Genomic DNA, 72,089 nt, shown 5'->3' with positions numbered 1-72,089 from the left:
ACCAAACCAGTGATTATCGATGGGGAGAGGGAAGAGGGAGGGGCAATATCGGGGTTGAAAACTGGGGTACAAACTGTTGGGTGTAAGATCAAGGATGTATTGTACAACACGGGGGAAATAGCCAGTATTTGTAATAACTGTAAATGAAAAGTAACCTTTAAAAATCGTATAACAAATTTAAAAAGATAAAAAGAAAAATAAAAACCGAATTATTGAGCTTTATAGGTGAAAGAATTTTGCTGGGGAGAGGTGGGGCTTGGGGAGGACAAGATGAACAGACAATCTGTATTTGAGAGTCATTAAGCTGGTGCCTTTTAAATTTTAAAGTGCATATAAATCACCTATAGAGTTTGTTAAAATGCAAATTCTTATTCAGTAAGTTGGGGTAGGGCCTGAGACTCTGCATTTCTAATGTTTCCACGTGATAAAGTGTTGCTGGTTAGAGGTCACATTTGGAGTGACAAAGCGTTAAGCTTTCTGACAATTCTGTGCCTTTGCTTTATGTGTGCTAGCTCTCCACCATTCACCCTCCCTGTTGGTATAGCTCTTTTACTATTTACACGCCTGCTCTCTGCTCAGGCGTGCATGCATTCCTTCTCTTTGGGTAGCATTCACTTTATTTTTAAAAATAAAATTTTGATTGTAGAACCGTGTTAGGTTTACAGAAAACATGTGAAGATAGTTTCCCGCACTGATTCCCTTATTATTAACTTCTTAATAATTAATTAAGGTCCATTACAATGAATGAACCAATACTGATACAGTATCATTAACTAAAATCCACACTTTATTCAGATCTCTTTGTTTTTACCTAATGTCCTTTTTCTGTCCCAGGATCCCATCCAGGACACCACATTCCATTTAGTTGTCATGTCTCCTTAGGCTCCTCTTGGCTATGATAATAGTTTCTCAGACATTAGTTGTTTCTGATGACCTGGACAGTTTTAAGGAGTGCCAGTCAGGTATTTTGTAGAATATCCCTCAATTGAGAATTGTCTGATTTTTTCCCTCATGGTTAGACTGCAGTTATGTGTTCTGGGGGGAGGACCACAGAGGTGAAGTGTTATCCTCATCACATCACATCTAAGGAACATAACCTCAACATTATTTATCACTGTTGATGTTGGCCTTGATCACTTGGCTAAGGTAGTGTTTTCAAGTTTCTCTACTGTCAAGTTACTCTTTTTCCCCTTTTCCATACTGTTCTCTATGGCAGGCAGTCACCATGTGCAGCCCGCACTTAAGTGGGAGGTTATGTTCTACCTCTCTGAGAGTGGAGTGTCTACATAAATTATTTGCAATTCTTCTGCATGGGAGATTTGTATATCACCCCCCATTTATATGTCTATTTCATCATTTATTTATATCATAGATATTTATTCTATACTTTGGGTTATAACCCCATGCTATTTAATTTTGTTGCTAAAAACATTCCAGTGTAGTTTTGTTTTTGTTTGTTTGTTTGTTTTTAGCACTTTTGAAATTTCTGGCACTATAAGATGCTCCAGGCTCATCTTGTATATTTTCTGTCCCAGTCATAGAATTAGCCATTTCTCTAAGGAGCCCTAACCAGCCCTTTTAGTAGAGAATGCTACGGGAAACTAAGTTCTGGGCACTAAGTGTGTTAGTTGCTACAGGGGTATCTTTGCTTCTGTGCCCTCTTGGCTGATAGAGCAAGCAAATATACGTGTGAATATTAATCCATGTATATACACATATCTGCAAATATTTCTATGTATAAATATTTGTAACTACATTAAGCTAAACATAAGTTTATATTGATGTCTCTGACTCCATTTTTTTAAACATCTTTATTGGGTGGGAGGGAGACGCAAAAGGGAGGGGATATGGGAACATATGTATATGTATAACTGATTTAATTTGTTATAAAGCAAAAAATAAAAAAATATAAACATCTTTATTGGAGTATAATTGCTTTACAATGGGGTGTTAGTTTCTTCTGTATAACAAAGTGAAGCAGCTAGATGTATACATACATCTCCTCCCTCTTGCATCTCCCTCCCTCCCACCCTCCCTATCCCACCCCTCTAGGTGGTCACAAAGCACCCAGCTGATCTCCCTGTGCTATGCGGCTGCTTCCCACTAGCTATCTATTTTACGTTTGGTAGTGTATATATGTCCATGCCACTCTCCCACTTTGTCCCAGCTTACCCTTCCCCCTCCCCATATCCTCAAGTCCATTCTCTAGTAGGTCTGCGTCTTTATTCCCACCTTGCCCCTAGATTCTTCATGACCATTTTTTTTTTTTAGATTCCATATATATGTGTTAGCATACGGTATTTGTTTTTCTCTTTCTGACTTACTTCACTCTGTATGACAGTCTCTAGGTCCATCCACCTCACTACAAATAACTCAATTTCGTTTCTTTTTATGGCTAATATTCCATTGTATATATGTGCCACATCTTCTTTATCCATTCATCTGTTTATGGACACTTAGGTTGCTTCCATGTCCTGGCTGTTGTAAATAGAGCTGCAATGAACACTGGCACGTGGATGGCTCTGACTCCATTACTGCATGGATCATTCTAGACCTCGTTCCTTGCTTATCTGTAACCATCCACTCCAACAATGAAAATCCAGGCTCCAACCTCCCGCCATCCACTGAGGGCCTGCTGGCGGGTGAGGCCATGTTGCTACGAGGCTGCCTGCATGCCCCAGAGGGGTGCGAGGCTAGCGCTGGTTTGCTGGTGGGCGAGTATGTCTCTGGCACTAATAGGTTAGATGGAAGATTCCAACATGGCATGCGCCAGTGCTGGCATCATTGCGGTAGAATGAACTCCCCAATATGGCTGCAACCAGTGTCTTCATCCCCAGGGGGAGTCCCAGTTGCCTCCTGCCCCTCTGGCAGGATCTCCAAGGTCAGCAAGTGGGTCTGACCCAGGCTTCTTTCAAATTACTGCCTCTGAATCGGGACTCAGAACATGTGAGGTTTTGCATGGGCATGTGTATCTTATAGTACTCTGGCTCCCAAACATAAGACCTACTAGTTTTCAAAGCCAGACGTTTTGGGGGTTTGTCTTCCTGGTGCAGGACCCCTGGCCAGGGAGCCCAGTATGAGGCTGGGGCTGCTTGCTTCTTGGGGAGAACCTCTGCAATTGTGATATTTCTCCTGTTTTGGGGTCATCCACTCAGGGGTGTGGGTCCTGACTAAACTGTGTCTCTGCCACCACTACCCATCTCATTGTGGTTCCTTCTTTGTGTCTTCAGTTTTGGAAAATCTTTTCTGGTCGTTCTCATAGATAGTTGCTCTGTAAGTTGTAATTTTGGTGTGCCTGCAGAGGAGGTGAGTTCAGGGTCTTCCTACTCTGCCATCTTGGTCATACCCTCAATCGCATTTTTATTTTCAATCACATGTTTTAGTTGGATGTGGAAGTTTGCCTGGCAATTTGATAATTATTGTCACTCAGCATGTTGGCAATATTCACGGTATTTTAGTTTACATTGTTACTTTAGAAATAACTGCTTTCTGACTAATTATTGTTTATTTGTAGGCTATATGTCTTTTCTCTCTGCTTGCTTTCAAGAATTTCTCGTATTTTTTGTGTGACTCTATTTTGTTTATTTTGCTCAAAACTCATCTACTCCTTATATCTGGATTCACTTTTGACAAGAGAACTAAAAAGAAAACCCAAGAGTTTCATATGCTTTATTCTCTCAAGTTAAAAAATAAAGAATAACCTGATGTAAATTTGGTGGGGATTTTTGCTGAATGAGACTGAAGTTTCAGAGATTAGGAACAGAACTGAAATCTAGTTTTGGGCACGGGGACTGGACTAACACTGTTTTTCCTCCCATTACTAACACATGGACCTAATGGATAAAATACAAGAACAACAGCAAAACTAAATCATACCTTTAAAAAAAGAGATGGACATCTGTGGGTACTTCATTTAAAGCAAAGGTAATTTGAAGTTAGAGAAACGTTTGTAGCATGATATCCTGATAACCTGGGCCTGTGTGGTATACACGTCAGAACTGAAGCTCTTACATCCAGCCAGGGCTCTGTAAGGGCTGCTGTGGCAGATTGCATTCTCCAGAGATGGTCATAAGAATATTTCTCAGTCCACATGGTTTTGTAGAAACTTGCCCCTCCTTCATCAAAGGTGGAATCTAATTCCCCTTCCCTTGAATCTCTTATGTCTCACGTTTAACCAATAGAATTGGTCAGTGGAAGTGATGTTCCATGATTTCCAGGTCTCGGTCAGAAAAGGTGGTGCATCTTCCAGTTGCTGGTTGGAACACTCTTGCTGGGGGCCTGTGCTGCCATGGAAGCTGTCCAACTGCCCCGAGGCCACCGTGCCATGAAGAAGCACAAATTATCGCATGTGGAGAGACCACTTGGAGAAGCCCTGGAACTACACTTAGAGCGATGCCTGGCCAGCACCCATCTGCTCCTGCTGGCCTCAACCCCACCTCCCCACCCCACTTCCAGCTCCAGTCACCTAGCACTGCAAATGCTTCAGAGATATTGAGCCAGAACTGCCCATAGAGCCAGTGTCAAATTTCTCATCCACATGAGATAAGAAAATGATCATTTATGTTATTTTAAGTCACTTAAAATTTAGTGATTTGTTATGCAGCATTAACGACTTGAACAGCTGTTCTTTTAGTGGAAAAGGGACTACAGGGATCCTTTCCACAGACCCACTGATGTGGCGAGAAACCTCCTCCCTGTCTGGGGATTCTGGGCAAATAGTCTCTTTTGAGAAATTAAAGTCATAAGAGATCTCTCACCTTCTGAGGTTGTAAGGTATGAAGACAAATTAAATACGGATTGTTGGGGATTTTTTCATTATATGGTAATTGCCTTTTAGGAAATAAAGCTAACATGGAATGAAGTAGAGCCAATAGTTAGAGGGAGAGAGAGAGTCCTGAATACAATATTTGAGCACCTAATTCCAGCTATGCTTGATTACAGTTACATGAGCCAATTTATTTTGTTTTTGCTTTAGTTTGTTTGAGTTTCATTACATTTAACTAAAAGCATTCTGACTATTACAACTCCACTTTTCTAGACCAGTTCATATTCAAAGAGATAGGAAGGAGCAGCAAGTTAGCCAATGAGGTAGACTCTTACACAGTGGCTTAAATGAATCACAGCTCCTGGTTTCATGTTCTCTGTGACCCCTCCCACAGTGAGTCTGGGTGTGACCATATGACTATTGGTAAGTGTTTGCATTTTGGGGCTGGTCCTCTTGGAATTCTCTCTCCTAGAACTCAGCTGCCATGCTGAATGGATGTCCAGGATATTCTGCTGCAAATGAGAGGTCATTTGGAGAATGCCTAGAGGATGAGATACATCACTGAGAGATAAACCATGGGGAGGAACACCAAGGCAGCCCAGCCCAGCTCCTAGCTGAATGCAGCCACATGAGTGATCCAGCCAACAACACGTGGAGCAGAAAAACCACCCAGCTGAGCTTAGTTAACACACAGAATCATGAGAAATAATGAATTGTTAATTTTTTAACCAACTAAGTCTTGGAGTAGCTTATTAGGCACCAAAAGAGAACTGAAAGAGCCAAGGATCAAAACACCCAGTCAGAGTATATCTTACCCAGTTGCCCAAGACAGAGTCCATGATATCCATCCATCCATATAGCCATTCGTCATCTATCCATCCATCTATTCATCCAGATATCCATCCATCCATCAATGCATCCATCTACCTATTTATCCATCCATCCAGCTATCCATCCATCCATTCATCCAATCAATGAAGCATTTAATAAATGCCTAATATATACTGGCCAAAAAAATTTGTAAAGGAAAAAAGTCATAAATGGCAAGTAAATATGCACAATCACTATGTAAATAAGGGACTTTAGAATTCAATGTTTATTTCTTTCAGAAGATTTAAAATGGTCTTGACTGTGAAGGAAATGACTTCTGACTAATCAATATTTACAACTAAATTTTCCAGCATATGTATGGAGGTAGAAGCTATGTTTTAAGGCCACATCCTCCCAAAGTGTATCACAATCACCTACATTTATGAACAGACACGTTATTTTAAGGTTTAAAGGGAATACGTTTTCATTGCAATGAGAAACCAGCCATCATTTTCTGCTTTGAAATTCATTCCTGGGCTTCCCTGGTGGCACAGTGGTTGAGAGTCCGCCTGCCGATGCAGGGCACACGGGTTCGTGCCCCGGTTTGGGAAGATCCCACATGCTGTGGAGCGGCTGGGCCCGTGAGCCATGGCTGCTGAGCCTGCGCGTCCGGAGCCTGTGCTCCACAAGGGGAGAGGCCACAACAGTAAGAGGCCCACATACAGCCAAAAAAAAAAAAGCTATGAAATTCATTCCTTCACTAAGAGGCATTTGACTACCAGAGTTCAAATCTTATGTCCATCACTTTGTAGATTTATGACCTTGTGGGCAATTATTAACCATTCCAAGCTATGATTTCCCCATTTGTTAAAAGACACAATAGTAGCATTTACCGCTTGTGGTAAGCCCCAAGCAAATAAATGTTATTATTATCCAAGATGATTCCTGGATCATCAACTCTGTCCTAGGAAACCCATTTGCTTTTCTTTATTTGAAAGGAAATGGTAGTCATCTTTACTTCCTAACAGGAAAAACTAGTAAATAAATCCTTATTAGTATTAACTGACTCCATCCTTCCTTTTCACTCCATGCTTTGGGTAATAAAGATTTTAGTAAATAATGTTAAACTTGAAAAAATGCATTAATGTATTAAATGATTTTTATACCCATAAGCATTACCTTATTATATGATGTCTGAAGGAGGAGCTGGTGCAATATCTGAATATGATTAGTTTTATAATGGAATGGGGAAGCAGGGAGGGAGAACTGGGCTCATTTTTTCCTTTTTGGAAGAATGCATAACACTGTGTTAATTGACGAAGGAAAGAACTTAGCTTTCAGGGGATTCAGGTTTGAGGAGTGAACAGTAAGTTCTAGCCAAGCTGGGAAACTTTGGGAGGTTCTAATCTGCAGAAAGTAGAAAGTCTCCATGTACCAAGAACATGGAAATCATGGCCCCAGTTTGGGCTTTGAATCTGCCACAGTTCTATTATAATTTAACCCCGTGGTCAATTCATATCGTCACGTTTGAGCATCTGAGGAGGATGTGTCAGGTATTGTTCAGAAAGCTCTGTGATACCCTGTGCATTGGGATTATACTCTTTAGAATGACAATGATAATTCTGATCCCAGAAATGCATGAAGTAGCTCAAAGTGTGTATGAGCTGGAAAAATATTTGGAAGGCTCTAGAATTGCCATGATGAAAAAAATAAAGTCTCCTGTCTCAGTCCTCACAGAGCTTATAGTTTAGAAAGGGAGGTAGATTTAACCACACATAGAAACAAAGCTGAAGTTACGCTGTGACGGGTGGGAAAACTGGAGCCACACAGAATACCAGGAAAGCCTCTAACTGGGGAATTTGAACCTCTGTATTTCATCGAAACTTAGAGGCAGTTTTTATGTGATGCATGGTTATTCTAGGTACCACTAAGAAAAAAAATCATCCACAATGGAATTCCTAAAAGGGAATCTCCACATGAAGCTGGGATGCCCCCCGCAATAAAAGAGCAAGTGAGAAATAAATGTTCTCACGGAAAGGGACAGCAAGGAAATTTACTTGTCTCAATGTCGGCACTGAGCTGAAGGAGGAAAAGAAAACTCTCCCGAGAATTTCAACGTCAAGTCGGTGCTTACGTGTTCTCCATCTGAATTCACATCAGTAATATGTCCCAAAACTCAAGGAGAGAATTTAAAATGATTTCAGACTGGTAGTCACCTGAGATGACTGGCAGAGGCAAACGCAATTCTTGTTGGAAGAATTGACTTGCATCTGGGCCAACAGTACTCACAAGACTCCACTTACTTGTAGGACACACTGTAATCTCAGAGAGGCTAAAGTATGAAGAAACTGGGATGGAGGTTGGGTCTCAAAGATTCACAGGCTCTACCTTGGTGAGGAGGTGGGATGACATTCCAGTCAGAGGCATGAGCACATGCAAAGGGCCCCAAGGAGAGGGAGGCTCAGGGAGGTCAGGGGACAGGAGGGCCGAGTGTGCAGAGCACAGATGCAGGGAACGTGGTGGTGGGTCAGGCTGGAGAGGTGGGCTCAGGTGAGATCGCGCAGGGCATTGGAGCCACATGAAGGAGTTTTGTCCAGATCCAAAGAGAAATGGGGGAGACTAAAAGGTTTTTGGAGGGAGAGTTTGAATCACATTTGTGTTTAGAAACAATGTTTTTGGCTGCAGTAAGAAAAATGGATCGAGGGTAGATGGAAGCTTAGTGGATGGTGCCTACAGTATAATGGTCCAGCGGTCCCCAACCTTTTTGGCACCAGGGACCGTTTTCATGGAAGACAATTTTTCCAAGGAGTGTGGGTTGGGGATAGTTTCATGGTGATTCAAGCACATTACATTTATTGTGCACTTTATTTCTATTATTATTACATCAGCTCCACCTCAGATCATCAGGTATTAGATGCCAGGGGTTGGGGACCCCTGGTAACCTATGACTCTCCTCTTTGCAAGAAGGATAACCCGGAAAGACTGAGGCTCACTTTGGACTTAACTGACTGAAAGGGAATAGTCTTCAGACATGGCGAGATCAGAGAGCGTCACCCAAGCCAGGAGGTCTGTGGGTGATGGGGATCCTGGGGAAGGACCCTGGTGGACTCTGAAGGTGTGGCCTGGCTTTCTCATAATATATAACACATTACTTGCCTCTTTTTTGTTGTTGTTCTCAAGTGAACTGCCAAGAAACCATAAGCTTTTTGAAAGAGATTTTCACAGAACAGATGATAATGTTTTCCTTAAATTCTCACCTGTCTTATTTTTAAATGAAAATCTCCTGAAATTCAGTAACTTGGGACTGGTTCTACACTCAGAGAAAGACAGGGTGTATAGTCTCAGTGGTTGAATTTGCTATGTTTGGTCTTTCTACAGATGCCTTAACTCTGGCTTTTTATTGAGTATTTTATCTTTGAACTATGAAGACAGTGTTAGGAAAGTGACTTCCAACACTTATAAGAGATTTAAAATTTGCTCACTGTTTTACAATTTGGCTTTATAAATAAGCATAAAATTATATAAACAGGCATTAGTGAGATCATATCACACATATTGGGATTTTATTTAGTGAAATTATATTTTTCCTGTTTCCTTTTTCACTTGCTTTTCTCCATTCCTAGCCTTCCCAGTTCATGACTCTGTAACCCCCTCCCACCAGTAACCCATGAAATATATTTTTATTTGTTTAATTAAAACTTACGTAGTGCTAATAGGAACTGGACATGTTTTAAGCACTTGACAAACTTTAGAATCTGGTGAACCATGTGGGTTTCTTCTCAGAATAATGTTTTTAAATGCATAAAATAAAATGCATGGAATTACAAAGTAAACCAATTATACTGAAAAAATTATCAAATCTTTAAAATATTGTGATATTAAATATCATATTATTTAATAGCACAGTAAATAAAAATATCTAGTGTCAGGTCAAATAACTGGCATATTTCAAAATAATGATGAGCATAAATAACATTTTGAGATACTTGGAACACCTCTGACGTGATAGGAAAATATTTGTAATTGTATTTGTAACACAGTCACAGGTATAGCAAATAATACTGCAGTTTTTTGTCTACATTCAGAATTGAAGGAAGTGCTAAACTTCAGGTGGATGTTGTGGATATCATTTTTTCTATTCAAGTTTGTGCATCAACCCCCAGTAAAGATATTAGTACCTTTTGTGGGAGGAATGCCATTTCTGCCAAATGAACAGAGTATCTTGTACTCTGTGTGTTCAGAGCTCATAAGAATGTAGTTTGGTATTCAGGGAAATAGAAGTTGATGTTTCCATGTTGGCAGAGGAACACATGGGAATTGCTTATATGTCGAAGCTAAAAAATGATACAAATGAACTTTATACAAAACAGAAATAAACTCACAGACACAGAAAACAAATTTATGGTTACCAAAGGGGAACGTGGGTAGGGGAGGGATAAAGGAGGAGTTTGGGATTAGCAGATACACACTAATATGTATGAAATAGATAAACAACAAGGTCCAACTGTATAACACAGGGAATTATATTCAATATCTTATAAAAAAACTATAATGGAAAATAATCTGTAAAAGAATATATATGTATATATATTTATATATATGTATAAAATATATATATATATATACATATATATAACTGAATCACTTTGCTGTACACCTGAAACTAACATAACATTGTAAATCAACTATACTTCAATAAAAAAAAAGAACCCCAGGTTTGTGGACAGACACCTGCACGTGGGCATCTAAAAGCACATCTGGATGCATGTAAAGGAGGCCTGTGGTCTTCACTCCTTGTTCTCTTCTCAGACAAATTACTTTCCCAACTCAGTAAGGGCCACCCAATTATAAAATCCACTCACTCAGTTATAGAAACCATTTACCCAACTGTAAAAACAATTCACCTGACTGTAAAACCCAGAAGCCTGGGAATCATCTTTAACTTGCTCCTTTCCCTCACCCTCATGTTCAGTCCATCACCAGGGGCTGTCAGTGTTCCCTCTAAAATTTTCCCCTGATCCACTCATTTCTATCTCCATTGCCGTTTCCCAATCCAATCTCCATCATCTCTGACTTAGCCTCTCGGATTCCACTTTTCTTTCTCTGAAGCTTGTTCTCCATAATGATCTTATAACACATTCACTTATGGTCAATTAATCTATGACAAAGGAGGCAAGAATGTACAATGGAGAAAAGACAGTCTCCTCAACAAATGGTGCTGGGAAAACTGGACAGCTATATGTAAAAGAATGAATTTAGAACACTCTCTAATACTATAAACAAAAATAAACTCAAAATGGATTAAAGACCTAAATGTAAGACCTGAAACCATACAACTTCTAGAAGAAACAAAGGAGAACACTCTTTGACATACACTGTAGCAATATTTTTTTTTTTGTTTTCAAAGGCAAAAGAAACAAGAACAAGAATAAACAAATGGGACCCAATTAAACTTAAAAGCTTTTTCACAGCAAAGGAAACCATCAACAATATGAAAAGACAACCTACTGAATGGGAGAAAATATTTGCAAATGATATGACTGATAAGGGACTAATATCCAAAATCTATAAACAGCTCATACAACTCAATATCAAAAAAACAAACAACCCAATTAAAAAATGGGCAGAAGAACTGAATAGACATTTTTCCAAAGAAGACATACAGATGGCTAACAGGCATGTGAAAAGATGCTAATCATCAGAGAAATGCAAGAGAAAGACAAATACTCTATATCACTTATATGTGGAATCTAAAAAAAATGAAACAAACTAGTGAATACAGCAAAAAAGAAACAGACTCACAGATATAGAGAACAAACTAGCGGTTACCAGTGGGGAGAGGGAAAGCTGAGGGGACAAGATAAGGGGAGGGAATTAACAGGTACAAACTACCATGTATAAAGTAAATAAACTACAAGGATATATTGTACAACACAGGGAATACAGCCAATATTTTATAATAACTTTAAATGGACTATAACCTTTAAAAATTGTGAATCACTATGTTGTACACCTGAAATGTATATAATACTGTGAATCAACGATATGTCAATAAAACAAACAAACAAAACTCGCTTCAGGGTCACCCCTCAAAAATTAGAATAAATTCCAAACCCTTTAACATTGTGTAAAGGCCTCGCATGGTCTGACTCTTCCCTACCTTTCAGATCGAAGTTTTTCTTTCTCACTCTTGTTTGGCGCTCCAGCTATACTGGCCTCCTCTCTGGTTCTCAAACACACCAATCTGCTGCCTCCAGACATTTGCACATGCTATTTCCTTTGCCTAAAATATGCGTTCTCTAGATCTTTGCATCACAGGATCCTTCTCACCCTTTGGGTCTTAACTCAAGTAGTACCTTCTCACAATGGCCTTACCAAACTGCTCTGATGTGGTGTCCACTTTTTCATTACTCTACTATGATTACTTCTAGATTTTAACATGCACACTAAAATGTATTGTTCTTTTTTTTGAATTTTATTTTGTTATACAGCAGGTTCTTATTACTTATCCATTTTATACATATTAGTGTATACATGTCAATCCCGATCTCCCAATTCATCACACCCCCCCCCCCCACCGCTTTCCCCCCTTGGTGTCCATACATTTGTTCTCTACATCCATGTCTCAATTTCTGCCCTGCAAACCGGTTCATTTGTACCACATTTCTAGCTTCCATATATATGTGTTGACATACGATATTTGTTTTTCTCTTTCTGACTTACTTCACTCTGTATGATAGTCTCTAGACTCATCCATGTCTCTACAAATGACCCAATTTCGTTCCTTTTTATGGCTAATATTCCATTGTCTATATGTATGTCTATATTGTCTATATGTATCACATCTTCTTTATCCATTTGTCTGTTGATGGGCATTTAGGTTGCTTCCATGACTGGCTATTATAAATAGTGTTGCAATGAACATTGGGGTGCATGTGTCTTTTTGAGTTATGGTTTTCTCAGAGTATATGCCCAGTAGTGTGATTGCTGGGTCATATGGTAATTCTATTTTTAGTTTTTAAAGGAAGCTACATACTGTTCTCCATAGTGGCTGTATCAATTTACATTCCCACCAACAGTGCAAGAGGGTTCCCTTTCCTCCACATACTCTCCAGCATTTGTTGTTTGTAGATTTTCTGATGATGCCCATTCTAACTGGTGTGAGGTAATACCTCATTGTAGTTTGCATTTGCATTTCTCTAATAATTAGTGATGTTGAGCCATTTTCATGTGGTTCGTGGCCATCTGTATGTCTTCTTTGGAGAAATATCTATTTAGGTCTTCTGCCCATTTTTTGATTGGGTTGTTTTTCTAATATTGAGCTGCATGAGCTGTTTATATATTTTGGAGATTAATCCTTTGTCCATTGATTCGTTTGCAAATATTTTCTCCCATTCTGAGGGATGTTTCTTCATCTTGCTTGTAGTTTCTTTTGCTTTGCAAAAGAAACTTAAAACTTCTAAGTTTCAGTAGGTCCCATTTGTTTATTTTTAGTTTTATTTCCATTACTCTAGGAGGTGGATCAAAAAAGATCATGCTGTGATTTATGTCAAAGTGTGTTCTTCCTATGTTTTCCTCTAAGAGTTTTATAGTGTCCGGTCTTACGTTTAGGTCTCTAATCCATTTCGAGTTTATTTTGGTGTATGGTGTTAGGGAGTGTTCTAATTTCGTTTTTTACATGTCGCTGTCCAGTTTTCTGAGCACCACTTACTGAAGAGACTGTCTTTTCTCCATTGTATATCCTTGCCTCCTTTGTCATAGATTAGTTGATCATAGATGTATGGGTTTATCTCTGGGCTTTTTATCCTGTTCCCTTTATCTATATTTCTGCTTTTGTGCCAGTACCATATTGTCTTGATTACTGTAGCTTTGTTGTATAGTCTGAAGTCAGGGAGTCTGATTCCTCCAGCTCCGTTTTTTTCCCACAAGACTGCTTTGGCTATTCGGGGTCTTTTTTTTTTTTTTTCCGTATGTGGGCCTCTCACTGTTGTGGCATCTCCCATTGTGGAGCACAGGCTCCGGACGAGCAGGCTCAGCAGCCATGGCTCACGGGCCCAGCTGCTCCGTGGCATGTGGGATCTTCCTGGACCGGGGCACAAACCCGCATCTCCTGCATCGGCAGGCAGACTCTCAACAACTGCGCCACCAGAGAAGACCTCGGGGTTTTTGTGTCTCTATATTAAATGCATTGCCCTAATGTCGGCAGTTAAGTAGTATCTCTCTAGCCTTCCATTAAACAATAGAAAAAATGTAGCATGCTTTTTTGTCTTCTGCTTCTTCTCCTTTCTCCACCTCCCATCTTTTTTTTTTTTTACATCTTTATTGGAGTATAATTTCTTAATAATGGTGTGTTAGTTTCTGCTTTATAACAGAATTAATCAGTTATACATATACATATGTTCCCATATCCCCTCCCTCTTGCGTCTCCCTCCCACCCTCCCTATCCCACCCCTCCAGGCGGTCACAAAGCACCGAGCTGATCTCCCTGTGCTATGCAGCTGCTTCCCACTAGCTATCTACCTTACGTTTGGTAGTGTATATATGTCCATGCCTCTCTTTCGCTTTGTCACAGCTTACCTTTCCCTCTCCCCATATCCTCAAGTCCATTCTCTAGTAGGTCTGTGTCTTTATTCCTGTCTTACCCCTATGTTCTTCACGACATTTTTTTTCTTAAATTCCATATATATGTGTCAGCATACAGTATTTGTCTTTCTCTTTCTGACTTACTTCACTCTGTATGACAGACTCTAGGTCCATCCACCTCATTACAAATAGCTCAGTTTCATTTCTTTTTATGGCTGAGTAATATTCCTTTGCATATATGTGCCACATCTTCTTTATCCATTCATCTGATGATGGACACTTAGGTTGTTTCCATCTCCGGGCTATTGTAAATAGGGCTGCTATGAACATTTTGGAACATGACTTTTTGAATTATGGTTTTCTCAGGGTATATGCCCAGTAGTGGGATTGCTGGGTCATATGGTAGTTCTATTTGTAGTTTTTTAAGGAACCTCCATACTGTTCTCCATAGTGGCTGTACCAATTCACATTCTCACCAGCAGTGCAAGAGTGTTCCCTTTTTTCCACACCCTCTCCAGCATTTATTGTTTCTAGATTTCTTGATGATGGCCATTCTGACTGGTGGGAGATGATATCTCATTGTAGTTTTGATTTGCATTTCTCTAATGATTAATGATGTTGAGCATTCTTTCATGTGTTTGTTGGCAGTCTGTGTATATTCTTTGGAGAAATGCCTATTTAAGACTTCTGCCCATTTTTGGATTGGGTTGTTTGTTTTTTTGCTATTGAGCTGCATGAGCTGTTTATAAATTTTGGAGATTAATCCTTTGTTAGTTGCTTCATTTGCAAATATTTTCTCCCATTCTGAGGGTTGTCTTTTGGTCTTGTTTATCGTTTCCTTTGCTGTGCAAAAGCTTTGAAGTTTCATTAGGTCCCATTTGTTTATCTTTGTTTTTATTTCCATTTCTCTAGAAAGTGGGTCCAAAAGGATCTTGCTGTGATTTATGTCATAGAGTGTTCTACCTATGTTTTCCTCTAAGAGTTTGATAGTTTCTGTCCTTACATTTAAGTCTTTAATCCATTTTGAGCTTATTTTTGTGTATGGTGTTAGGGAATGATCTAATCTCAAACTTTTACATGCCCCTGTCCAGTTTTCCCAGCACCACTTATTGAAGAGACTGTCCTTTCTCCACTGTACATTCCTGCCTCCTTTATCAAAGATAAGTTGGCCATATGTGTGTGGGTTTATCTCTGGGCTTTCTATCCTGATCCAATGATCTATCTTTCTGTTTTTATGCCAGTACCACACTGTCTTAATTACTGTAGCTTTGTACTATAGTCTGAAGTCAGGGAGCCTGATTCCTCCAGCTCCGTTTTTCGTTCTCAAGATTGCTTTGGCTATTCGGGGTCTTTTGTTTTTCCAAACAAATTTTGAAATTTTTTGGTCTAGTTCTGTGAAAAATGCCAGTGGTAGTTTGATAGGGATTGCATTGAATCTGTAGATTGCTTTGGGTAGTAGAATCATTTTCACAATATTGATTCTTCCAATCCAGGAGCATGGTATATCTCTCCATCTATTTGTATCATCTTTAATTTCTTTCATCAGTGTCTTATAATTTTCTGCATACAGGTCTTTTGTCTCCTTAGGTAGGTTTATTCTTAGATATATTATTCTTTTTGTTGCAATGGTAAATGGGAGTGTTTTCTTGATTTCATTTTCAGATTTTTCATCATTAGTGTACAGGAATGCCAGAGATTTCTGTACATTAATTTTGTACCCTGCTACTTTACCAAATTCATTGATTAGCTCTAGTAGTTTTTTGGTAGCATCTTTAGGATTCTCTATGTATAGTATCATGTCATCTGCAAACAGTGACAGCTTTACTTCTTTTCCGATTTGGATTCCTCTTATTTCCTTTTCTTCTCTGATTGCTGTGGCTAAAACTTCCAAAACTAGGTTGAATAAGAGTGGTGAGAGTGGGCAGCCTTGTCTTGTTCCTGATCTTAGTGGAAATGGTTTCAGTTTTTCACCATTGAGGACAATGTTGGCTGTGGGTTGGTCATATATGGCCTTTATTATGTTGAGGAAAGTTCCCTCTATGCCTACTTTCTGCAGGGTTTTTATCATAAATGGGTGTTGAATTTTGTCGAAAGCTTTCTCTGCATCTATTGAGATGATCATATGGTTTTTCTCCTTCAACTTGTTAATATGGTGTATCACATTGATTGATTTGCGTATATTGAAGAATCCTTGCATTCCTGGAATAAATCCCACTTGATGATGGTGTATGAACCTTTTAATGTGCTGTTGGATTCTGTTTGCTAGTATTTTGTTGAGGATTTTTGCATCTATGTTCATCAGTGATATTGGCCTGTAGTTTTCTTTCTTTGTGACATCCTTGTCTGGTTTTGTTATCAAGGTGATGGTGGCCTCGTACAATGAGTTTGGGAGTGTTCCTTCCTCTGATATTGTTTGGAAGAGTTTGAGAAGGATGGGTGTTAGCTCTTCTCTAAATGTTTGATAGAATTCGCCTGTGAAGCCATCTGGTCCTGGGCTTTTGTTTGATGGAAGATTTTTAATCACAGTTTCAATTTCAGTGCTTGTGACTGGTCTATTCATATTTTCTATTTCTTCCTGAGTCAGTCTTGGCAGGTTGTGCATTTCTAAGAATTTGTCCATTTCTTCCAGGTTGTCTATTTTATTGGCATAGAGTTGCTTATAGTAGTCTCTCATGATCTTTTGTATTTCTGCAGTGTCAGTTGTTACTTCTCCTTTTTCATTTCTAATTCTATTGATTTGAGTCTTCTCCCTTCTTTTCTTGATGAGTCTGGCTAATGGTTTGTCAATTTTGTTTATCTTCTCAAAGAACCAGCTTTTAGTTTGGTTGATCTTTGCTATCGTTTCCTTCATTTCTTTTTCATTTATTTCTGATCTGATCTTTATGATTTCTTTCCTTCTGCTAACTTCGGGGGTTTTTTGTTCTTCTTTCTCTAATTGCTCTAGGTGCAGGGTCAGGTTGTTTACTCAAGATGTTTCCTGTTTCTCAAGGTGGGATTGTATTGCTATAAACTTCCCTCTTAGAATTGCTTTTGCTGTGTCCCATAGGTTTTGGGTCGTCATGTGTCCATTGCCATTTCTTTCTAGGTATTTTTTTATTTCCTCTTTTCTTCAGTGATCACTTCGTTATTGAGTAGTGTGTTATTTAGCCTCCATGTGTTTGTATTTTTTATAGATCTTTTCCTGTAATTGATGTCTAGTCTCATAGCATTGTGGTCGGAAAAGATACTTGATGCAATTTCAATTTTCTTAAATTTACCAAGGCTTGATTTGTGACCCAAGATATGATCTATCCTGGAGAATGTTCCATGAGCACTTGAGAAAAATGTGTATTCTGTTGTTTTTGGATGGAATGTCCTATAAATATCAATTAAGTCCATCTTGTTTAATGTATCATTTAAAGCTTGTGTTTCCTTATTTATTTTCATTTTGGATGATCTGTCCATTGGTGAAAGTGGGGTGTTAAAGTCCCCTACTATGATTGTGTTACTGTCGATTTCTCCTTTTATGGCTGTTAGTATTTGCCTTATGTATTGAGGTGCTCCTATGTTGGGTGCATAAATATTTACAATTGTTATATCTTCTTCTTGGATCGATCCCTTGATCATTATGTAGTGTCCTTCTTTGTCTCTTCTAGTAGTCTTTATTTTAAAGTCTATTTTGTCTGATATGAGAATTGCTACTCCAGCTTGCTTTTGGTTTCCATTTGCATGGAATATCTTTTTCCATCCCCTTACTTTCAGTCTGTATTTGTCTCTAGGTCTGACGTGGGTCTCTTGTAGACAGCATATATATGGGTCTTGTTTTTGTATCCATTCAGCCAATCTGTGTCTTTTGGTGGGAGCATTTAGTCCATTTACACTTAAGGTAATTATTGATATGTATGTTCCTATTCTCATTTTCTTAATTGTTTTGGGTTCGTTATTGTAGGTCTTTTCCTTCTGTTGTGTTTCTTGCCTAGAGAAGTTCCTTTAGCATTTGTTGCAAAGCTGGTTTGGTGGTGCTGAACTCTCTCAGCTTTTGCTTGTCTGTAAACGTTTTAATTTCCTCATCAAATCTGAATGAGATCTTTGCTGGGTAGAGTAATCTTGGTTGCAGGTTTTTCTCCTTCATCACTTTAAATATGTCCTGCCAGTCCCTTCTGGCTTGCAGAGTTTATGCTGAAAGATCAGCTGTTAACCTTATGGGGATTCCCTTGTGTGTTATTTGTTGTTTTTCCCTTGCTGCTTTTTTTTTTTTGTTTTTTGTTTTCAGTTATCAGTGTCATTGTTATTGGAGACCACACACACACCCGCCCCGATAAAATGAATATATAATTGTGTTGATGTCATTAGGAACCAAGATTTTCAATGTAAAACAAAAGAGACACAAATATAAAATGAAAGTAAAAGAAGCTTAGTGGTAGTGATTTTGAATTGGAAATAACAGTATAAACTCATGACTATTTTCCCCTTAAAATATATACATCTTAACTCTCTCCACTGGAAAGACCTAGAAGCAAAGAGCCACCCAATAGTAATTACTCTGAAAACTGGTAAAGGGAAAGAATTGAGGATTTATCCTCCCTCTCCTATACAGACTGAATTTCAAGGTAAACCAATAGCTGATAGGGGAAAGTTTTTTTTTTTACTTTTTATTTTATATTGTAGTATAGCCGATTAACAATGTTGTGATAGTTTCAGATGCACAGCAAAGGGACTCGGCTATACATATGCATGTACCCATTCTCCCCCAAACTCCCCTCCCATCCAGGCTGCCACATAACATTGAGCAGAGTCCCCTGTGCTATATAGTAGGTCCACTGGTTATCCTTTTTTTTTTTTTAAAGTTTATTTATTTATTTTTTTAATTAGTTTCTGCTTTATAACAAAGTGAATCAGTCATACATATACATCTGTTCCCCTTGCTGCTTTTAATATGATTTCTTTGTATTTAATTTTTGACAGTTTGATTAATATGTGTCTTGGCATATTTCTCCTTGGATTTACCCTATATGGGACTCTCTGTGTCTCCTGGACTTGACTATTTCCTTTCCCATATTAGGGAAGTTTTCAACTATAATCTCTTCAAATATTTTCTCAGTCCCTTTCTTTTTCTCTTCTTCTTCTGGAACCCCTATAATTCAAATGTTGGTGCGTTTAATGTTGTCCCAGAGGTCTCTGAGACTGTCCTCAGTTCTTTTCATTCTTTTTTCTTTCTTCTGCTCTGCAGTAGTTATTTCCACTATTTTATCTTCCACCTCACGTATCCGTTCTTCTGCCTCAGTTATTCTATAGATCCCATCTAGAGTATTTTTCATTTCATTTATTGTGTTTTGAAGCGTTGCTTGATTCATCTTTAGTTCTTCTAGGTCCTTGTTAACAATTTCTTACATTTTGTCTATTCTATTTCCATGATTTTGGATCATCTTTACTATCATTACTCTGAATTCTTTTTCAGGTAGACTGCTTATTTCCTCTTCGTTAGGTCTGTTGGGTTTTTATCTTGCTCCTTCTCCTGCTGTGTGTTTTTCTGTCTTCTCATTTTGCTTATCTTACTGTGTTTGGGGTCTCCTTTTTGCAGGCTGCAGGTTCGTAGTTCCTTTTGTTTTTGGTGTCTGTCCCCAGTGGCTAAGGTTGGTTCAGTTGGTTGCATAGCCTTCCTGGTGGAGGGGACTAGTGCCTGTGTTCTGGTGGATGAGGCTGGATCTTTTCTTTCTGGTGGGCAGGTCTATGTCTGGTGGTGTGTTTTCGGGTGTCTGTGGACTTTTTATGATTTTAGGCAGCCTCTCTGCTAATGGGTGGCATTGTGTTTCTGTCTAGCTAGTTGTTTGGCATAGGGTGTCCAGCACTGTAGCTTGCTGGTCTTTGAGTGAAGCTGGGTGCTGGTGTTGAGATGGAGATCTCTGGAAGATTTTTACCATTTGATATTATGTGGAGCTGAGAGGTCGCTTGTGGACCAGTGTCCTGAAGTTGGCTCTCCCACCTCAGAGGCACAGCACTGACTCCTGGCTCCTCAATTTGGGATGATTCATTGTCTATTCATGTATTCCACAGATGCAGGGTACATCAAGTTGATTGTGGAGCTTTAATCTGCTGCTTCTGAGGCTGCTGGGAGAGATTTCCCTTTCTCTTCTTTGTTCTCACAGCTCCCGGGTCTGAGCTTTGGATTTGGCCCCGCCTCTGCGTGTAGGTCGCTGGAGGGCGTCTGTTCTTCGCTCAGACAGGACAGGGTTAAAGGAGCAGCCGCTTCGCGGACTCTGGCTCACTCAGGCCGGGTGGGGGGAGGGAGGGGCACGGAGTGCGGGGCGAGCCTTCAGTGGCAGAGGCCGGCATGACATTGCACCAGCCCGAGGCGCGCCGTGCGTTCTTCCAGGGAAGCCGTCCCTGGATCCCGGGACCCCGGCAGTGAGGGGCTGCACAGACTCCCCGGAAGTGTGGTGTGGACAGTGACCTGCGCATGCACACAGGCCTCGTGGAGGTGGCAGTAGCTCCAGCGTCCAACGCCCGTCTCTGGGGTCCGCACTTTCAGCCGCGGCTCGCACCCGTCTCTGGAGCTCCTTTATGTAGTGCTCTGAATCCCCTCTCCTCGTGCACCAGGAAACAAACAGGGAAGAAAAAGTCTCTTGCCTCTTTGTCAGGTCCAGACTTTTTCCTGGACTCCCTCCCAGCTAGCTGTGGCGCATTAGCCCCTTCAGGCTGTGTTCACGCTGCCAGCCCCAGTCCTCTCCCTGTGCTCTGAGTGAATCCCAAGCCTCAGCTCCCAGCGCCACCCGCCCCGGCGGGCGAGCTGACTAGCCTCTCGGGCTGGTGAGTGCCTGTTGGCACCGATCATCTGTGCGGGAATCTCTCTGCTTTGCCCTACCCAGGTACGTGGGGAGTTTCTTCACTTTTGGGAGGTCTGAGGTCTTATGCCAGCGTTTAGCAGGTGTTCTGTAGGAGTTGTTCTACGTGTAGCTGTATTTCTGGTGTAGCTGTGGGGAGGAAGGTGATCTGCGCGTCTTACTCTTCTGCCATCTTCCCCGGAAGTTCTATCTTTTTTTTAAAACACATTTTTATTTGCACATTTTATTTTGGTCATGCCCCATGGAATGTGGGATCTTATTTCTCCTACCAGGGATTGAACCCATGCACCCTGCAATGGAAGCATGGAGTCTTAACCACTGGACCACCAGGGAAGTCCCTCTCCATCTCCCATCTTGATTTCAACTGGAATTTTAGTTTCAGATTATTTTGAATATTTTAACAAACAATTATTTAGACTTAAGAATAAATTTTTCTAATAGTTCATGCATTTATCTGTTCCTCTGAGATCCATTTTCTTTTTTCTGAAGTTTGTTTTCTCATCATTCTTTCAGCATGTATCTGTCGGTAATAAATTGAGTTCTTGGATATAAAGGTGGATATATACATTTGTTAAAACTGATCAAACTCTATACTTAAAATCAGCACATTTCACTGCATGTAAGTTAGAAATATAGTATCAGAAAAAATTTAATAGATGAACCAGTGGATACCACTGAGAACACAAGCTGAAGAAATTTCTCTTAGAACACAGCACAAAGAGATAAAGAAATGGAAAGTATGAATATGAAGTCAGGAGAGACAGAGAGAGAGAGAGAGAGAGAGAGAGAGAGAGTGAGAGAGAGAGAAAGAGAGAGAGGGAGAGAGGGAGAGGACAGATTTAGAAGGTGTAACATTCAATTACATTCAATTCATGGGAGTTTTAGGAGAAAAGCTAGTCTCTTGGAATGAGAACTGGAATGAAGGATATACTCAGAGAAATAAAGGAAATTTCCTAGAATAGAAGACAAATGGAAAGGGCCAACTGAGCAATATAAATATGTACTTTATATCCATATTTAGGCACATGGCAGTTATTGAAGTTAAGAATAGCGAAGCTGACATGGAAATACTTAGGTGTCAAATGTGGTTTTACCCACTGGACAGAATGTAGTATAGGCCCTGTGTTCATCACAAATTTTTGAATATTTCCTGTGCACCAGGCATTGTGTCAGATGCTTAGTGATTTAGAAGCATGTGAGAGATGACCCTTGCCTTGGAGAAATTCTTTGTCTAGAAGGAGTAATAGACAGGTCAGTGGATAAGTGCAACCAAAGGCTGATAAATGGAAAAATGGAGCACACACATACACAGATGGGGCAGCACCAGGGGTTAATCAGCCTGGTAAGGGGAGAACAATGTCCTATCTAATTGAAGTGAGACATCTAGAAAGGAAAAATAACATGTAAAAAATTTTCTTTTCAGAATACAGTTCTTTAAATTGCTTTAGTAACAAGGTGTGGGTGTGAAAGGCTGGCAGTGGGGAAAACACAGGTGTGAGGTCTGTTAGCTGTAGTCTCTAGTTACTCAGGTTAATGTGCAGTCACTGGAGTGCTGCTCAGAGGCCCAAGTGGGTTTTGGAAAGCTATCAATCACAAGCAACCATGAAGGCAAGTGCAGATGAAGAGAAAAGATCTAAATATCTTTGGGCTTCTGCTATATCTGTGAGGGAAAAAAAGGGAAGGACCAAAGAATTTATGTATGTAAAATTTTCATGGAAGAATACATTATTTCTTTTTTTTAATTGAAATATAGTTAGTTGATTTACAATGTTGTGATAGTTTCAAGTATACAGCAAAATGACTCAGTTACACACACACACACACACACACACACACACATATAAATTTCACTCTTTTCCATTATAGGTTATTACAAGATATTGAATATAGTTCCTTGTGCTTTAAGTAGGTCCTTGTTATTTATTTATTTTTCATATAGTAGTTTGTATCTGTTAATCCCAAACTCCTACTAATTTATCCCTCTTCCTACCCTTTTCCCCTTTGGTAACCATAAGTTTGTTTTCTATGTCTGTGAGTCTATTTCTGTTTAGAATACATTATTTCTTCATAGAGTACTTGGATTTTACCTTTTATGGGTTCTATCTACAAAAGGGATAGAGAACAGGTGGGTAGGGTTGGTACTAAATGTGGAAAACCCTTTTCTGGCTGAAATCTGTAAGTAAGATGAGGTTTAGCTAAAATTTTCTTTGTTATTTGGCAGTTGATTTCTCAAAGAAAGATAACACTAATACTGAAGTAATTTCAAGTTTCATAAAATAATTTAACTGGAGACAAATATCCCCAGATCTATTTATGCAAGGAGCCAGAGGCAATAACTGAGTAAACTGCAGAATTTGGATGAAACAGAAACGAGACTGTTCTGTTGGCTGCAGCTCATTACATAGATCCTAGAAATGCTGGTCGTATCACTACTTATGCTCGCGAGAAAATGCTAAAGGGAACTGGATGTCTTAAATTCTACCTTTTAAAAATGGGGTCCCAGGCTTCCCTGGTGGTGCAGTGGTTAAGAACCTGCCTGCCAGTGTAGGTGAAACGGATTCGACCCCTGGTCTGGGAAGATCCCACATGCTGTAGAGCAACCAAGCCCGTGTGTCACAACTATTGAGTCTGCGCTCTAGAGCCGAGCCACAACTACTGAAGCCTGTGCATAGCAACGGAGACCCAACGCAGCCAAAAAGAAAGAAAGAAAGAAAAATAAAAGGCAAGTTAGAAATTAGAAAAAAACAAACACAAAAAGACAAAACAGAAGTTGCCTTTTCTTTTTGATATCTGAGATCTTCTTAGCGCTCTTCCTTTTCAGAGTTTTCAACATCTGGATTTCTTTAAGCAGTTCAATGAGTTCTTCTTTCAAATTAGAATGAAATTTGTCGATGGCTTCCTTGCAAATTCTGAGTCTATTTTTTGTTTATACTCTAAGGGGGTGCTTTCAAATGCAGACAAAACAACATCTAACTCCATGATGTCACTGGTTTTCTTTTAAACACCAAATAGGTACACAGTCGGAAGTATCCAAATCTGTGACTTTTTGGTTTCTTCCTTTTGCCACAAAACATCTTTTTCTGAGTTCTCAGTTGACTTTCTGTTGCCAGGGTCTCTTTTTCAACAGAGAGCTCAGCATTAAGGGGTCCTATCTTTTTAGGCGTGACTGATTCAGCTGGTTTCTCTGAAAATTCTGAAGATGCTGTAGCTGAAACAGCTTCATGTTGTCGTGTATTATGTTGTCTGCTGGTTTAACTTTTCTTCTTATATCATTTTCTTCAGTGCTTTCAGATTCATCACTAATGGGCTTGAGTTTTCTTCCTGGCTTTTTTGCACTAATTTTTACAGACTCATTTTCACTTGCTTCAATTTCAGAAGTGTCCCAACTTCTTTTTGCTTCTTTTCCTTGAGGAGCTGAGGGGATAGATGATCCGCAGTGTTTGGAGAATTCTTCCTCATCAGCATATATAGAGTGCTGTGTAGAGGAGAGTATCTTTCATGGAGTGTGTTCTTCTACAGTGTTCTTTGAACAACTCATACCTGAGCACCGCACTCGCCCCAGCAGGGCCATCCCAGCCCACCACTCTTGCCAGTCCCCTTTTTAAGCTAAAGTATTTTGAAGCAAATCCCAGAGAGTATGTTATTTTACCTGTAAATACTTCAGTAAAATCATGGCCATCTTATAGAGAATGAACAAGTGGCTATCAGTGGGGAGAAGGAGGAGGGAAGGGGCAAGATAAGGGTAGTGGAAATAAAAAGGGTTATTATGGGATTATATTAAATTATGTGTGTGAAACTTTTGAAAATTGTAAAGCATAATAGAATTTAAAGAATCACTCAATAAAAACTATTCCATTTAGACTAGTTAAAAAAAAGAAATCATCTTTCTTTCATATCATACTTGTTGCAGATACTCAAAGTATCACTAATACTCATCATTACTTTAAAATTATAGTCATTACTGGAGCCAACACTAGATCTTGTTATTTAATTCATTAGTAATAAAGCACATATTTCACCATATCATATTTTTAAAATGATTTGACAATTGTGTTTATAACTGATTTTCTTTTTTTTAAACAAAAACATTTTTTACTTATAAAATGTAAAGAGTTACACAAATTTAGAAGAATATACACATGTATACATACATATTTATCTTTTTCAAAGGAGAATTTGCATTATGACCTATTACTAAATGTTGTCTGAAAAATGAGCTTTCGTTGGCAAGGTTTATCACTATTGTCGGTTTGGTTTAACATCAATATTACACCTACTACTTTGAGTGATCATTTAGAGTAATATATAACTGATTTTCTTTGTAAATTTTTTTTATGTCTTGTATTTTAAAATATTAATATTTAGTTAATATTTTTCTTAATAGTGTTGACCTTTGTTCCAAGCTAGAATAAGGGTAGGGAGAAAAAGGAGATTTGTGGTTCCCTGGGGTTGGTGGTGGGAATGGAGATGAACACAGATGGCATGAGATTTCTTTTTGGAATGGTGGAAATGTTTCATATTAGATTGTGATGATGGCTGTATAATTCTGTAATTTAAAAATATTGAGTTGTAGGTATAAAATGAGGGAATTTTGTGGTATGTAAATTACCCCTAAATAAAGCTGTTTTAACAAAAGAAAAAAAATCATGGCCATTTTAATAATCATCTATATAGGAATGAGAATAAAATAGATTATTATAGTTTACATGTATTAAGTTCTGTGTTCAGAGCTCTTTATTAAGCATTCTGTATTGTGTTGTGTCATCGTTTCAACATCTAATCAACTAGGCATAACTGTTCTCACTTTTCTGATGGGGAAAGTGAAGGTCCAAGAGGTGTAGTAAATTGGCAAAGATCACACAGCTAGGAAGTGATGCAACTAAGATTCAAATTTTTTTTTTTTTTGCCTATTCTGCATCTTCTGCCCTTAGCCACTGTGTACAAATGCCTCACCACTACAACATACTTGACTTCTGAAAATAGACCCACCCTTGCATGCATGAATTAACTGCTTTGCATAAGACTATTTATTCTATTGTTTAATGCCCTTAAATAAATTCCTTGTTGACTGAGAATTTGGGGGCAGAAGGAGTATTGGCTTTGGAGTCATACAGCTTTAGGTTAGTTAGACATAATATTCCATCACTTTCTGGTTGTGAGACTTTGGGTGAGACTCCAGCTCTGAGTCTCAATGTTCTCATCAAATCCCATGAAGATTACATGAAACACGTGAAAGCTCTAGAGCAGCTCACTATATGGGGACTGGAACCCAGTATATGTCAGCACTCTGCTTCCACTATCTCTTCCTCCAACTCCTTCATCCCACTGAGTGTGCTTTCTCCTTCCCCTCCCACCATCTCTCTTCCATGCTATATTGTCAAGGCTACCTTTATATCCACATATCCTAGGTTTCTTCATTTAGCATTTTTGGGGATTTAATTTCTACTTCTTTACCTTCTCCTATATACATTTAAAAATGCCCAAGCCTGGCTATTACCTTGTGTTAATTCTCACTGCATTTTTTAAAATGTAGGCTATGTAACACATTTTCAGAAAGTCGGCAGGGTGTAAACGACCTATCTCATCATTTCGTATCACATTCCCTATGAGATTATGAAGTAGTATGTGCTGTATAAACAATGGCACATTTTGGTCATCACTGTATTGTCAATTTCAATTAAGTCTGAGAACGTCTGATGAATAGATGGGGATGGCCAGGGGAGGGGAGGGGAGGGTCAGACAGGTTGATGGTCACTTGGGCAGCCTGGCATATTCTTAAAACTGATTTACAAGGCTGTTTTAATTACCTTGGCAACTCTCCTTGGGACACTCTTCAAGTTCCTCACATTAAAGTGTTCTCATCAGCAACCACCCAAATTATCAATGACTAAAATGCATAAACCACCCAGTTCTCTGCTGGGCTCATCATATGGATGAACTCTAAGGTTTTCATAGTCTGAGATGTCAAGCTGATTCTCTGGTTGCCATTGGAAACAGTTTCGATCTCTTAAAAACACTGAATAATCTCTCCAGGTCAATTCATATTCATATTGTGACTACTGAATAAATCAAATTGGGTTAAAGAATCTTTTATAGAGAATTAAAAGGGGCTTTTTGTCAGAAATTGGTACGTTATTAGTTGGCACTGGGAGACATATAAAGAGGTAGACATCTAGGTTGTATTATTCAAATATATATAGAATTAAATGTAATTTTGACTTGGTTGAGACCTAGGGCATATAAATAAAAATAAGTATGTGCATACAGATATACATATGCACATTTCCGGATCCTCCTTATGCTCAAAAATAACCATATGCAAATTGTGATTTTAGGGTCTCTGAGGGAAGATCCAAGCTGAATATGGTAGTGGCCTTGCTATTACGAGACAGAGGTGTTGCAGAATAAATGAGAAATGGGGAAAATTCCTAAAAGTTTATCTGAGGCAAAGCAAAGTGGAAATGGGACAAGACTGGCTTGGGAAATGTGGGCAGGAAGCAAGCCTGCTGGTCCATTTTGGCTCCAGGGAGGATTTTCTACCTGGGCATCGTTTCTTGGCTTCCTAAAAACACCCAGACAGATGAGATCTGGAATGCAGTTGAGTAATAGAGATGAGGAGGTAGGGGAAAGAGATGGCTTATAAGATGGTTGCATCACAAGCCGCCCCAAAACCTAGTGCCTTAAAACAACGCCATTTATTGTGTAAAATTCTGGGGGTCAAGAAATCCTGGCAGGACTCAGCAGAGACAGCTTATCTCTGCTCCGCACACTGCTGGCTGAGCTCACTCATGCAGCTGTGCTCGACCGGGGCTAGGAAGGCTCTAATGTCCAAGGTGGCTTCACTCATAATACTGGGAGCCTTGGTGCTGTCTGTCAGCTGGGTTGCTTCGGTTCACCTCCACTTCACCTTTCTCTCTCTTTTATTTTTATTTATTTTAATATCTTTATTGGATTATAATTGCTTTACATTTTTGTGTTAGTTTCTGCTCTACAACAAAGTGAATCAGCTATATGTATACCTATATCCTCTCCCTCATGAGCCTCCCTCCCTCCCTCCCCATCCCACACCTCTAGGTTATCACAAAGCATTGAGCTGATCTCCCTGTGCTATACAGCAGCTTCCCACTAGCTATTTTACACATGGTAGTGTATATATGTCAATGTTACTCTCTCAATTCATCCCACTCTCCCTTTCCCCCTCTGTGTCCACAAGTCTGTTCTCTACATATGTGTTTCTATTCCTGCCCTTCCAATACCACCCTGAATGCACCATTCTCTTTTCTCTTTTTATAAATTGAAATATAATTGATTTATAATATTATATTAGTTTAAAGTATATAGTGCTCCAGTACTTTTATAGATTATACTCTATTCAAATTATTATAAAATATGGCTATATTTCCTGTGCTGTACAATCTATCCTTATAGCTTATGTATTTTATACATAGTATTTTGTACCTCTTAATCACCTACTCCTTTTGTGCCCCTGCCCCATCACTTTCCTTACTGGTAACCACTAGTTTGTTCTTTATATCTGTGAGTCTGCTTCTCTTTTGTGTATTCATTTGCTTGTTTCATTTTTTAGATTCCACATATAATTGATATCATACAGTATTTGTCTGTCTTTGACTTATTTCACTAAGCCTAATACCCTTAGGTCCATCTATGTTGTTGCAAATGGCAAAGTTTTGCTCTTTTTTTGTGGCTGAGTAGTATTACATAGTATATATATACCACATCATCTTTATCCTTTCATCTGTTGATGGACACTTAGGTTGCTTCCGTATCTTGGCAATTGTAAATAATGATGCTAGGAACATTGGGGTGCATGTATCTTTTCAAATTAGTGTTTTCATTTTCTTCAGGTATATACCCAGGAGTGGAATTGCTGGATCATATAGTAGTTCTATTTTTAGTTTTTTGAGGAACCTCCATAATATTTCCCACAGTGGCTTCACCAGTTTCCACCAACAGTGTATGAGGATTCCTTTTTGCCACATCTTCACCAATATTTGTTATTTGTGGTCTTTTTATTCATAGTTATTCTGACAGGTGTGAGATGATATCTCACTGTGGACTTGATTTGCAGTTCCCTGATGATTAGCAATGTTGAGCATCTTTTCATGTACCTGCTGGCCATCTGCATTTCCTCTTTGGAAAAAAGTCTGCGCAGGTCTTCTGCCCATGTTTTAGTCAGGTGGTTTTTTTTTTTTTTTGATATTGAGTTGTATGAGCTGTTTATAGATTTGGATATAGCACCTTATCAATCATATCATTTGCAAACATGTTCTTCCATTCAGTAGGTTGTCTTTTTGTACTGTCAGTGGTTTCCTTTGCTGTGCAAAAGCTTTTAAGTTTAATTAGGTCTCATTTGTTTATTTTTGCTTTTGTTTCCTTTGCCTTAGGAGACAGATCAAAAAAAAAACTTGCTAGATTTATGTTAAAGAGTGTTCTGCCTATGTTTTCCTCTAGGAGTTTTATGGTTTCCAGTCTTACATCAGGTTCTTTAATCCATTTTGAGTTTATTTTTGTATATGGTCTGAGAAAATATTCCATTTTCATTCTTTTACGTGTAGCTGTCCAGTTTTCCCAGCACTAATTATTGAAGAGACTTTTTTCCATTATATATTCTCATCTCCTTTGTTGTAGGTTAATTGGCCATAAATGTGTAGGTATATTTCTGGGCTCTCCATCCTGTTCCATTGATCTATGTGTCTGTTTTTGTGTCAGTACCATACTGTTTTGATTACTGTAGCTTTGTATTATAGTCTGAAGTCAGGGAGTGTTATTCCTCCAGCTCTGTTGTTCTTTCTCAAGATTGTTTTGGCTATTTGGGTTTTTTTGTGTTTCCATACAAATTTAAAATTTTTTTGTTCTAGTTCTGTGAAAAATGCCATTAGTATTTTGATAAGGATTGCACTGAATCTGTAGATTGTCTTGGGCAGTATGGTCATTTTAACATTAATTTTTCCAGTCCAAGAACACAGTGTATATTTCCATCTGTGTTGCCTTCAGTTTCTTTCATCCATGTCTTTTTAAAAAAATTTAAGTACAGCTGGTTTGCAATGTTGTGTTAGTTTCTGATGTACAACAAAGTGATTCAGTTCATTCATATATATATATATATATATAATATTCTTTTCCACTATGGTTTATTATAGGATATTGGTATGGTTACCTGTGCTATACAGTAGGACCTTGTTGTTTATTTTAAATATAGTACTGTGTATCTGTTAGTCCCAAGCTCCTAATTTATCCCTTTCCCCACTTTCCCCTTTGGTAACCATAGTCTGTTCTCTATGTCTGTAAGCCTATTTCTGTTTCGTAAATAAGTTCATTTGTATCATTTTTTAAGATTTCACATATAAGTGATATCGTATGATATTTGGTTTATCCCTGTCCCTGGCATGTAGCCATTTTGAGGTGCCAGCTGAGAGTCCAGATGAAATATTTACTAGAGCTTTATACTTTCTGGTCTTGAATTCCTATTTTTGCCTCCTTGGCACTTGAGACTGTTCAAAATTCTTCCTTCCTTTCAGCATCTTTTTGTTTAACCTCTTAGATTTTTGCTCCATTCAGTGTATGCATCCAACAAAAGCCTTGGGTGGAATACCACGATGTGTCACACTTCTCTCCATTACTTTTCTCTTTATGAACTTGAGCACTCAATTATTAGCTGCCTTAGGAGGCCCAAGTTCTAATCTTTCTAACTTTGTCAGGAGCTCCACATTTGTAGTTCTCTTCCCAGATTCTTACACAACGCCAAGAATTTGCAAATGCTTTGAAGGTAAAAGTGGCTTTACTTGGCTTAACCTTTCTTGGCTTCTCAAGTCCTAATTGCCTTGCAGCTCTCTGAGCCTTCAAATAGATATTTTTTGGTATTGTATGCAATTTTTTCTAGTTGTTCTTGCAGGACGAATTGCTCTTCCACAAGCTACTCCTTCCTATCAAGAAGGTGAAGTCTCTCATGTATTTTTTGGTACATGAATTTTACAGTTACATGAATATCTTCTGTATTTTATAATTTCTATGAGTTTTCCTTAAAGGAAGTTATGTTCTATGTATGTATATATGTGGTTTTTTGTGTGTGGGGGGCTTGCATATGTTTTTAGTAGTGGAGGCTTTTCTATAGGGAAGTTTCATTTTCCTTTTTGCCAGAACTCCATTTTTGTATCAGTTTTCATCTTGGTTTCTGTGACTGGATTTTCTGAAGGTGTAGTGGTACATATTGGATCTTCACCCATGGATAGAATAAGAGCTAATTTCTCTCAGGCTCTGTTTCCAACATGGCTGGAGGTGGGTGACTGATTTATGCTACAATTTTGGACCGGTGGGTTGAGATTTTCTGATCTTCTTTCACTGAAGATAGACTGTGTTTCTTGTGTCTGGACTCAGTTGAGGAAATTACAGTTTGGCTCATGTAAACAAAATTGTGCAATAAATCATCATGTGTTAAAAAATAGAGTAACTCCATTGATACTTGATGAAGCGAATTTAGAGCCATTATATGGAAATAGTGTTCCTTATAGAAAGTAATAAACTCTCAGAACATTCTATCCACAAGAGATCTATAGGCTGAAAATAGAAATACATGACAGAGTATTTAGTATAGAAATTAGTGAAAGTGGGGAAATTGATAATAAATGTAACACACATCAACATTTCTAGCTTCAAGTCATTGTTGGAAGAGGAAGAGAAGGAAAAGGGGCTTTAATATATTAAGTCCTTACTACGTGAAGGTACTTTACACATTTTATTTCATTTATTCCTCAAAACAATCTTATGAGGCAAAGATTAGTTTTTCCATTTTACTGGTGAGGAAAATATGACTTAAAGAAGTAACTCACTTAAGGTCAAAGAATGTGTAAATTAATTTTGGTTTGATCAGTATATATTAAATGGAAACTGGGATAAAAGGGTGGAAGAAGACAAAGTCCCTGACCTTCATAAATGGATGAGATACCCTTTTGGCCTCTCTTGATGTACCTGCTCTCCTCTGCTATTTTGTGTGTAGTAATCTTTTTACTTTATTTTTTTATCTTTTTTTTTTAAGATTCTTTTCTTGCGAGCTTACCCGCTTAGAACTTTATTTATTTATTTGTTGGCACTGGGTCTTAGTTGCGGCAGGCAGACTCCTTAGTTGTGGCTCGCTGGCTCCTTAGTTGCGGCATGCATGTGGGATCAAGTTCCCTGACCAGGGATCGAACCCAAGCCCCATGCATTGGGAGCATGGAGTCTTACCCACTGGACCACCAGAGAAGTCCCTGTAATAATCTTTTTAGATGTCTGTCTCCAACTCTGGGCCACGAGTTCCTAGAGGATAGTGACAGAAACACATCCATCTTTGTATCCCTAGTGCTAAACGAATTAACAGATAGCAATTGTTAAATCCAATGTTCAGATAGAGGTGGATCTTATAACAAAAGCCGTGCTGTTTCCTTAACCCATGGAGCCATGGAAAGAGGGAAAATGCTGGGAAAATCTGCCTAATGAACTATGACAATGATATGTTCTTCAATGCATGCGCTGTATATCAGCAGGGATAGGATGAATCAGTGTTCACTTTGATTTTGGAAAGAGAGTTGGCTTTGATAATTTATATAAATAATTTCTCCCTTTACACCACATATCATCAGTTTTTACTGAATAACTGGAAATAAAAATGACTGATAGTGATACAGATAGCTATCTTCTCCAAGTTGTTTTGCTTTTAAATATATTTCTCGTTATTTAAAGCACAATGATTTAACAGATAGAAAAATGGCTAAGTTCTTCAATCTCCTTTAAATAGTTTTGCCCATAAATATATTTCTTTTATTATTAAAAATACAGTAAATTCTAATGGATGGTTGGTATAGCTTCCCTAGGAAGGTGTGAAATTGCTTTATCAGATTAATTTAGTAAGTCTCAGTTTTTGACAGCTTCTTCAGAAGGCTATAGCAGTAGATAACATACAGGCAAAGCTGTTATAACATAGGGGGCTAAATTATGGTGGTTTAAAAAAGAATTTTGTTTATTCAAGTCTCACACAAGATTTTTGAGGTGAGTGTCCAGGTGAGGACAGCTCAGCTCCACACAGGTGTCTTTCATCTCGTGGGTTCCTCAACATCCTCGGGCTTTTTCTTTATCTGCATGGTCAAGCAGAATCTCAGGCACAGTAGACTGGGAAGGAGGGGATGTCTAGGGCAAGTTATCTTTTCTCATAAGTAACTGAAGTGTAAGTTGCTCATGTTAAGTTAGTGATAGCAGTTACATGGCTACACTAAGCTTCAAGGGTGGTCAGGCAATACAGTGTTAATTGGGTAACTTTTTTCTAAACTCTATTGTTGTAGAAGAACGGAAGAATGGATTTTTTAAGGTAATTAGCAGTCTCCACTGCTAATTGTAATCTTGGAATTGACAGGACAGAAAATGAAGTTTTGGGATGGGTTCTGAAAAATCTTTGGTATCTGTTAGCCATAAATGACAATGTGCTAAGCAACTTTCAGAACTTTCATGCATTTTAATCCTGAGAAGAGTTACTTTAGCTTGTCCTGAAAAATCCCTATTCCAATTTGGGATAGCTGACACAATATAATCTCCATCTCTTTTTTTCTGTGAATCACTCAGGACTATATGACTTGCCTGTTGCCCAGGTGTCCAGTCAGTTGGTTGTGGATCCCAAAGCACAGATACAAGGAGTTTTGCTTTGCTAAGTGCTCAAATGATGGCAGACATGAATGACTTTCTGAGCCATTCAGGCTGGGATGTGAGTTTATTTAATAGAAATTTATCAAGTGTTGCTCATTGAAGATGAACCTTTTGACACTGGCTGATATCAAACATTCTTGCCCAGCCATTTTATGTTCTTCAAGTGTTGTGCTAAATCTTCTTAAATGTGAGTTGATAGAATAGAGCCCTTTTGGGGACCCTGGTGCATCTCAAGTGGTATTTATATTTTGTCCTAAGTTGGACAAATTATCATTATTGAAAATAGCTTGTAGATAGAAAATATAAAAAGTTGACTACTTAGCTAATCTGGCAATTCAGTGTGAATAGAAGATTTTGTTCTGTTGATCTCGCCTCATTCCCTTCCCTTTCCCCTGCTTTTCCTTCCACACCAGCTTCAGATGCAACTTTGTTTTTTAATCAAGCCCATTCTGTGCAATGATGTGGGTTGGGGTGTCTGGAGTACATGCTGATAATGGTGTTGATAGGAGAGACTCAACCATTTTATGGTTGGTCCTGGAACATTTTGGTATAAATAGGGGAATGAATGCTTTTTTATTTTTGTTTTTGAAAATGTTCTGGCTCTACTACAGCCTTGTTACTTAAAGAGTGGCCTCTGGACCACAGGATCAGCATCATCTGGGAACTTGTTAGAAACTTGAAAGTTGAAACTCTACTTCAGACTTGCCCAATAAGAATCTGTGTGCTAACCATATCTCCAAATGATTCTACATACATTTAAGCTTGGGAAGCACTGTACTAGAAAATCAGACGTCTGATGAAGTTATCTAGCTCTTTGTAGGACTTTAATAAGACTACAAAGATCCACACCTACCCTCCAGGGAAGTCTAAACTCAGAGCAAGCCCTTACTACTCTAATATTTAGCTTACTTTTCCTTTATAACATCTGGAGGTTTCCTTTTCTTTCCTGTAAACTTAAACAAAACAAAGCGAAACCCAGTTCAGAGATGGTTATATTTTATGCAGCATTTCTAGGCTTCTGTTGGCTGAGAAGAATTTAATTATTTTAGTGCACTGTTTTTTGTTTTCTAAAAAAATTTTAATTGACCAGAACAGTGCAAGACTAGAAATCAATTACAAGAAAAAAACAACAAAACTCTGCAAAAAACACAGACAGAGAGAGGCTAAACAACATGCTACTAAACAACCAATGGAATACTGAAGAAATCAAAGAGGAAATAAAAAAAAAATACTGGAGACAAAAGAAAACAAAACCAAAATCACCAAAAACCTATGTCATAGCAAAACCAGTTCTGAGAGGGGAGTTTATAGCAATATTAGGAAACAAGAAAAATATCAAATAAACAACCTAACCTTATACCAGAAGGAACTACAGAAAGAAGAACAGCAAAATCCAAAGTTAGTGTAAGGAAAGAAATCATAAAGATCAAAATGGAAATAAATGGAATATAGACTAAAAAAACTGTAGAAAAGATCAGTAAAACTAAGAGCTGATTCTTTGAGAAGATAAACAAAATAAACATTTAACCAGACTCATCAAGAAAAAGAGATGGTCGAAATCAATAAAATCAGAAGTGAAAAAGGAGAAGTTACAACTGACACCACAGAAATACAAAGGATCATAAGAGATTTCTATGAATAACTATATGCCAATAAAATGGTCAACTTAGAAGAAGTGGACAAATTCATAGATATGTATAATTTCCCGAGACTGAACCAGGAAGAAATAGAAAATATGAACCTTCCAATTACCAGTAATGAAGTTGAATCAGGAATAAATAAAACTCCCCCAAAACAAAAGTCCAGGTCCAGACAGCTTCACGGGTGAATTCTACGAAACATTTAAAGATGAGTTAACACCTATTCTTCTCAAATTATTCCAAAAAGTTGAAGAGGAAGGAACACTTCCAAACTCACTCTTTGAGGCCAGCATCACCCTGATACCAACCCAGAGAAAGAAATCACAATAGAAGAAGATTACAGGCCAATATCACTGATGAATACAGATGGAAAAACTGCAGATGGAATCCAACAATACATTAAAAGCATTATACCCCATGATCAACTGGAATTTATTCCAGGGATGCAAAGGTGTTTCACATCTACAAATCAATCAGTGTGATACACCACATTAACAAACTGAAGAAATGAAATCATATGATCATCCCAACATATGTAGAAAAAACTTTTGACAAAATTCAATGTCCAGGATCACCATCCTCCCCACACATACACCAGAAATACAGCTACACGTGGAAAAACTCCTACAGAACACCTACTGAACGCTGGCAGAAGACCTCAGACCTCCCAAAAGGCATGAAACTCCCCACGTACCTGGGTAGGGCAAAACAGAGAGATTCCCGCACAGAGGATCGGTGCCGAACGGCACTCACCAGCCCGAGAGGCTTGTCTGCTTGCCCAACAGGGTGGGCAGCACTGGAAGCTGAGGCTCGGGCTTCGGTCGGAGCGCAGGGAGAGGACTGGGGCTGGCGGCGAGAACTCAACCTGAAGGGGGCTAATGCGCCACAGCTAGCCGGGAGGGAGTCCGGGAAAACTCTGGAGCTGCCGAAGAGGCAAGAGACTTTTTCTTCCCTCTTGGTTTCCTGGTGCGCGAGGAGAGGGGATTAAGAACGCTGCTTAAAGGAGCTCCACAGACGGGCGCGAGCTGCGGCTGAAAGCGCGGAACCCAGAGATGGGCGTGGGATGCTGGGGCTGCTGCAGCTGCTGCCAAGAGGCCTGGGTGCGAGCGCAGGTCACTGTCCATGCCGCCCTTCCGGGAGCCTGTGCAGCCCGTCACTGCGGGGGTCCCGGGATCCAGGGACAGCTTCCCTGGGAAAACGCACGGCGCGCCTCGGGCTGGTGCAACATCACGCCGGCCTCTGCTGCTGCAGGTTCGCCCCGCATTCCGTGCCCCTCCCCCCACCCGGCCTGAGTGAGCCAGAGTCCCCGAAGCGGCTGCTCCTTTAACCCTGTCCTGTCTGAGCGAAGAACAGATGCCCTCCAGCGACCTACATGCAGAGGCGGGGCCAAATCCAAAGCTGAGACCTGGGAGCTGTGAGAACAAAGAAGAGAAAGGGAAATCTCTCCCAGCAGCCTCAGAAGCAGTGGATTAAAGCTCCTCAATCAACTTGATGTACCCCGCATCTGTGGAATACATGAATAGACAACAAATCATCCCAAATTGAGGAGCCAGGAGTCAGTGCTGTGCCTCTGAGGTGAGAGAGCCAACTTCAGGACACTGGTCCACAAGAGACCTCCCAGCTGCACATAATATCAAACGGCGAAAATCTTCCAGAGATCTCCATCTCAACACCAGCACCCAGCTTCACTCAACGACCAGCAAGCTACAGTGCTGGACACCCTATGCCAAACAACTAGCAAGACAGGAACACAACGCCACCCATTAGCAGAGAGGCTGCCTAAAATCATAAAAAGTCTGCAGACACCCCAAAACACACCACCAGACGTGGACCTGCCCACCAGAAAGACAAGATCCAGCCTCATCCGCCAGAACACAGGCACTAGTCCCCTCCACCAAGAAGCCTACACAACCCACTAAACCAAACTTAGCCACTGGGGTCACACACCAAAAACAACGGGAACTATGAACCTGCAGCCTGCAAAAAGGAGACCCCAAACACAGTAAGATAAGCAAAATGAGAAGACAGAAAAACAAACTGCAGGAGAAGGAGCAAGATAAAAACCCACCAGACATAACAAATGAAGAGGTAATAGGCAGTCTACCTGAAAAAGAATTCAGAATAATGATAGTAAAGATGATCCAAGATTCTATTTCCAAGATCCAAAATCTTGGAAATAGAATAGACAAAATGCAAGAAACACTTAACAAGGACCTAGAAGAACTAAAGATGAAACAAGCATCGATTAAAAACACAATAAATGAAATGAAAAATACTCTAGATGGGATCAATTGCAGAATAACTGAGGCAGAAGAATGGATAAGTGAGGTGGAAGATAAAATAGTGGAAATAAATGATGCAGAGCAAAATAAAGAAAAAAGAATGAAAAGAACAGAGGACAGTCTCAGAGACCTCTGGGACAATATTAAAGGCACCAACATTCGAATTATAGGGGTTCCAGAAGAAGAAGAGAAAAAGAAAGGGACTGAGAATATATTTGAAGAGATTATAGTTGAAAACTTCCCCAATATGGGAAAGGAAATAGTTAATCAAGCCCAGGAGGCACAGAGAGTCCCATATAGAATAAATCCAAGGAGGAATACACGATGACACATATTAATCAAACTGTCAAAAATTAAATACAAAGAAATTATATTAAAAGCAGCAAGGGAAAAACAACAAATAACACACAAGGGAATCCCCATCAGGATAACAGCTGATCTCTCAGCAGAAACTCTACAAGCCAGAAGGGAGTGGCAGGACATAATTAAAGTGATGAAGGAGAAAAACCTGCAACCAAGATTACTCTACCCAGCAAGGATCTCATTCAGATTTGATGGAGAAATTAAAACGTTTACAGACAAGCAAAAGCTGAGAGAGTTCAGCACCACCAAACCAGCTTTGCAACAAATGCTAAAGGAACTTCTCTAGGCAAGAAACACAACAGAAGGAAAAGACCTACAATAACGAACCCAAAACAATTAAGAAAATGGGAATAGGAACATACATATCGATAATTACCTTAAATGTAAATGGACTAAATGCTCCCACCAAAAGACACAGATTGGCTGAATGGATACAAAAACAAGACCCATATATATGCTGTCTACAAGAGACCCACGTCAGACCTAGAGACAAATACAGACTGAAAGTAAGGGGATGGAAAAAGATATTCCATGCAAATGGAAACCAAAAGCAAGCTGGAGTAGCAATTCTCATATCAGACAAAATAGACTTTAAAATAAAGACTACTAGAAGAGACAAAGAAGGACACTACATAATGATCAAGGGATCGATCCAAGAAGAAGATATAACAATTGTAAATATTTATGCACCCAACATAGGAGCACCTCAATACATAAGGCAAATACTAACAGCCATAAAAGGAGAAATCGACAGTAACACAATCATAGTAGGGGACTTTAACACCCCACTTTCACCAATGGACAGATCATCCAAAATGAAAATAAATAAGGAAACACAAGCTTTAAATGATACATTAAACAAGATGGACTTAATTGATATTTATAGGACATTCCATCCAAAAACAACAGAATACACATTTTTCTCAAGTGCTCATGGAACATTCTCCAGGATAGATCATATCTTGGGTCACAAATCAAGCCTTGGTAAATTTAAAAAAATTGAAATTTCATCAAGTATCTTTTCTGACCACAATGCTATGAGACTAGATATCAATTACAGGAAAAGATCTGTAAAAAATACAAACACATGGAGGCAAAACAATACACTACTTAATGACGAAGTGATCACTGAAGAAATCAAAAGGGAAATTAAAAAATACCTAGAAACAAATGAAAATGGAGAAACGACGCCCCAAAACCTATGGGATGCAGCAAAAGCAGTTCTAAGAGGGAAGTTTATAGCAATACAATCCCACCTTAAGAAACAGGAAACATCTCGAATAAACAACCTAACCTTGCACCTAAAGCAATTAGAGAAAGAAGAACAAAAACATCCCAAAGTTAGCAGAAGGAAAGAAATCATAAAACTCAGATCAGAAATAAATGAAAAAGAAATGAAGGAAACGATAGCAAAGATCAATAAAAGTAAAAGCTGGTTCTTTGAGAAGATAAACAAAATTGATAAACCATTAGCCAGACTCATCAAGAAAAAAAGGGAGAAGACTCAAATCAATAGAATTAGAAATGAAGGGCTTCCCTGGTGGCGCAGTTGTTGAGAGTCTGCCTGCCAATGCAGGGGACACGGGTTCGAGCCCTGGTCTGGGAAGATCCCACATGCCGTGGAGCGACTGGGCCCGTGAGCCACAACTGCTGAGCCTGCGCGTCTGGAGCCTGTGCTCCGCAGCAAGAAATGCCGAGATGGTGAGAGGCCCACGCATCGCGATGAGGAGTGGCCCCCTCTCGCCGCAACTAGAGAAAGCCCTCGCACAGAAACGAAGACCCAACACAGCCAAAAATAAATAAATAAATAAATTTATTAAAAAAAAAAGAAATGAAAAAGGAGAAGTAACAATTGCACTGCAGAAATACAAAAGATCATGAGAGATTACTACAAGCAACTCTATGCCAATAAAATGGACAACCTGGAAGAAGTGGACAAATTCTTAGAAATGCACAACCTGCTGAGACTGAATCAGGAAGAAATAGAAAATATGAATAGACCAGTCACAAGCACTGAAATTGAAACTGTGATAAAAAATCTTCCATCAAACAAAAGCCCAGGACCAGATGGCTTCACAGGTGAATTCTATCAAACATTTAGAGAAGAGCTAACACCTATCGTTCTCAAACTCTTCCAAAATATAGCAGAGGGAGGAACAATCCCAAACTCATTCTAGGAGGCGACCATCACCTTGATACCAAAACCAGACAAGGATGTCACAAAAAAAGAGATCTACAGGCCAATATCACTGATGAACATAGATGCAAAAATCCTCAACAAAATACTAGCAAACAGAATCCAACAGCACATTAAAAGGATCATACACCATGATCAAGTGGGGTTTACCCCAGGAATGCAAGGATTCTTCAATATATGCAAATCAATCAACGTGATACACCATATTAACAAACTGAAGGAGAAAAACCATATGATCATCTCAATACATGCAGAGAAAGCTTTCGACAAAATTCAACACCCATTTATGATAAAAACCCTGTAGAAAGTAGGCATAGAGGGAACTTTCCTCAACATAATAAAGGCCATATATGACAAACCCACAGCCAGCATTGTCCTCAATGGTGAAAAACTGAAACCATTTCCACTAAGATCAGGAACAAGACAAGGTTGCCCACTCTCACCGCTGTTCTTCAACATAGTTTTGGAAGTTTTAGCCCCAGCAATCAGAGAAGAAAAGGAAATAAAAGGAATCCAAATCAGAAAAGAAGAAGTAAAGCTGTCACTGTTTGCAGATGACATGATACTATACATAGAGAATCCTAAAGATGCTACCAGAAAACTACTAGAGCTAATCAATGAATTTGGTAAAGTAGCAGGATACAAAATTAATGCACAGAAATCTCTGGCATTCCTATATACTAATGATGAAAAATCTGAAAGTGAACTCAAGAAAACACTCCCATTTACCACTGAAACAAAAAGAATAAAATATCTAGGAATAAACCTACCTAAGGAGACAAAAGACCTGTATGCAGAAAATTATAAGACACTGATGAAAGAAATTAAAGATGATACAAATAGATGGAGATATGTACCATGTTCTTGGATTGGAAGAATCAACATTGTGAAAATGAGTATACTACCCAAAGCAATCTACAGATTCAATGCAATCCCTATCAAACTACCACTGGCATTTTCCACAGAACTAGAACAAACAATTTCACAATTTGTATGGAAACACAAAAGACCCCGAATAGCCAAAGCAATCTTGAGAACGAAAAATGGAGCTGGAGGAATCAGCCTCCCTGACTTCAGACTATACTACAAAGCTACAGTCATCAAGACAGTATGTTACTGGCACAAAAACAGAAAGATAGATCAATGGAATAGGATAGAAAGCCCAGAGATAAACCCATGCACATATGGTCACCTTATCTTTGATAAAGGAGGCAGGAATGTACAGTGGAGAAAGGACAGTCTCTTCAATAAGTGGTGCTGGGAAAACTGGACAGGGACATGTAAAAGTATGAGATTAGATCACTCCCTAACACCATACACAAAAATAAGATCAAAATGGATTAAAGACCTCAATGTAAGGCCAGACACTATCAAACTCTTAGAGGAAAACATAGGCAGAACACTCTATGACATAAATCACAGCAAGATCCTTTTGGACCCACCTCCTAGAGAAATGGAAATACAGACATAAATAAACACATGGGACTTAATGAAACTTAAAAGCTTTTGCACAGCAAAGGAAACCATAAACAAGACCAAAAGACAACCCTCAGAATGGGAGAAAATATTTGCAAATGAAGCAACTGACAAAGGATTAGTTTCCAAAATTTATAAGCAGCTCATGCAGCTCAATAACAAAAAAACAAACAACCCAATCCAAAAATGGGCAGAAGACCTAAATAGACATTTCTCCACAGAAGATATACAGACTGCCAAGAAACACATGAAAGGATGCTCAACATCTTTACTCATTAGAGAAATGCAAATCAAAACTACAATGAGATATCATCTCACACTACTCAGAATGGCCATCATCAAAAAATCTAGAAAGAATAAATGCTGGAGAGGGTGTGGAAAAAAGGGAACACTCTTGCCCTGCTGGTGGGAATGTGAATTGGTACAGCCACTATGGAGAATGGTATGGAGGTTCCTTAAAAAACTACAAATAGAACTACCATATGACCCAGCAATCCCACTACTGGGCATATACCCTGAGAAAACCATAATTCAAAAAGAGTAATGTACCAAAATGTTCATAGCAGCCCTATTTACAATAGCCCGGAGATGGAAACAACCTAAGTGTCCATCATCAGATGAATGGATAAAGAAGATGTGGCACATATATACAATGGCATATTACTCAGCCATAATAAGAAACGAAATTTAGCTATTTGTAATGAGGTGGGTGGACCTAGAGTCTGTCATACAGAGTGAAGTAAGTCAGAAAGAGAAAGACAAATACTGTATGCTGACACATATATATGGAATTTAAGAAAAATATGGCATGAAGAACATAGGGGTAAGACAGGAATAAAGACACAGATGTATTAGAGAATGGACTTGAAGATATGGGGAGGGGGAAGGGTAAGCTGTGACAAAGCGAAAGAGCGGCATGGACATATATACACTACCATACGTAAGGTAGATAGCTAGTGTGAAGCAGCCACATAGCACAGGGAGATCGGCTTGGTGCTTTGTGACCGCCTGGAGGGGTGGGATATGGAGGGTTGGAGGGAGACCAAAAGGGAGGGGATATGGGAACATATGTATATGTATAACTGATTTTAAAAAAAGAACTAAAAAATATAAAATTAAATTAAAAAAATTCAATATCCATTTATGATAAAAACTCTTAACAAAGTGGTTATAGAGGGAACATACCTCAACACAATAAAGGTCATATATGATAAACCCACAGCTAACATCATACTCAACAGTAAAAAGCTGAAGGCATTTTGTCAAATTTAGGAACAAGGATGCCCATTCTCACCACTTTTATTCAACACAGTATTAGAAGTCCTAGCCTCAGCAATCAGACGAGAAAAAGAAATAAAAGGAATTCAAAATGGAAACGAAGAAATAAAACTGTCATCATTTGCAGATGACATGATACTATACACAGAAAATCCTTATGATGCCACTAAAAATTATTAGAACTAATAAATAAATTTGGTAAGGTAGCAGGATAAAAAATTAACATATGGAATTATGTTACATCTCTATATATTAACAATGAACTAGCAGAAAGAGAAATTAAGCAAAGAATCCTATTTACAATGCCATCAGAAAGAATAAAATACCTAGGAATAAACCTACCTAAGGAGGTAAAAGACCTATACTTGGAAAACTATAAGACAGTGATGAAACTGACTCAAACAGATGGAAAGATATACTGTGTTCATGGACAGGAAGAATTAATATTGTTAAAATGACCATAATGCCCAAGGAAATCTACAGATTCAGTGTGATCCCTATGACAATAACAATGGCATTTGTCACAGAAGTAGCACAAATAATTTTAAAATTTGTATGGAAACAAAAAAGACCTTGAATAGTCAAAAAAAACTTGAGAAAAAGAACAGAGCTGGAGGTTTCATGCTCCCTGACTTCAGACTACACTACAAAGTTACCGTCATCAAAACAGTATGGTACTGGCACAACAGCAGACACACAGACCAGTGGAACAGAATCGAGAGCCCAGAAATAAACCCACACACTTATGGTCAATTAATCTAGGGCAAAGGAGGCAAGAATATACATGAGGAAAAAAAGTCTCTTCAATAAGTGGTTCTGGGAAAACTGCATGGTTACATGCAAAAGAATGAAATTAGAACATTTTGTCACATAATATACAAAAATAAAGTTGAAGTAGGTAATGACCTAAATATGAGACTGGAAACCATAAAATTCCTAGAGGAAAACATAGGCAAACATTCTTTGACATAAATTGTAGCCATGTAAATATATATATATATATATATATATATATATATATATATATATATATATATATATATTTTTTTTTTTTTTTTTTGGTACGTGGGCCTCTCACTGTTGTGGCCTCTCCCATTGCGGAGAACAGGCTCGAGACGCACAGGCTCAGCAGCCATGGCTCACGGGCCCAGCCGCTCCGCGGCATGTGGGATCTTCCCGGACCGGGGCATGAACCCGTGTCCCCTGCATCAGCAGGCAGACTCTCAACCACTGCGCCACCAGGGAAGCCCTATTTTTTTTTTTTTAAATCTGTCTCCTAAGACAAAGGAAACAAGAGCAAAAATAAACAAATGGGACCTCATTAAACTCAAAAGCTTTTGGACAGCAAAGCAAACCACTGACAATACGAAAAGACAACCTGCTGAATGGGAGAAGATATTTGCAAATGATATGACCAATGAGGGGTTAATATCCAAAATGTGTAAACAGCTCATGCAATTCAATATCAAAAACCAATCTGATTAAATATGGACTGAAAATCTGAATATTTTTCCAAAGAAGACATACATGTGTTCAACACATACATGAGAAGATTCTCAATGTTGCTATCATCAGGAAAATGCAAATCAAAACCACAATGAGATATCATCCTACATCTGTCAGAATGGCTATCAACAAAACACACACACACACACAAATAACAAATGTTGGTGAGGATGTGAAGAAAAGGGAACCCTCATACACTGTTGGTGGGAATGTAAATTGGTGCCGTCACTGTGGAAAATAGTATGGCCATTTGTCAAAAAACTAAAAACAGAACTACCTTATGACCCAGCAATTCCACTCCTGGGTATATATTTAAAAATACTGAAAACACTAATTTGAAAAGATACATGCACCCTAATGTTCCTAGCAGCATTATTTACAATAGCCAAGATATGGTAGCAACCTAAGTGTCCATTAACAGACGAATGGATGAAGAAGTTGTGATAAACATATACAATGGAATACTATTCAGCCATTATAAATAATGAAAAATGCCATTTGCAGCAACATGGAGAAACCCTTTCTTGATAGCTCTCAAGTTTCTTGGATTATATATTTCTACAGGGTAGACTATATCTGCCAGGGCAAGAATTTTTAACAAAGGGTTCTTTTCAAAAGAAGTCTTTAAAATATCAGAGTTCCTTATGTCTGCAGATTGAGATTTTAGTTTATCTGGAACACACCTTCTTGTTTAGGAATATTTTAGTATGGCCATTTAGATTTTTTTTTCCCTTTGATGCCTCTCTCACTGGATTCTTTTTTTTTTTTTACATCTTTATTGGAGTATAATTGCTTTACAATGGTGTGTTAGTTTCTGCTTTATAACAAAGTGAATCAGCTATACATATACATATATCCTCATATCTCCTCCCTCTTGCATCTCCCTCCCACACCCTCTAGGTGGTCACAAGGCACTCAGCTGATCTCCCTGTGCTATGTGGCTGCTTCCCACTAGCTATCTATTTTACATTTGGTAGTATATATAAGTCCATGCTATTCTCTCACTTCGTCCCAGCTTACCCTTCCCCCTCCCCGTGTCCTCAAGTCCATTCTCTATATCTGTGCCTTTATTCCTGTCCTGCCCCTAGGTTCTTCATAACCATTTTTCTTTTTTTAGATTCCATATATTTGTGTTAGCATATGGTAGTTGTTTTACTCTTTCTGACTTACTTCACTCTGTATGACAGACTCTACATCCATCCACCTCATTACAAATAACTCAATTTCGTTTCTTTCTATGGCTGAGTAATATTCCATTGTATGTATGTGCCACATCTTCTTTATCCATTCATCTGCTGATGGACACTTAGGTTGCTTCCATGTCCTGGCTATTGTAAATAAAGCTGCAATGCATATTGTGGTACATGACTCTTTTTGAATTATGGTTTTCTCAGGGTATATGCCCAGTATTGGGATTGCTGGGTCATACAGTAGTTCTATTCTGCCATTTAGCTCTTGACAGAATCTTTAGTGGAATGAGCAAGGCCACAACACCTGTGATCCCTGGTATGTAAGATGTTAAATGGGAAGGAAAAGGAGGACTTTGCCCAAGAATCCCAATCTTACTTGGAAGCACTTGAACAATACTTTCCCTTTCTCTTATTTAATATATGATCATCTTTTTATTTAAAATTCTTTAAAATTAATTAATTAATTAATTAATTAATTTCTTGATTGTGTTGGGTCTTCATTGCTGCATGCAGGCTTTCTTTAGTGGCGGCAAGTGGGGGCTACTCTTCGTTGTGGTGCACGGGCTTCTCACTGTGGTGGATTGTCTTGTTGCAGAACACAGGATCTAGGCAAGGAGGCTCAACTCAGACATAAAAAAGAATGAAATTCTGCCATTTGCAACAGCATGGATGGCGCTGGAAGTTACTAGGCTTAGTGAAATAAATCTGATGTAGAAAGACAAATACTGTATGTTATTGCTTATATGTGGAATCTAAAAAATGAAACAAATGAATGAACAAAATGAAAAAGACTCATAGATATAGAAAACAAACTAGTGCTTGCCAGTAAGAAGAGGAAAGAAGGGAGGGGCAAGATAGGGATAGGGGATTAAGAGGTACAAACTACTATGTATTCAATAAAAATAAATAAGGTACAGGATATATTTGTATAGCACAGGGAACTCTAAATGCAGTATAATTTAAAGTAATTTTGAATCACTGTGTTGTACATCTGAAACTAATATAATTTTGTAAATCAACTATACATCAGTAAAAATCTATTGAAGAAATAATCTATAGATTGACTCTTGTCCTCTTTATTTGGCCTCATCATCCCTTAACCATATACTCTTTGCTCTATAGAAGACTTGCATTGCTCTGCAGAAGACATTTATTTCTACCTCTGCATGCTTACCCTTTCTTGTGTTTGGAATACTTGTTTCTTTTTATGCATCAGATGAACTTCTGCTCATCTTTCTTTTTTAAAATTTTTTAAAATTTAACATCTTTATTGGAGTATAATTGCTTTACAATGGGGTGTTAGTTTCTGCTGTATAACGAAGTGAATCAATTATACATATACATATATCCCCATATCTCTTCCCTCTTGTGCCTCCCTCCCTCCCACACTCCCTATCCCACCCCACTAGGTGGTCACAAAGCACCGAGCTGATCTCCCTGTGCTATGCAGCTGCTTCCCACTAGCTATCTATTATACATGTGGTAGTGTATATATGTCCATTCCCTTGTCACTTTGTCCCAGCTTATCCTTCCCCATCCCCGTGTCCTCAAGTCCATTCTCTAGTAGGTGTGTGTCTTCATTCCCATCTTGCCCCTAGGTTCTTCATGACCTTTTTTTTTTTAAGATTCCATATATTTGTGTTAGCATATGGTATTTGTTTTTCTTTTTCTGACTTACTTCACTCTGTATGACAGACTCTAGGTCCATCCACCTCACTACAAATAACACAATATCTTTCCCCTTTATGGCTGAGTAACATTCCTTTGTACGTATGTGGCACATTTTCTTTATCCATTCATCTGTCGATGGACACCTAGGTTGCTTCCAGGTCCTGGTTATTGTAAAAAGAGCTGCAATGAACATTCTGGTACATGGTTCTTTTCGAATTATGATTTTCTCAGGGTATATGCCCAGTAGTGGGATTGCTGGGTCATATGGTAGTTCTACTTTTAGTTGTTAAGGAACCTCCATACTGTTCTCCATATGGCTGTATCAATTTGCATTCCCACCAACAGTGCAAGAGGGTTCCCTTTTCTCCACACTCACTCCAGCATTTATTGTTTGTAGACTTTTTTATCATGGCCATTCTGACTGGTGTGAGATAATATCTCATCGTAGTTTTGATTTGCATTTCTGTAATGATTAATGATGTTGAGCATTCCTTTATGTGTTTGTTGGCAATCTGTATATCTTCTTTGGAGAAATGTCTATTTAGGTCTTCTGCCCATTTCTGGATTGGGTTGTTTTTTGGATATTGAGCTGCATGAGCTGCTTGTAAATATTGGAGATTAACCCTTTGTCAGTTGCTTCATTTGCAAATATTTTCTCCCATTCTGAGCATTGTCTTTTTGTCTTGTTTATGGTTTCCTTTGCTGTGCAAAAGCTTTTAACTTTCATTAGGTGCCATTTGTTTATTTTTGTTTTTATTTCCATTTCTCTAGGAGGTGGGTCAAAAAGGATCTTGCTGTGATTTATGTCGTAGAGTGTTCTGCCTATGTTTTCCTCTAAGAGTTTGATAGTGTCTGGCCTTACATTTAGATCTTTCATCCATTATGAGTTTATTTTTTGTGTATGGTGTTAGGGAGTGTTCTCATTTCATTCTTTTACATGTAGCTGTCTAGTTTTCCCAGCACCACTTATTAAAGAGACTGTCTTTTCTCCATTGTATATTCTTGCCTCCTTTATCAAAGATAAGGTGACCATATGTGTGTGGGTTTATCTCTGGGATTTCTATCCTATTACATTGATCTATATTTCTGTTTTTGTGCCAGAACCATACTGTCTTGATTACTGTAGCTTCGTAGTATAGTGTGAAGTCAGGGAGCCTGATTCCTCCAACTCCATTTTTCTTTCTCAAAACTGCTTTGGCTAGGGCTTCCCTGGTGGCGCAGTGGTTGAGAGTCCGCCTGCTGATGCAGAGGACATGGGTTCGTGCCCCAGTCCAGGAAGATCCCACATGCCGCAGAGCGGCTGGGCCTGTGAGCCATGGCCACTGGGCCTGTGCGTCCGGAACCTCTGCTCCACAACAGGAGAGGAAACAGCAGTGAGAGACCCGCGTACCACACACAAAAATATTGCTTTGGCTATTCGGGGTCTTTTGTGTTTCCATACTAATTGTGAAATTTTTTGTTCTAGTTCTGTGAAAAATGCCAGTGGTAGTTTGACAGGGATTGCACTGAGTCTGTAGATTGCTTTGGGTAGTATACTCATTTTCACAATGTTGATTCTTCCGATCCAAGAACATGGTATATCTCTCCATCTATTTGTATCATCTTTAATTTCTTTCATCAGTGTCTTATAGTTTTCTGCATACAGGTCTTTTGTCTCCTTAGGTAGCTTTATTCCTAGGTATTTTATTCTTTTTGTTGCAGTGGTAAATGGGAGTGTTTTCTTAATTTCACTTTCAGGTTCTTCATCATTGGTGTATAGGAATGCAAGAGATGTCTGTGCATTAATTTTGTATCTTGCTACTTTACCAAATTCATTGATTAGCTCTAGTAGCTATCTGATAGCATCTTTAGGATTCTCTATGTATAGTATCATGTTTACCGCAAACAGTGACAGCTTTACTTCTTCTTTTCCGATTTGGATTCCTTTTATTTCTTTTTCTTCTCTGATTGTTGTGGTTAAGAATTCCAAAACTATGTTGAATAACAGTGGTGAGAGTGGGCAACCTTGTCTTGTTCTTGATCTTAGTGGAAATGGTTTCAGTTTTTCCCCTTTGAGGATGATGTTGGCTGTGGGTTTGTCATATATGGCCTTTATTATGTTGAGGTAAGTTCCTTCTGTGCCTACTTTCTGGAGGGTTTTTATCATAAATGGGTGTTGAGTTTTGTCAAAAGCTTTCTCTGCATCTATTGAGATGATCATATGGTTTTTCTCCTTAAATTTGTTAAGATGGTGTATCACATTGATTTGCATATATTGAAGAATCCTTGCAGTTCTGGGATAAACCCCACTTGATCATGGTGTATGATCCTTTTAACGTGCTGTTGGATTCTGTTTGCTAGTATTTTGTTGAGGATTTTTGCATCTATGTTCATCACTGATATTGGCCTGTAGTTTTCTTTTTTGTGACATCTTTGTCTGGTTTTGGTCAGTGTGATGGTGGCCTCATAGAAGGAGTTTGGGAGTGTTCCTCCCTCTGCTATATTTTGGAAGAGTTTGATAAGGATAGGTGTTAGCTCTTCTCTAAATGATTGATAGAATTTGCCTGTGAAGCTATCTTGTCTTGGGCTTTTGTCTGTTGGAAGATTTTTTTTTTTTTTTTTAAAGCGAATTCTCAGATCCTACCCCAGCTCCACTGACTTAGGAATTCTGGGGCGGGACATGGCACTATGTGTTTTAAATTTATTTATTTATTTATTTATTTAGGGCTGTGTTGGGTCTTCGTTTCTGTGCGAGGGCTTTCTCTAGTTGTGGCAAGCGGGGGCCACTCTTCATCACGGTGCGCGGGCCTCTCACCATCGCGGCCTCTCCTGCTGCGGAGCACAGGCTCCAGACGCGCAGGCTCAGTAGTTGTGGCTCACGGGCCTACTTGCTCCGCGGCATGTGGGATCCTCCCAGACCAGGGCTCGAACCCGCGTCCCCTGCACTGGCAGGCAGATTCTCGACCACTGCGCCACCAGGGAAGCCCCTGTTGGAAGATTTTTTATCACAGTTTCAATTTCAGTGCTTGTGATTGGTCTGTTCATATTTTCTATTTCTTCCTGGTCCAGTCTCCGAAGGTTGTGCCTTTCTAAGAATTTGTCCATTCCGTCCAGGTTGTCCACTTTATTGGCATATAGTTGCTTGTAGTAATCTCTCATGATTCTTTGTATTTCTGCAGTGCCAGTTGTTACATTTCCTTTTTTATTTCTAATTCTGTTGATTTGAGTCTTCTCCCTTTTTTTCTTGATGAGTCTGGCTAATGGTTTATCGAATTTGTTTATCTTCTGAAAGAACCAGATTTTAGTTTTATTCATCTTTGCTATTGTTTCTTTCATTTCTGTTTCATTTATTTCTGATCTGATCTTTATGATTTCTTTCCTTCTGCTAACTTTGGGGTTTTTTTGTTCTTTCTCTAATTGCTTTAGGTGTAAGGTTAGGTTGTTTATTTGAGATGTTTCTTGTTTCTTAAGGTAGGATTTTATTGCTGTAAACTTCTTAGAACTTCTTTTGCTGCATCCCGTAGGTTTTGGTTCCTCGTGTTTTCATTGTCATTTGCTTCTAGGTATTTTTTTATTTCCTCTTTGATTTCTTCAGTGATCTCTTGGCTGGTTATTAAGTATTGTAATGTTTAGCCTCCATGTGTTTGTATTTTTACAGATTTTTTCCTGTTATTGATATCTAGCCTCATAACATTGTGGTCAGAAGAAATACTTGATACGATTTTAATTTTCTTAAATTTACCAAGGCTTGATTTGTGAACCAAGATATGATCTATTCTGGAGAATGTTCCATGAGCACTTGAGAAGAATGTGTATTCTGTTGTCTTTGGATAGAATGTCCTTTAAATATCAATTAAGTCCATCTTGTTTAATGTATCATTTAAAGCTTAAAGTTTCCTTATTTATTTTCATTTTGGAGGATCTGTCCTTTGGTTAAAGTGGGGTGTTCAAGTCCTCTAGTATGATTGTGTTTCTGTTGATTTCTCCTTTTATTGCTGTTAGTATTTGCCTTATGTACTGAGGTGCTCCTATGTTGGATGCATAAATATTTACAATTGTTATATCTTCTTCTTGGATTGATCCCTTGATCATTATGTAGTGTCCTTCTTTATCTCTTGTAATAGTCTTTGTTTTAAAGTCTATTTTGTGTTATATGAGGTTTGCTACTCCAGCTTTCTTTTTTTTGTTTTGGTGGTACGCGGGCCTCTCACTGCCGTGGCCTCTCCCATTGCGGAGCACAGGCTCCGGACGTGCAGGCCCTGCAGCCATGGCTCACAGGCCCAGTTGCTCTGTGGCATGTGGGATCCACCCGGACCAGGGCACGAACCCACGCCCCCTGCATCAGCAGGCGGACCCTCAACCACTGCACCACCAGGGAAGGCCTCCACCTTTCTTTTAGTTTCCATTTGTATGGGATATCATTTTCCATCCCCTCACTTTCAGTCTGTATGTGTCCCTAGGTCTGAAGTTGGTCTCTTGTCGACAGCATATATATGGGTCTCGTTTTTTTATCCATTCAGCCAGTCTATGTCTTTTGGTTTGAGCATTTAATCCATTTACATTTAAGGTAATTATCAATATGTATGTTCGTATTACCATTTTCATAATTGTTTTGGGTTTGTTATTGTAGGTCTTTTCCTTCTCTTGTGTTTCCTGCCTAGAGAAGTTCCTTTAGCATTTTTTGTAAAGCTGGTTTGGTGGTGCTGAATTCTCTCAGCTTTTGCCTGTCTGTAAAGGTTTTAATTTCTCCATCAAATCTGAATGAGATCCTTGCTGGGTAATCTTGGTTGTAGGTTTTTCCCTTTCATCAGTTTAAATATGCCCCGTCACTCCTTTCTGGCTTGCAGAGTTTCTGCTGGAAGATCAGCTGTTAATCTTATGCGGATTCCCTTGTATGTTACTTGTTTTTTCCCTTGCTGCTTTTAATATTTTCAATTTGTATTTAATTTTTGATAGTTCGATTAATATGTGTTTTGGTGTGTTTCTCCTTGGATTTATCCCTTATGGGACTCTCTGTGCTTCCTGGACTTGATTGAGTATTTCCTTTCCCATATTAGGGAAGTTTTCAACTATAATCTCTTCAAATATTTTCTCAGTCCCTTTCTTTTTCTCTTCTTCTTCTGGGATGCCTATAATTCGAATGTTGGTGCGTTTAATGTTGTCCCAGACGTCTTCTCTGAGACTGTCCTCAATTCTTTTCATTCTGTTTTCTTTATTCTGCTGTGCAATAGTTATTTCCACTATTTTATCTTCCAGGTCACTTATCCTTTCTTCTGCCTCAATTATTCTGCTATTGATCCCTTCTAGAGAATTTTTAATTTCATTTATTGTGGTGTTCATCATTGTTTATTTGCTCTTTAGTTTTTCTAGGTCCTTGTTAACCATTTCTTGTATGTTCTCCATTCTATTTCCAAGATTATGGATCAGCTTTACTATCATTATTGTGAATTCTTTTTCAGGTAGACTGCCTATTTCCTCTTCATTTGTTAGGTCTGGTGGGTTTTTACCTTGCTCCTTCATCTGCTGTGTGTTTCTCTGTCTTCTCATTTGCTTATCTTACTGTATTTGGGGTCTCTTTTTCTCAGGCTGCAGGTTCGTAGTTCTTGTTGTTTTTGGTGTCTGCCCTCAGTGTCTAAGGTTGTTTCAGTGGGTTGTGTAGGCTTCCTGTTGGAGGGGATTAGTGCCTGTGGTTTGGTGGATGAGGCTGGAATTTGTCTTTCTGGTTGGAAGGTCCACCTCTCGTGCTGTGTTTTGGGGCGTCTGTAACCTTATTATGAGTTTAGGCAGCCTCTCTGCTAATGGGTGGGGTTGTGTTCCTGTCTTGCTAGTTGTTCAGCATAGGGTGTCCAGCACTGTACCTTGCTGGTCGTTGAGTGGAGCTGGGTCTTGGTGTTGAGATAGAGATTTCTGGGAGATTTTCCCCGTTTGATATTACGTGGAGCTGGGAGGTCTCTGATGGGCCAATGTCCTAAAGTTGTCTCTCCCACCTCAGAGACACAGCCCTGATGCCAGTTTTTCTTCCATTTATTTTGAGTGAATTATAGGCCCTCCCCACTCTGATACTCACTAGGGTTTAAGCATGATCCTCTGCACATAATTTAAAAATCAAAACACCAACTGGCAGATTTAAGCAAATCCCCTATTTTTAGAACAGTATTAAAACATTTGCAATTTTATTTTCGGCCACAGAGCCGAGCAGCAACAGAGGAGGCTCCTGGGCATTCCTCCATCCCTCAGTGCAGAGCTGGGCTGACCATTTCTTTGTCCGGGCAGCTGCCTCTCCTCTGCTCGTCTTTCAAATCTCCCTTTCTACAGGAAGTTTAGCTAGCCAACCATAGGCAAAGTTATTTTCGTTTTTCTCTGTATGCTATAGCATCTTTAAAACATCTGTCTATATTGGTTTAATCCATGTTGAATGTAGTTTATAAAGGGAAAGGACAAGTACCTTTGTATAGAATATACAGACAAAGCATCAGTCCATGGGGTCCATAAGAGGGACAGGGCAGACAACACTTTTCCCTGGGAACAGCAGCTCTAATTTCAGGAAAGTTTCTCAGCTGAAGTCTGTGCAGCCAGAAGCACCCTCCTCCAGCCCCAATCTCAGCCCCTGCTTCAGCTGGGTTCCCATTTCCCGTGCCTCCCCACTCTCTTAACCCCTGATGAAGAGCCTCAGGAGCTAATGCTAAGAAGATCATGTCCTTAGGGCATGCATCTCATGTTTGGGAGAAGAAATATACACCACTGAACATGGAGCACATGGGAGATGGAAGTGACACCATGGTGCAGGGAGGGGGAGAGGCAGGCACCCCAAGAGGTGGAAGGGCCTGGCCGCCAGCCAGACCTGAAGACGGCGCTGCTTCCAGGTGTTCTTAACAAAAGAAGAAACTCCTACAACCTAAGGGGAGGAGTTGTCCCATTTATACACAACATTATAAACATATACAGTCCTGTTATTACATGTGCTTCAGTTTGGTGTTTGCATGTCTGTCCATCTGTCAGAATGGGGGCTGGATCTCAGGAGCCTTGCTGGACTACCTCCCCTTCCTACTGCCCCCACCTTCCTACCCCGGGAATGGAACCTGGAACAGATATGGTCCCCCATCTTGGTGGGATCCGGCAGGCAGGGCCTGAGCCTCTGCCTCCACTCTGGCTCCAGAGTCCTGTGTGTGTGCGTGTATGTACATGGAGAACCTGTGTGGAAGTGTGTACAAGGGGGAGGTCACATCATGGGGGGTGGGGCGTAGAGAGGGGGCCTGCTGGAGGCAAGGCCTGCCTGGGGTGGCTGGCTCACGAGTGAATTCTCCATGGGTCTCTGGGCGGAGATTCTCGGCAACCAGGGTCTGCAGTCAGCACCCCTCACAGCACACATGCTAACCCTGGATGGTCTTCAGGGGCATCAAGTACGAGTCCATGCCAACGAGGCACTTGTAACAGTCCCCACGGGATAGCCGCCGTCCAAGGTCCCTGACCCGGCAGGGCCTCAGACATGGTCACAGCTACATCTTCGGTCGCTATTCCTTGCTGGTCTTCTGCACAGCCTCCTGTGTGCCACTCTCACCGCTGCTGGTAGAAGGCATCTCATTCCTCGCCTGTTTAGAGAACTCGGGCGTGGTGCATGTGCTGGGAGGGCGGTTTAGGACTGCACCCCGGAGGAGTGTGCCTCTCTCCTCGGCTTCACCTGGCTCCTTGCCTGTGCAGGGGATGGTGTCAGCCTCCATGTACCGTGGCTTCCCAAGCTCCAGAATGTCATCCACATCCACATCCAAGTCAGCATCCCTGTCCCGATTCTCTTGGCCGCAGTACGTGAGGAAGCCAGAGCCTGGAAAACCACCTCCCAGGAGAGTGGTGGCCCGCCTCCACCTCCGTGGGCTCCACTCATGCCCCAAGGTGTTTGGTAGTTGTGGTGCTGCTCTCACGCTCCACATCCAGGGTATCGGTCGATACAGGGCATCATTCGCAGCCATGCAGGAGCCTCTGCCCTTGTCTTGCTTCCTCCGTTTCATTTTCCCAATCGGAGCATTCAGTAGGGTCTGCGGGAAGGCCTACTTCCTCCTTCCTGCCGCCCGCCCCCCCCACTAAGTCATTGGTTCAGACACTCAGCATAGTCGCCAGGGGGCTTCTCTAGTGGAACCCCGTGGCCGGGGATGTGGGCGGATTCCCCCTGGCTGCCTGGCGGTGGCGGAAGTCATGATGACTCCTCTATAGCATCTTGTATATGGTTCCATTAGGGATCTTAACCCATATTAGTAGTTTATCTAGATACCTGTTTCCTCCCTACACCATGAACACCTGGAGGACCGGAAATGCACTCTATCTCTGTTTCTCTATTGCCTATAACATCCAGAGGCACAGAGGTCGGTCTTGATAAATAAACCCATGTTACTGAATAATGAAATTCATTTCAAAACTTAGGGTGAAGCAAAGGGTTGAATCTTTCAAATAAACTGGCACATTTCCTTCTAATAATAATGAAGGATACATACCTCATTCTCTGTCAGAAACTCAGAGCAAATTTCTGGTGAGCATTTCTATAGCTCCTTGGTATTCCCTTGTTTTCTTGTAGCTGTCCTTGGTCCTATTTTAATCATCTTTGATCTTTTTTTAAAAATAAATTTATTTATTTTTGGCTGTGTTGGGTCTTCGTTGCTGCATGCGGGCATTCTCTAGTTGCATTTATTTTTAAATGGTTGATGAAAAAACTAAAAGAAGAATAATATTTTGTGACGCATGAAAACTTATGTGAAATTCCAATTTCGAAATATATATATTTTACATATTGTCCACAGTTGCTTTCATGCTACAAGGCAGAATTGAGCAGTTGTGACAAAGACTATGGACCTCACAAGGTCTAAGATATTTACTTGTTTGCTCTTCATAGAAAATACTTGCTGACTCTGTTTCTCTCTGCTCCTGTATTCCCTTGTCTGTGTAGGCTGTTTCTAAGTTGTTCCAGGACCCCTTGGATGTATAGGCCCATCCGTTCACTGTTTCCACTGGAAAAAAAACATTCCCATCAAATTTTTACATATATTTTGAGAATCTTTACTGAATTTTGGGGAAGGGACGTAGGAAGGGATCACAGGCATATTGCACATCTTGCCACTTTTCTTGCTATTGCACCTTTTTCTTCTTCTTCCTTTCCCCCCTCTCCATCTGGCTTCACCAAGAATTTCCTCCAGGTCACTTCCACACACTCTGAGGTTCCCTGCAGGTCTCAGCATCTACCCCAGGCAGGCTTATTGAGGAGTGACTTCCAAACAAAGGTAGTACTGTCCCTGAAAAAGAATTCTAGTGAACATAATTTTCTCCATTTCATTACTATGGGAGAACAATAGTTCTGTAGAGATTTAGCTGAGCCTCAGAGCCTTTGCTAGGTGCTAATGACTTTGCTTTCTAAGACTCTTAAGCTGGATCTCAGTTGGATCCCAAAGTCTCTTCATGGACCACTTCGTCCATGCATTCTTTCCGACCTCAGATCTCTGGATGGTCTTTCAGCTTTAATCCTCTTGTCTGTATCAGTGAAAGAAGAGATCAGAGGCTGTTCTTTCAGGCACTTTCAGCTACTTAAACCCATAATTATAGAAGTCTGATTTTTACTGTACAGTGCTTAGCAATTTAGTTTTTAATCAAAACATCACACTCAGAACTTTAGTTGGAATGGTGGGTCAGTGATCTATTGTTACATGGAAGGATTGCCTCGTGAGTAGCTGGGATTATTAAAATATACAGCAGTGTTAGAGATTCTGGCTGGAGTCCTGATGGAGAGTGATTAGAGGTTATTTATCAAACTCTTCTGAAAGCTATTCTTTGTTCTCCTGATCATGGTTTTAGAAGAGAGTTCTTCTTGGGAGCATAGTTACAGACAGTAAAATATGTATGTGAAATACATATTTTATTTAATAATATAACATTTTATTTCTTTCAGCATATAGAGAAATATAGGAAAAATATTTGCATATCACCATACATTTCTGATCAAGATAGAGTCGTAAATCCTTCTCCAAACATGTTGGAATGATATATAAAATATAAAAGACCCTATGTGGGCTCAAAATCTAGAGGAACATCTCTCTGGGCAGAAAATCAAAGGTGTGATTGAGGTTCAAAGTATAGGTTTTCTGGGCTTCGGGTAACATGTATATAAGGACTGTATAGGGCTCACTGTTTAATGTCCCCTGCTCTGGAAATGAGGCATAAAGAGGTTATTGTGGGCTTATGACTAATTTGTGAGCCTGAGGAGTTGGGATTCAGCCTCACCAATAACAACCGAGCAAGTCTCCCACTGGCTCAGTGACTGAACTGGATTTGTTATATTTCCCCAAATCACTCTGGGATAAGGAATTTGAATCATCAATATAAGTCCACCTGGGATGGAGAGGAGAGAGAGAGAAAGAGAGGGAAGGCAAAAGCTCCCATTCAACAAATCTGAGACTCAAATTCTACAACAAATGAAGCAATTTTAAGCCAAGAACGAAGATAAAATAAATCAACAATCAGATGAAAAAATTAGTTTAGATAAAAATAATAACACAACAAATCCCAAAGCTATAAAGCAGATTGACAATTTTGACTATATAAAAACAAATTTACATTGCAAAAGTCACTGCATTGATTGATGGTGACAGGATTTGACTGCTAAAGAAGACTGATAGGATCCCAAATGACAATGGCTTTCAAATCTACAGTTTATTTTAGGAAAATGATGTAATATAGCAACAACATTAAAATAAGGATATGCATCACAGCCAAGGGCAGCCTGGAGAGGCTGGGTGCAAATTTCAACCGTACTCTGTCTGGAGGGCTGTACCAGGATGTACTTTATGTCTCAGATCAGGAACCACTGATGTATGCACAAAATATCTCAGAACCAGGGAGACCCCAAAGGAGTCTCAGATGGGGCTTATTCTTACCTTGCTGGTGACTTAGGCATATTCCTTCCATGTAAGAGCTTAAGTCAGAGCTGCTCTAGGAGTCTTAGTGAGGCTGGGTATAAATCATCAGTCTCACTGCTATCAATCAACAATGCTAACAAGCTGGTATAAACTACTATGCCAAAACTCACCTAAAACCCATGGTTTCAAAGAAACACTATTAATCAGTTCATTTCATTCCTTGACCAATGCTGTGCATGTGTTTCAGCCAAACAGTTCAGGCTAATTCCAGACCTGCAGGAAGTAATCCTTGCAACACAGCCACCATAAACAAAGTCAAAAGACAAGTGACAAACTAGGAAAATGAAGTGCAGTTTACATTGTAGAAAAAAAGGTCAATTTCCCTAATATAGAAAGAATTTCTACAAATCAATATTGAAAAGACTATCAGCCCAATTGAAAAATAGTCAAAGGATATGAAGAGACACCTTACAGAAATGAAAAAAAAATCTTAAACATAAGAAAATAAGAATACAAAAAATTGTTCAGTCTTGTTCATGATACGGAAATGCTTATTGAAACTGAAATGCCATTTCTCACCTCTCGTTGGCAAATATCAGAAAGTTTGAGTACACATTGTGTTGGCAAGGCTATCAGCCAACCACTCTCCTCACAGCTGGTGAGTCCTTCCTTCCTTCCTTCCTTCCTTTCTTTTCTTTCTTTTTCTTTCTTTTCTTTCTTTCTTTCCTCCCTTTCTTTCTTTCTTTATCCCTTCCTTCCTCCCTTCCTCCCTCCCTCCCTTCTCTCTCCCTTTCTTTCCTTCCTTCCTTCCTTTCTTTCTTTCAATATTTTTGCTTGTTTGATGTGGACCATTTCCAAAGTCTTTATTGAACTTGCTAGAATATTGCCTCTTTTATGTTTTGGTCTTTTGGCCACGAGGCATGTGGGATCCTAGCTCCCCGACCAGGGATCGAACCTGCACCCCCTGAATTGGAAGGTGACGTCCCAACCACCGGACGACCAGGGAAGTCCCAAAGTGAGTCCTTTCTTGAAAGGGTATCTGAGAATCACATTTCATTGTCTACTACGGTAAGACAACTTTGATGGAGGATTTTTATATCCACAAGCCCTTATATCAGGAATGATTTTCTTAATGTATAAATCAGTCAGTGTCTTCCCATTGTACCCAGCCGCCATCTTAATATCCTTATTCCTTGTTCCTTGTATTCCAGGTATCTTTCACCTGGGATGCAAGAAATAACAATGTAAATAAAAATTGATATTATAAGGTAGTCTACCTAATTAACTAATGACTAAAAAGAAAGCCTCTCAATTTTAGAAAGTTTAAAAGATGAAAAAATATATATTCTGGATAAAAGTTATATGATTCAACTCTGCTACTGTCATGTATAACAAAAGCAGCCACAGGACAATATGTAAACAAATAAGTGTGGCTGTATGTCAATAAAACTTTATTTATGAACAGGATTTATTTATGGATTTAACAAATCCATAATTGTATGGATTTAACACATGGGCCATTGTTTGCTTATACCCCAAAGATATAAAGTAATAATTTCATTTGGGAAATTCTAGTCAGTGGGAGTTTAGAGGAGGGAGAACTTGCACTTAGCTAGCAAACATCTAAGAGGACTTCACGAGGATGATGACACCTAATATGGAACCTTAGCACTGGGTGAAATCTCAGCTTGGGGGTATGGTAGGGAGAAAGGTGAGGGTGAGGCAGGAGGGATGCTCTTGATGGAGGAAAATATGTCAGCAAAAGCACAGTGGAGTTGGTTAACAAGAGGGTGTGTAGTAGCAACTCACTGGTTTAAGAATAGTATATATTAAGTGGACTAAAAGGAATATAGGTGGGAAGGCATGTTTGGGCAAGACCAAGAAAGTTTCAGTCAGGCAGAGGAGAATGTGTTTATTATGTAGTCACCTTGGGTGGGTTGATGATGGGCCACTGAGTCAGAGATTGGCATGGTCAGTCATGCCTTAGGAAGTCTGGTGCTCTGTGGGCCTGAAGCTTAAATAATTAGGGGGGACATTAGGTAGAGGACCTTGGAAGGGACTCATGTGAGTGTTGGGTCCTGAAATCTAAGTTTCACTAGCCTCCTAGAACATGCACCTGTGCAGGAGATATTAAATGGGGTGGCTACAATACTAGTCTTGGTAAGAAATAACAAGAACTGGACATGTAAATGGCAGAGGGAATTGGGAAGGTGGGACAAACATCAGACTCTTTTGAGGTAAAAGTGTAGGGCTTGGCAACTTGGAAGCTAAAAATAGACAGATTTACAGCATCTGCTGGAGGCAAAGAAGAGGAGGAGACAAAGATAGAGCTGAGATATACAGTTTATAAGGGATAAAAAAGGTGGTGATGACATAAGCAGAAAAAGATAACACAAAAGGAGGTGCAGGTTTTCCAAGGAAGAGAATGCACTCAATTTTGAACAGAGTGAGTTTAAGATTATCTAGGTGAAAATATTCAGCTGGCCATTGAAAACGTGAAAAAAGAGTTGGGAAAGAAGTCTGAATTTAGGGGTCACCGACATCAACATGAGTGTTGTGAGAGAATGAGATTATCCAGAGAGAGGATGCAGAGAGATCAGAAGTCTGTGGACGGAGCTGCCTCCTTATTTGGCAGAGGTTGAAATGGAAAAATTCTGCCTGTAGAACTCATATGCTATCTGGATGTTCTTATTTGCTTTCTGACTGCCATTTTTTTTAGTAGATTATTTGGAGTGAATCTGCTTTTTTTAGATGCCTCATTCTATGAATTTATTTTAAATAATGGGTGATATCCAGTGGGGTAACTAATTAAGGATATAGAGGAAGGCCACACATAACAGCATTGACAGTATCAGAGTTTGGGAAAGAGTCCCTGAATCACTTTTTTTTAACAGTTATTCTCCATTTATAGTTATTATAAAATATTGGCTATATTTCCTGTGTTTTACAATATACCCTTGTAGCTTATTTTATACATAATAGCTTGTATTTCTTACTCCCCCATCCCTATATTTCCCCTCCCCACTTCCCTCTCCCCACTGGTAACTACTAGTTTGTTCTCTATATCTGTGAGTCTGCTTTTTTGCTTTTTTAAAATATTCACTAGTTTGTTGTATTTTTTAGATTCCACATATAAGTGATATCATACAGTATTTGTCTTTCTGTGACTTATTTCACTTAGCATAACACCCTCCAAGTCCGTGTTGCTGCAAATGGCAAAATTTCATTCTTTTTTATGGAATGAAACTACTTTTTATGCGTCTTTATTATCTATTAGAAGTTATAGGTATTGCCTGAAATTTAATATTTAAATAAATTATTTATATTCATTCTGACTTTAAGCACCTATTTCTTAAGATGACATTTACTGTGTTTTTTAGTCTCCTTTCATGAAGCTACAAAAGTTTGTGAAGTATATGCCCCCACCTCCTGACAGATAACCTTTAAATCTGTCTTACTTCCCTAGTATTTACAAGTACTCTACCTCAGAAGGGGTCAAACCTCTAGAACTGGAAGGAAAGAACTCTTCATAGGCATGTAATTATAAATAACAGTTATGCTCTTTTACTGTAATTACTGTTCCATTTTAGAGCCTCCATCTGTCCCTTCATGATTCTTTCTGACACTAACAGGATCTAAGAAGTTTGGTGCAGGCTTCTGGGAAAAATACATATACTTCTTGAGAACGTTTAATTACCTGGTCTCAGATGGTTGGCACAAGAAACCAGGATATTTGTTATGTTGCTATCTATCAGATTAGTCGACTTTCTTTAAGTAACCTAGTTACATACACATCATATTTTATTATACACATCATATTACTCTATTTCTCTATTGTCTTACTGATATTTTTCATGAGTTCTCCCAGTAATTACTTTTGCTGAGTATTTTGAGCAGCATATTGCTCTTCTCAGCATTCTTGGGATTATTTGAACCACGGGAGAAGTACCTTTGCCAGAGAGTTTATTAGAAAAATACTATAAAGCTGTGGTTTCCAGCCTGGTTCATTATCAGAATCACCTGGGAGACTCAAAATACACCAATTTACATTATCTGTAACCATCAATATTTTATGCTTTTTCTTGGGTTGGCATGCAATATTTTCCTTCTTCTTTCTCTCTTTATGTTTTACTGAGATATTTAATCTATTCCCATGGCTCAAAATATTACCTCTATTCTGATGATCCACAGATTTACATCTCTAGTCCAGTATGATTCACTTATGTCTCAAATTTAACATGTCCTGAACTCATGATTCTCCACTCCACCCAACCTGTTTTTTCTCCATATTTTCCTTATCAGGGAATAGCCACCATCTATGCAGATATGTAGGAAGAACCCTTGATTCTTCTCTCTTCCACACCCCACCCCAGCTCTACGCCAATCCATTACCAATTCCTGTAGATTCTTTTTTTTTAATATTTCATAACTGTTCATGGTAACATCTCAATTATCCAACACTATGTAGAAGTGATATTTTCAAGGAGCTTAAGTTTCCACATAAGCAAATATGAAACCCTTTAAACCCCAACCTTAACTATTTAACTACAGTTTGACAGAAATCATTCCAACATCCACATGTAACATCCATTCCAACATGTATGTTTTCAGGCACTCTTAAGTTAACATATTTAATGATTTACTAAAGAGCTACAGTCATTATTATGTATAGTATACTTTGATATTGCTGTAATAGATTCATACACCACTGCTACTACTAATAACAACAATAGTGGCGGCAACAACGTTTGTTGAATGTCATGTGATATGCCAGATGTTTTTCTAAGCACTTTACATTTGTTAATTTATTTAGTTTTCACAGCAACCATATGTAGAGTAAGCCCCACTTTACAGATGAGGAAACTAAAACACAGAAATGTTAAGCAACATGCCCAAGATTACAATGGGAGAGCTCCTGATTTAAATATAGGTATAAGGGGCTTCCCTGGTGGTGCAGTGGTTAAGAATCCACCTGCAAGTGCAGGGGACATGGGTTTGAGCCCTGGCCCAGGAAGATCCTACGTGCCGCAGAGCAACTAAGCCCGTGTGCCACAAATACTGAAGCCTACATGCCTAGAGCCCGTACTCTGCGACAAGAGAAGCCACCACAATGAAAAACCTGTGCGCCGCAAGGAAGAGTAGCCCCCGCTCGCCGCAACTAGAGAAAGCCTGAGTGCAGCAACGAAGACCCAATGCAGCCAAAAATAAATACATAAATCTAAAAAATTAAAAAAGTAATAGGTATAAGGGCAAATGGCAAATACATGGCCATAAAGTATAATTTCAAGACAGAGTCCGGAAATCTCTGTTTGAAAAGGATAAGGATACTGGCTATTCCCTTGTCAATCTCTTTCTCTCTCTCTCCGCCGCCCCCCCACCCCCCGCCACACACGAGTTCACCTGTCCTGTCACTGATATGCATTTTTGTTGGAATGAGGCTGTCTTCACGAGTCAGACTCCCCACTGGCACTGAGCTATACTCACTGTTGCTCCCACTCTCCTGTGAGAACGTCTACTGCTCCCCTTCCACGTTTTTGCCTTTCCCCTCCGCTGTCGCCACTGGGCCGTCCAGCACCACAGCGCAGAGCTTACTGTCTACTATACTCTATTCTCCCTTTCCCCCACCCCCCACTCTCACCTTTTTTTCTTATCTCTTTTGAAGGCTGTGTTTTCCCCACATTTCTTAGGTTTTTTATCAAATATCTTTGGGTCAATATTGGTAACCAGCAGGGCCACTACTAGGTCGATATTGCCAAACTCGGGCCACTTACTTGAGGCAAGAAAGGCACCTTGTGCACAAATTCTAGACACCTTGCTTGCCTCATGCCAGTCCTGGCCTGGCCACCCAATAAGAATGTTTCTTTTGTTGCTATTATGAAAAGGCATGGTCTCTGATTCTAATTTCTGATATTTATTTCATAATGAATCATCTCCATCTCCTCTCATTCAGGTTCAAGCCCATGTAATTCTGGACCCAATCATGTTGTAGTACCCTTCAGAAGGCTATAAATCTGTAATAGTTACAAGAGGATGGTTCAAATAATTCATCTGATTGTTAGATTCTGGGAACTCTTTCATTGGCCTGCATTAAAAGAGCTGAAACAGGGCTTCCCTGGTGGTGCAGTGGTTGAGAGTCCGCCTGCAGATGCAGGGGACACGGGTTTGTGCCCCGGTCTGGGAAGATCCCACATGCCGCGGACCGGCTGGGCCCGTGAGCCATGGCCGCTGAGCCTGCGCGTCCAGAGCCTGTGCTCCGCAACGGGAGAGGCCACAACAGTAAGAGGCCCGCCTACAGGGGAAAAAAAAAAAAAAAAAAGCTGAACTAGAACAGATACTACCACTGGGTAGATACGGTGTACAATCATACCTGAGATCACTGGGATAAGCCCTGGGTACCCTCATTTCTAATGAGCTGCCTATTCTCTTCACTCCCATGCTATATATCTAGTGCATCTTTGATGGTTCCTACTTAACCCTCCAGGTCCTCTGCTGGGACTAGAATCTTGTCCAAAGAGTCAGCCCACTTGATTGATATTTGCCAAGTTCCTGCAACCCTTCCTCCTTTGTACCCCATATATCTAGCTCATGGCTCCCTGGGAGTCTATTACAAATAGATGGATCATCTAGAACTGTCACACTGATTGTAGCCTCACGTTGACTATTCCACGGAAGACCCTAGAAGAGTGCTCACTGCACTTCTGGCTACTCCCTTCCTCTCTGTCCCCGCCCCGAGTTCCCTCAGTCCCAGCTTCCTATCATTCACTGAACGCCCAAGATGCCTTCTAGCTGGGCTCATCCAAGGCAAAGCTCTAAGAATCCTAGGAACACATTTGAGCACAGATTGGAGCCGCATAAGGGCAATGCTATGAAAGGAGGAAGTTTTGCTCAAGCACAAAATCATTAACTGAAGAAGCAATGTAATCTATTGATAAGTACGCCAAGGTTTCTTAGACTTTTTAGAAAGTTACTACTTGTATTGGTCAGGGTCCTTCAGAGAAACAGAACTCGTATACGTTAAAGAGATCTATATGGGTTATTTACTCACATGATTATGGAGGCCGAGAAGCCCCAAGAGCTGTAGTTGGCAAGCTGGGGACTTAATTTTGGAAGTTGTGGATCTGTCTGAACTCTCATATGAGAGAACTGTAAATAGAAATAGTTCTGGAGGCTAGAAGTCCGAGGTCAAGGTGTTGGCAGGGTTGGTTCCTTCTGAGGCTGGGAGGGAAGGATTTGTTTCAGGCCTCTCTCCTTGGGGTGAAGACGGTGATCTTTCCCTGACATTTCTTCATATTGGAGGGAAAGAAGACTTTTTCCTCTACCCTTCTGGGTTCTTTGGTCGGTCCGCTGAAAATCCCATCACACTTTCTGAGATGGGTGATAGGAAGGTCTTATCTAAAGGGCTTCAGAGCACGAATCCAAACAAATGGCAGATCTGGTATCCACCTGTTCGCTCTGTTTCTCTCAGTTCGAGTGAAAGTTCCAAGCAGGCAGGTCGAGAAAGCCCTGGTTGAGAAAGCCCTTTCCAGCCATTTGGGTGGCTATGTGGGCTGGGCAGCTTGGGGAGAAGACATTGGGGAAAAATTGTTTGTGGAACTGTTGACTTGCTGGGGACAGCAGTCGCAGGACCACCGAATCCCGGAGGGCTCGGAGAGCTCGGAGGACTGGGCTTCCGGGATGCAGGCCGAGCCCAGCTGCCGGCGGCGTTTGCCTCAGGCGGCGTTTGCCTCAGGCGCTTCCCAGAAACCCCCGCGGTTCTGGCTGCCCCGCCCCGCCCGCGGCGCAGGCGCGCCTGCCTGACCTCTGACCTCTAAACCCACAACGCAGTGACAGAAGACCTGAGAGAGGGGCAGAGGGAGGCGCGAAGTCAGCTTCCTTCTTTTTCCCTCCAGGTGTCCAGCGGCGGGCTCAGAGCTCTCGGAGAACTCGGTCACAGCAAGCAGGGACTCTGCAGGGCCGCTTAGGACGGGAGAGAGGAGACTAGAGGCTTAACAGAAAGGCTATTTTGTAGAGTCAGTGTATCCTTAGCGGAGTGGGAAACAGAAACAACTCGAATTTCATAGGACTGTTACCGACCAGGGTTCTTGGCCTCTTTAACCAACAGAAATTGATCAGAGGCCAGACAAGAAATTCAAGCAAAGCTTTATTGGGGCCCCTGCTGCAGCAGAGGGGAGTGAGAACAAGTAACGGTTTCCGTTGCTTGCTCCCTCCCTGGGCGGGGGAGGGCGAGCTTGTTCCTTATATGGGGGGGAGGGTAAGGGTGTGTCCAGGGGGTCAGGCTGGAGGTGTGGCTTAGGTGGTCTGCCCATCCCTTTGTGGTGTTGTGCGCAGGGGGCATGCGCAGTACCCTGCCTTTGCTGCCGACCCTCTGCTTTTGCTCCAGGCTCTTCAAAAGTGGCAGTTGGGTTTTTTGGTTTCTTTGTATCTTTTGTCCATAATTTGCCCCAACTGAACATGCAGGTAGTTACTTTTAGTCCCATACAGTTTGTTTGTATTTTGTTGCTGGAGGAAAGGTGTATCCAGGTGCAAGCACTGCAGCAAAGGGTCCCAGGTCCCAGCCTGTCTCATGGCTACAAAGGGAAGCATTGTAAAATTTGAACTTTAGAGAAAAAAGGGAAATCATAACGCCTATACTGTAAGACCACCTTCAACAGCTTGAAAGTGAGAGATTTGAGGAAGCAGCCTCCTGAAGATGCTTTTTAAAGATACCTGGAAGCTCTCTGTTTCCACTGGCAGTAGCCTCATCCAAGCTTCGATGGTCTCTCATGTGGACTAATACAACAGTCTCCTTGTGGACTCCCTTCCTTATTCTTGTCTCCTCCATCCAGTGGTAAGTGGGTCTTAAATTGATTGTATATTGGATTCACCGGAAAACACACAAACTACTGGTAGTTGGGTCTCACCTGCAGAATTCTGATTTAATTGGTCTGGGGTGTGGCCTAGGTATGAGTTAAATAATTTCCCCAAGTGATTATAATGAGTAATCAGAGTTGAGACTCACCGCTCCATTCCACGTGCAGCATGCAGAGCCATATCCTTAATACCTTAATCAGTCTGCTTCAAACCTCTCAGTGTCCTCCAGTGGACCCCAGACACTCATATTGCCATCTCCACCCTGTGCTGATCATGCTCTAGGCATCCCTGCATCTGCTGATTCTTCTGATGCATCCCCATCCCTTCATCTACCTTACTCTGCCTTGCTTCTGTACTTTCCAAGTACACCATTCCATGCAATGGACATTGGAAGTGGCTAGGTACACGTTACTTGTTGGTTATTCCTCTGCAAAGCAATCCCATCCCATCTTCCAATCATAATTTGAATTGAGAGGACCCCATTCTTCTTCCCCTATCCCAGCTTTCACACTGTGGTTGGGAATGTGACCTGGGTTTGTTTCTCAGAATGCTCCATCAGGACTAACAAGCATCCTTTCTGATAGTTTTTGGCTGGAGGCATCAGGAGTTGTGAATTGCTGGAGTTGTAAATCTGCTGCCATCTCCCTTGGCTGAGGGCGGAGAGTCATCTCCAGTAGGAGAGAAAGGGACCAGTGTGTCAGGAGGAGCACTGAGATGCAGGGTGCTCCATTTGTGTGATCCCATTTAATCCTCACGTATTCCATTAGAGTATCCATTGCTATCCCCATTTTGCTGATGAGAAAAGTAAACTCCAGAGAAATTAAGTAATATGCTTACATATTACTGTTCAGGTTAGAATCCCATTTTAGTTGTAAGAAATATTAGCTTATAAAAACCAATTTCTGAAGTATATTTACAATATTCTCTCAACCCAAGAATAAGTTTGTTGTGAACATTCCACATCAGTTTGAAAAGCCAGGTTTTAAGAATGTGCAGTTATTTATACTAGTAACACTGGTGAAGAAACAGGACACATGTTTTGTATAAGTGGTTAGTGGTGGTGGTTGTTGGCAGATTCATTAAATGGTTCTGAATGCTGTTGGCACTGGTGGATTATGTCAGTTAAAACAATGCTTTTCAAAATATAATGTGAAAAAAATAATGTGAATAGGCGTCACCTGGAATCTTGCTTAAATGCAGCTGATGATTTGCTAGAACTGAGATTTGGTCTGAAATTCTGCATTTGTAACAAGCGCTCGAGGGATGCTTATGCTGTTGGGTCCTGCACCACTCTGAGGAGCAAGGGGTTAGGATATCAGAGATGTAAGTTATATTTATTGCACCAATATCCCTGTAGCCTTCTGAAAGATTATAGCCTAAATTTTAGTCATAACCAATTGAATGCTTCACAAAATTCATTGACAGTTAGAAGGAAAAAAACTTCATCAGAGTTGATGTGCATGTGATTACTTTAAGCACTAGATACTTACTGTTCTGTTAATCTGGGGACAGGTTAGGGAAAACTTGTATAACTCTTCCGGAATCCTGGGTGAGGAATAAATTCTTACAGAATAGTGAATTGAAGCTCTGGTGATGGGGAAGCTCCAGGAAGAACACAAGTGATGGCAGTGAAGAATCCATAGAAAGAAGATATTGCTACTTAAGGTGTAAGTTCCTTCCAGAAGTCAAACACAATACACAAGCTTCAGTAATAAATGACTCTTGCTATTCAAGTGTAGAACCATCCGTGGTAAATAGAAGCCTTAATACATTTTTAAATAGTGGGTTCTTTTTTTTAAGAGAAAAATAAAGTTTTATTTTTCTCCCTATATTTCAAGCTGGCTTCATAGGAGAAACAGTTCATTTTATCAGTCTGTGAATAAACTAACTTCAGGGCTGTTCAGAAGAATTGAGACTTCTGAAAAGTTGAATACCCTGGAGTCCTTCTGCCAAATATGAGAAGAAAAATTCAGTGCCGGTAGGTACATAACAAAATTAATGAAGTTTAATGCTTCATGAGTATTTACAAAATCAAAGTTTTGAAATAGTTTTAACATTGGGAAAGGCCATAACTCCTGAAATCAGTCATTTTCTCCTTGTAACTGGGCCCGTGGGACAGTGGTATTTCTTTTGGCTTTTGGGCAGCATTATCAATATGAAGCCTTGGAGAGGAGGAAGAGTAATCAGTAAAGAGTAATTATTTCATTGTGTTTTGTGAAATGTGAAGATAAATATTTTTGCATGAATGGGATAGAGGGCAGTTTTGGAGGCTGTAGCAGATGTAAGCAAAAGGGATTAAGTTGAGCAGAAAGAAGGAACTTGCTGGGCAGTCTTGAATACTTTCAGTATTTAAAAACAGCCTAAAGAAAATTCTTTGGTGATTAGACAACAGAGGCTTGTTATAACATCATGGCTTCCTTTTTTTGTTTTTTTAACATCTTTATTGGAGTATAATTGCTTTACAATGGTGTGTTAGTTTCTGCTGTATAACGAAGTGTTATACTCTTTGTTAGAATCAGCTATACATATACATATATCCCCATATCTCCTCCCTCTTGCGTCTCCCTCCCACCCTCCCTATCCCACCCCTCTAGGTGGTCACAAAGCACCGAGCTGATCTCCCTGTGCTATGTGGCTGCTTCCCACTAGCTATCTATTTTACATTTGGTAGTATATATAACATCATGGCTTCTTAATGTTGTCTGGTATTATAGAATTTAAGAAGATAACACTAGTTATCGGACCAATTGGAAGTACTGATTGAGATTTATATGCCTTTGTTTAAAAATGAGATAAATTATTATAATATGATACAGTAAGTCTCTCAAAATATTGGATTGTTGTGGACTTGGAATAATGAAAAGACTTAAAAGTTGGAAAGTTTGGAGGCTGTTATTTACTTTATTTTATTTTATTTTTTGCGGTACGCGGGCCTCTCACTGTTGTGGCCTCTCCTGTTGCGGAGCACAGGCTCCAGACACACAGGCTCAGTGGCCATGGCTCATGGGCCTAGCCGCTCCGCGGTATGTGGGATCCTCCCAGACCGGGGCACGAACCCGTGTCCCCTGCATCGGCAGGCGGACTCTCAACCACTGCGCCACCAGGGAAACCCCTGGAGGCTCTTATTAAAAATCAAGTGTATTAACCTCTTGGAGGATAGACCTGGGACCAATGAACTTATTTGTAGTCAGTCAGCAAATATTTAATGAAGATCTTCATGTGCTGGATACTGGGCTGGACATATTGTGGATACAGTAATAAAAAAAAGTCATGGTCATTGCCCTTATGAAACTTATGGAAGAAAAGGGAAACATTGAAGAAATAACTAGCTGCACATAGTGTTAACATAAGTTATTCTAGGGTCTCTTAATACTAAATAAAGTATTAATGCATTTTATTTCCTTACTTATGTGTTTAATTTAAGATAAAATTCTGAAGCAAAACCAACAAATAGTTATTCATGACTAATACAGGCAGTGAATGACCCTTGGTGCCCATCTGGTGGACATCCTCTGGCTTGGTTGTTATCCTACACACATGCCCCTTGTAGTTTTTTTCTTCAGGTGTATTCCTTGTAAGAAACTCATTAAAATGTTGATGTCTCAGAAAATTGGTGAGATGAATCACTTTCACCAAAACAACATTTGTTATATTTAAGTTTTGAATTCTTGACTCAGATATTTTCCATTTTAGGGCTCGGAGTTCAAGCTCTTGCTCCTCCACAATGAACAGTGTTGACTATTTGCATTTGGTACTTTGTTTTATGAATCCCGTTTTGATTTACTCTTTCATCATTTGTTCATCTTGGTTGTCATAGAGGGCTGTTAAGTGATCTCTGTTTACTCTGTATACGCTTTCTTCATTTTTCAACTCACCCATTTGTACATTTCTTTAAGTGTTGAATATTGATTACATAATTTAACTACCAGAAACAACACAAGTTATTTGGTTAAGTAAACTAATGCTCAGAAAAAGTCATATCTGCTCATGTCTTTCTTTTTTTCTGTTTTTTTAATAATAGCCAATTTTTTGTTTGTTTGTTTCTGCGGTACGCAGGCCTTTCACTGTTGTGGCCTCTCCTGTTGTGGAGCACAGGCCCCAGACGCGCAGGTCCAGCGGCCATGGCTCACGGACCCAGCCACTCCGTGGCATGTGGGATCCTCCTGGACCGGGGCATGAACCCGCGTCCCCTGCATCAGCAGGCAGACTCTCAACCACTGCGCCACCAGAGAAGCCCTAGCCAATTATTTTTAAATTAATTAATTTATTTTTGACTGCATTGGGTCTTTGTTGTCACATGCCGGCTTTCTTTAGTTGCGACGAGTGGGAGCTAGTCTTCGTTGCGTTGCGTGGGCTTCTCATTGTGGTGGCTTCACTTGTTGCGGAGCACAGGCTCTAGGCATGCAGGCTTCAGTAGTTGTGGCACGCAGGCTCAATAGTTGTGGCTCACGGGCTCTAGAGTGCCGGCTCAGTAGTTGTGGCACGCAGGCTTTGTTGCTCCGTGGCATGTGGGATCTTCCTGGACCAGGGCTCGAACCCGTGTCCCCTGCATTGGCAGGTGGATTCTTAACCACTGCGCCACCAGGGAAATCCCTACTCATGTCTTTCATATGTAGTATTTTCTTTAAAGAAGTATAGTTGATTTATGTTGTGATAGTTTAAGGTGTACAGCAAAGTGATCCAGTTATACACGCACATATATATACATATCTATTCTTTTTCAGATTTTTTCCATTATAGGTTATTACAAGATATTAAATATGGTTACCTGTGGTACAAAGTAGGTCCTTATTTTTTATTTTATATATAGTAGTGTGTATCTGTTAATCCCAAACTCCTCATTTATCCCTCCCCCCTTTCCCTTTTGGTAACCATAAGTTTGTTTTCTATGTCTATGAATCTGTTTCTGTTTTTTAAATAAGTTCATTTGTATCATTTTTTTTAGATTCCACATATAAGTGCTATCATATGATATTTGTCTTTCTCTGTCTGACTTACTTCACTTAGTATGATAATCTCTAGGTCCATCCATGTTGCTGCAAGTGGCATTATTTTGTCCTTTTTTATGGCTGACTAATGTTCCAGTGTATAAATAT

The 72,089-nt window shown here is 39.8% G+C and overlaps 1 pseudogene across 1 annotated transcript; it reads right to left on the bottom strand.

Moving 5' to 3' along the window:
* Positions 1-23,713: 23,713 nt before the first annotated feature.
* LOC308617976 (centromere protein U-like) lies at positions 23,714-54,739 on the bottom strand (annotated as a pseudogene). The gene is made up of 2 exons: positions 54,627-54,739; positions 23,714-24,472 (listed from the first exon to the last, which is right to left on the bottom strand). The product of its transcript is annotated as a centromere protein U-like (transcript).
* Between the last annotated feature and the right edge of the window lie 17,350 nt (positions 54,740-72,089).

The sequence above is a fragment of the Mesoplodon bidens genome (genome assembly GCF_964165515.1).
Source record: "Mesoplodon bidens genome assembly, chromosome: 5".
Classification (NCBI taxonomy): Eukaryota; Metazoa; Chordata; class Mammalia; order Artiodactyla; family Ziphiidae; genus Mesoplodon; species Mesoplodon bidens.
This window is presented reverse-complemented; position numbering and strand designations above follow the sequence as displayed.